The 72,089-nt window shown below is 43.1% G+C and overlaps 3 protein-coding genes across 3 annotated transcripts in view; 1 reads left to right on the top strand and 2 right to left on the bottom strand.

Moving 5' to 3' along the window:
• Nucleotides 1–34,947: 34,947 nt before the first annotated feature.
• On the bottom strand, nucleotides 34,948–46,957 carry LOC111961824 (deoxycytidine kinase-like). Its single transcript, XM_023984387.3, is given in 8 exon segments — nucleotides 34,948–35,297; nucleotides 35,942–36,012; nucleotides 36,015–36,037; nucleotides 37,900–38,015; nucleotides 38,231–38,378; nucleotides 42,493–42,686; nucleotides 46,184–46,299; nucleotides 46,708–46,957. Coding segments are annotated over 8 exon segments (786 nt in total). The 5' UTR covers nucleotides 46,799–46,957; the 3' UTR covers nucleotides 34,948–35,270.
• Nucleotides 46,958–48,986: 2,029 nt separating this feature from the next.
• On the bottom strand, nucleotides 48,987–52,958 carry LOC111961823 (MOB kinase activator 1B). The gene is made up of 6 exons (XM_023984385.2): nucleotides 52,845–52,958; nucleotides 51,356–51,522; nucleotides 50,450–50,543; nucleotides 50,233–50,366; nucleotides 49,938–50,101; nucleotides 48,987–49,543 (listed from the first exon to the last, which is right to left on the bottom strand). Exons 1-6 carry the CDS (start codon nucleotides 52,856–52,858, stop codon nucleotides 49,466–49,468), a joined length of 651 nt encoding a protein of 216 aa, XP_023840153.1. The 5' UTR covers nucleotides 52,859–52,958; the 3' UTR covers nucleotides 48,987–49,465.
• Nucleotides 52,959–63,308: 10,350 nt separating this feature from the next.
• LOC111960899 (transportin-1) overlaps nucleotides 63,309–72,089 on the top strand; it is a 47,016-nt gene continuing 38,235 nt past the window's right edge. Inside the window, exons 1-5 of the mRNA XM_070439530.1 lie at nucleotides 63,309–63,444; nucleotides 63,576–63,689; nucleotides 65,001–65,076; nucleotides 67,741–67,890; nucleotides 68,844–68,950. Of these exons, the coding sequence (XP_070295631.1) occupies nucleotides 63,585–63,689; nucleotides 65,001–65,076; nucleotides 67,741–67,890; nucleotides 68,844–68,950 (438 nt within the window). The 5' untranslated portion in view covers nucleotides 63,309–63,444; nucleotides 63,576–63,584. The remainder of the gene's footprint in view (nucleotides 63,445–63,575; nucleotides 63,690–65,000; nucleotides 65,077–67,740; nucleotides 67,891–68,843; nucleotides 68,951–72,089) is intronic.

The raw sequence follows: 72,089 nt of genomic DNA, 5'->3' as shown, positions 1-72,089 counted from the left end.
TCTAGTATAGTCCCCCGTTCTACTAGTGTCTAGGTATAGTCCCCAGTTCTACTAGTGTTCTAGTATAGTCCCCAGTTCTACTAGTGTTCTAGGTATAGTCCCCGTTCTACTAGTGTTCTAGGTATAGTCCTCCGTTCTACTAGTGTTCTAGGTATAGTCCCCGTTCTACTAGTTTTTCTAGGTATAGTCCCCCGTTTCTAGGTATAGTCCCCCGTTCTACTAGTGTTCTAGGTATAGTCCCCGTTTACTGTGTCCTAGTATAGTCCTCGTTCTATAGTGTTCTAGGTATAGTCCCCGTTCTACTATGTTCTAGGTATAGTCCCCCGTTCTACTAGTGTTCTAGGTATAGTCCCCGTCTACTAGTGTCCTAGGTATAGTCCCCCGTTCTACTAGTGTCTCTAGGTATAGTCCCCGTTCTAGTAATAGTCCCGCCGTTCTACTAGTGTCCTAGGTATAGTCCTCCGTTCTACTAGTTTCCTAGGTATAGTCCCCCGTTCTAGGTATAGTCCCCCGTTCTACTAGTGTCCTAGGTATAGTCCTCCTTCTACTAGTGTCCTAGGTATAGTCCCCCGTTCTAGGTATAGTCCCCGTTCTACTAGTGTCCTGGTATAGTCCCCCGTTCTACTAGTGGCTAGTATAGTCCTCCGTTCTACTAGGTGTCTAGGTAAGTTCCCCGTTCTACTAGTGTTCTAGGTATAGTCCTCCGTTCTACTAGTGTCCTAGGTATAGTCCCCCGTTCTACTAGTGCCTAGGTATAGTCCCCCGTTCTACTAGTGTTCTAGGTATAGTCCCCCGTTTTACTAGTGTCTAGGTATAGTCCTCCGTTCTACTAGTGTCTAGGTATAGTCCCCCAGTTCTACTAGTGTCTAGGTATAGTCTTCCGCTTCTACTAGTGTTCTAGATGTCCCCCTTCTACTAGTGTTCTAGGTATAGTCCCCAGTTCTACTAGTGTTCTAGGTATAGTCCCTCACGTGTTCTAGGTATAGTCCCCCGTTCTACTAGTTTCTAGTATAGTCCCCCATTCTACTAGTGTTCTAAGTATAGCCCCGTTCTAGGTATAGTCCCCGTTCTACTAGTGTTCTAGGTATAGTCCCCCGTTCTACTAGTGTTCTAGTATAGTCCCCCGTTCTAGGTATAGTCCCCGTTCTACTAGTGTTCTAGGTATAGTCCCCGTTCTACTAGTGTCCTAGGTAAGTCCCCCGTTCTACTAGTGTTCTAGGTATAGTCCCCCGTTCTACTAGTGTCCTAGGTATATTCCCGTTCTACTAGTTCCTAGGTATATCTCCGTTTCTAATAGTGTCAGTATAGTCCCCGTCTACTAGTGTTCTAGGTATAGTCCCCCGTTCTACTAGTGTTCTAGGTATAGTCCCCCGTTCTACTAGTTTCTAGGTATAGTCCCCCCTTCTACTAGTTTCTAGGTATAGTCCCCCGTTCTACTAGTTTCTAGGTATAGTCCCCCGTTCTACTAGTGTTCTAGGTATAGTCCCCCGTCTACTAGTTTCTAGTATAGTCCTTCTACTAGTGTTCTAGGTATAGTCCCCCGTGTCTACTAGTGTCTAGGATAGTCCCCGTTCTACTAGTGTTCTAGGTATAGTCCCCAGTTCTACTAGTGTTCTAGGTATAGTCCCCGTTCTACTTAGTGTTCTAGGTATAGTCCCCCGTTCTACTAGTGTTCTAGGTATAGTCCCCAGTTCTACTAGTGTTCTAGGTATAGTCCCCCGTTCTACTAGTGTTCTAGGTATATTCCCCAGTTCTACTAGTGTTCTAGGTATAGTCCCCGTTCTACTAGTGTTCTAGGTATAGTCCCCGTTCTACTAGTGTTCTAGGTATAGTCCCAGTTCTACTAGTGTTCTAGGTATAGTCCCCCGTTCTATAGTGTCCTAGGTATAGTCCCCCGTTCTACTAGTGTTCTAGGTATAGTCCCCCGTTCTACTAGTGTTCTAGGTATAGTCCCCAGTTCTTACTAGTGTTCTAGGTATAGTCCCCCGTTCTACTAGTGTTCCTAGGTATAGTCCTCCGTTCTAAGTATAGTCCCCCGTTCTACTTGTGTCTAGGTATAGTCCCCCGTTCTACTAGTGTCCTAGTATAGTCCCTCCGTTCTACTAGTGTTCTAGGTATAGTCCCCCGTTCTACTAGTGTTCTAGGTATAGTCCCCCGTTCTAGGTATAGTCCCCCCGTTCTACTAGTGTTCTAGGTATAGTCCCCAGTTCTACTAGTGTCCTAGGTATAGTTCCTCCGTTCTACTAGTGTTCTAGGTATAGTCCCCAGTTCTACTAGTGTTCTAGGTATAGTCCCCAGTTCTACTAGTGTTCTAGGTATAGTCCCCCGTTCTACTAGTGTTCTAGGTATATTCCCCTGTTCTCACCGTGTTCCTGTTGTTCTGCAGGGGTGGAAGATGAGGCAGTGCTGGACAGAGGAGCATGCTTTGTCAAGCACGTCTGTGATGAGGAGGAGGTGGAAGGTAAGAGCACTGAGCCTCTGTATATCCATCGCTGCTGTATCAGCGATTGGCTAACAATGTTATTCAATAATGTCTCCTCATTTCTCTCAAGCACCAACTCCATGGAGTCAACCTATTGTCTTTCTCCTCTCTGTCTTCCATCCCTTGATGTTTCGCCACCTCACTCCAGGGCCGGTTCCAGGCATAAGCGACATAAGCAATCGCTGTAGGGCCCTGGCCACTAGCCCCCCCCCCCCCCCCCCCCCCAGTCCAGGTCTCGGGGACTATACCTAGAACACTAGTAGAACGGGGGACTATACCTAGAACACTAGTAGAACTGGGGACTATACCTAGAACACTAGTAGAATGGGGGACTATACCTAGAACACTAGTAGAACGGGGGACTATACCTAGAACACTAGTAGAACAAGGGAATATACCTAGGACACTAGTAGAACAATATACTATACCTAGAACACTAGTAGAACAAGATTATATACCTAGAACATAAGTAAAACAGGGGAATATACCACTGTCAACATTACTGATTCCCAAACATGTCCTCAGGACCACCAGCAGCCAGTCCACATATTTGTTTAATTCCAACACGAGCACACCTGATTCAACTAATCAAGGGCTTGCTGATTAGTGCTGATTAGTTAACACATTTGAATCAGGTGTGCTTGTACTGGAATAGGTCAGATATGTGGAAAGGCTGGGTCAGGGTGTCTCGAGGACCAGGTTGGGAAACACTGAGCTACATGATTGGATCAATACAGAGGCTGACGCATTCTGAACAGGATGTGTGTGTCATCACACCAGGGACGTCGTTCAGCCCAAAGCCCCTATCGTTATGAGGGTGACACACACACACAAAGCCTTAGTCCTCCATCTGGCTCACACTTGCTGCGTCTATCTCTCACTCTATCACCTTAGTCCTTATTTGTGAGTCACGTGGGCTTCTTACAATGATCTGCCCTGGCTGTCAGGATTAGCCTAGCTTTACTTAGGAGTGAAACCTTCTCTGGGCACACAAAACACACGCGAAACCTCTCTACTACAGTTACCTGCAATAAGAGCCTAGTTACTAGATCAAGGGCACCGTGTTAATTTTGATCTGTTATGAGCCCTGTTGAAAAAAGTATATTATGCACACCACCTACCGTCTATTGTGTATCCAGATACATGCAGAGAAAAGAAGAACATGAACAGATTGATTATCAAGCGAAGGTTATAAACACTCATTAGATTCCATGTAGAAGATCTCAAAATAGAGTTATTTTATGCTCATGTACTCATTCTATGGCAACAATGGAAAAGTCCTCCTGCTACAGGTAACCTCCTCCACTTCTACTAACCTGCTTAAGTTTGCAGACAACACAACAGTGGTAGGCCTGATCACCGACAACGACGAGACTGACCTCCTCCCTATAGGCTGAGACCTGGCCGGGTGGTGCCAGAATAACAACCTATCCAAGACTAAGGAGATGATTGTGGACTACAGGAAAAGGAGCACCGAGCACGCCCCATTCTCATCGACGGGGCTGTAATGGAGCAGGTTGAGAGCTTCAAGTTCCTTGGTGTCCACAACAACAAACTAGAATGGTCCAAACACACCAAGACAGTCGTGAAGAGGGCACGACAAAGCCTATTCCCCCTCAGGAAACTAAAAAGATTTGGCATGGGTCCTGAGATCCTCAMAAGGTTCTACAGCTGCAACATCGAGAGCATCCTGACCGGTTGCATCACTGCCTGGTACGGCAATTGCTCGGGATCTGACCGCAAGTCACTTCAGAGGGTAGTGCGTACGGCCCAGTACATCACTGGGGCTAAGCTTCCTGCCATCCAGGACCTCTACACCAGGCGGTGCCAGAGGAAGGCCCTAACAATTGTCAAAGACCCCAGCCACCCCAGTCATAGACTGTTCTCGCTACTACCGCATGGCAAGCGGTACCGGAGTGCCAAGTCTAGGACAAAAAGGCTTCTCAACAGTTTTTACCCAAGCCATAAGACTCCTGAACAGGTAATCAAATGGTTACCCGGACTATTTGCATTGGGTGCCCCCCCCCCCTCCTAACACTAATTCTTTCTTTTATTTCAGACCTGTCAAACGGTTATTGTGCAATCACAATAGGAGAGGGCAGAGTATCCTGCTACTACAATGGAGAAGGACAACATAAAATCAGTTCAGTTTCTATTATTCACCCCATTTAGTCATTATTGTCCATCCTTTTCATCAGAAGGCACAGAACCTGACTTAATAGAACATAGTTCTAAGTTCTTGGATAGCAACTCTGCAGCTCTCAAGAAACACAATGCAACTCCATTGCATTGGTCAGATACTCTTTCACATTCCCATGACTGACCAAACACAGCATGATGTCTATGAGAGCGTGTGTGGCTGTGCTTATACCTGCCCGATGTCCCGGGCTGGAAATTAATTATTTGCAGGATTTCTTCAGAGCAGGATTTCTACACACTCGTTACACAATGTTACACCATTAAAGCATGTGCATGCATGCATGTCCTGCAGGTATTTAACAGTGTCCATGGTAATATGTTTCCTATTTGTGCATACTGATATATAGGCCTACTTGTGTATTTTGCCTAAAGCCATACGTCTGACAATGATAATACACCTGCCAGTCAGAACGGAGAGAACAAAACAGTGCCAAAAGCCTTCTGCAGGACAGGTAAGTTCCTGGTGTATAAGGAAGCTCAGAGCTCATGTTTAGTTCCCTGTCCAAGCGTTGGATCACTTTGTGAGGCTACATGGCCTACAGCTCTACCCTGATCCCTCAGCCAGCTGGTTCTTCCTGGAGCAGGGAGGCCTATAGGAACGTAGCCCATAGCTGACTTTAGTTTCAAGACCAGATGTTTAGACCCCATGGAGAGCCAGTCTCAGTCAGAACCAACAGCACAGCACAGGGAGAGGAGCAAGGAGAAAGAGTAAAATATTAACCCGTAGGCTCAGGTTAACCGGAACACAAAGACAGTTTGCTCATTTTTCTACCCCCTTCTTATTTTCTCTCTCCATCTTGCTGTTCCCCTTCTTATTATCTCTCCATCTCTAGGAAAAATCTGCTGTTCTGCCCTTGAGCAAGGCAGTTAACCCCCAACAACAAGTGCTCCCCGAGCGTCCATGACGTGGACGTCGATTAAGCCAGCCCCCCGCACCTCTCTGATTCAGAGGGGGTTGGGTTAAATGCAGAAGACACAGTTCGGTTGAATGCAGCCAGTTGTGCAACTGACTAGGTATCCCCCTTTCCCTTCCCTCCAGCTTTCAACACAGATCATTAACAGGATGAGGTCATAACTGTGACCATCATCCCCCCCCTTCTCACTGTCCTCAGATTTTTTTCAATAGAAAATGTACTTTAACTTATCAATAATAATCCAATTTAGTCCTGTAGACATGTTCAAATTCGTTTTTTTTGCAGATAAAGATGTAGTATTTAATATTAAACTTCCAATGTCCACCAGGAATATCCAGTTTGTTCCTTAATTCGAGTACCTTGGACAGCAAGGTAGGCTAGGGAAAATTTACTTTCTCCTTTTACACTGCCCCACCCCGGGCCAGAATAAAGCTGCTACAGTTTGAGGGGGGTTGCCTCGTTACACAAACCACTAAATAAGCAACGACAGGAAGGATACAACTTGTTCCTGAGACAGATAGCACCAACTAGCATCTCATCTTCATTTCCCCAGCAGAGGAACAGCCTTATCACATTATCTGGCCTTGAGATATGATTGGGGCCAGAGCATAACCATAACATTAAAGCAAAGCCCCAACATCAAACACACAGGGGAGAGGAGTAGCCTGGGGGCCTGGAGTTGTGCCATCCTGCCAAGCGCTGCCAAATATTGGACTCTGACTTTCCTTTGGTTTTTCAGTCTTGAAAGAAAGAATGGAGGAAAGAATAGAGGAATGGTTGAGTTTCAACAGAGTTGAGTGTTGAGCAGCATCAAAGCAGCCTTGAGTTTCATGTTTCTTTGTGAAGTATAGTAGGGAGTGAAATGGAGGGGTTGTACTGTACTCCATCTTCATCTCCCACCATTCTCCTTGTCCTGTTTCTTCTTCAGTCTCTCCAGGACAGTATGTGCCTTCCTGGTAAGAACAGTTACAGAGCGTCATCTCTGTCACACAGAGAGCAGGCCATGGCTTCAGCCAGTCCCTCCAGGTTACTACATGCCTTCCAGGCAAACAGCTATAGAGAATCATCTTATAGTTGTCAGAGAGCCAGCTATATCTTCAGTCAGTCATCCAGCCAGTCAGTCAGTCATTCAACCAGTCAATCTCTCAAGAGTCCCTGAGGTGTCATTGGTGATGTGACGAAGTCAGCTCTTCCTCTGAGGCTCTGGGGCTCCGTTTAAGGACAGGGAAAAGTCTGTTCGGACAGCTGCAGGCGCAGAGGGAGTGTGAGAGAGCCTTGGAATGTACAGGGTCAGGGGTCATTCCTATTCACATTAACTAAAAAGATGAGGAAGATCTGATCTGGAGTCTCAGAAAGCCACATTTCAACATGTGTAAGTTAATCAAGCAATAATGGTCCAAGAGTGAATTAAGTTATAGTGGCTTACTTCCATCCTTTTATAAAAGCTTAAAAAGGATACACCCAGAGGAAGTTGCTGCCACTATTTCGACTTAATTTCCTGTCCTTGAGAGGAAAAGCACGTTTAGGTTCCACCTACAAAGAATGACAAAGGCGACTTGTACATTGTCACAAATTGGGTGTGGGAATTTCCATGTGGCGTTGTTAAACATCAACAACTTCTCTGTGTCACGGAGGCGCTCCGCACTGCTAAAGCTAACTCTCTCTCCTCTGCTCTCATCCTTCTAGACCTATCGGCTGCCTTTGATACTGTGAACCATCAGATCCTCCTCTCCACCCTCTCCGAGCTGGGCATCTCCGGCGCGGCCCACGCTTGGATTGCGTCCTACCTGACAGGTTGCTCCTACCAGGTGGCGTGGCGAGAATCTGTCTCCGCACCACGTGCTCTCACCACTGGTGTCCCCCCAGGGCTCTGTTCTAGGCCCTCTTTCCATTCTCGCCTATACACCAGTCACTTGCTCTGTCATAATCCTCACATGGCGTTCTCCTATCATTTGCTATGCAGACGACACACATTAATTCTTCTCCTTTCCCCCCTCTGATAACCAGGGGGTGATCGCAGTCTCTGCATGTCTGGCAGAACTATCAGTGTGGATGACGGATCACCCACCTCAAGCTGAACCTCGGCAAGACGGGAGCTCTTCCTCCCGGGAAGGACTGCCCGTTCCATGATCTCGCCATCACGGTTGACAACTCCATTGTGTCCTCCTCCCAGAGTGCTAAGAAACCTTGGCGTGATCCTGGACAACACCCTTCGTTCTCAACTAACATTCAAGGCGGTGACCCGTTCCTGTAGGTTCATCTCTACAACATTCGCAGAGTACGACCCTGCCTCACCAGAAGCGGCGCAGGTCCTAATCCAGGCACTTGTCATCTCCCGTCTGGATTACTGCAACTCCCTGTTGCTGGGCTCCCTCTGTGCCATTAAACCCCTACAACTCATCCAGAACGCGCGCCCGTCTGTGTTCAACTTTCCCAAGTTCTCTCACGTCACCCCGCTCCTCCGCTCTCTCCACTGGCTTCCAGTTGAGCTCGCATCCGCTACAAGACCATGGTGCTTGCCTACGGAGCTGTGAGGGGAACGGCACCTCCGTACCTTCGGCTCATCAGGCCCTACACCCAAACAAGGGGCACTGCGTTCATCCACCTCTGCCTGCTCGCGCTCCCTACCTCTGAGGAAGTACAGTTCCCGCTCAGCCCAGTTCCAAAACTGTTCGCTGCTCTGGCACCCCAATGGTGGAACAAACTCCCTCACGACGCCAGGTCAGCGGAGTCAATCACCACCTTCCGGAGGCACCTGAAACCCCACCTCTTTAAGGAATACCTAGGATAAGATAAAGTAATCCTTCTAACCCCCCCCCCCCTTAAAGAGTTTAGATGCACTATTGTAAAGTGGTATGTGTCCACTGGATATCATAAGGTGAATGCACCAATTTGTAAGTCGCTCTGGATAAGAGCGTCTGCTAAATGACTTAAATGTAAATGTAATGTAAATGTAACCTGCTGTCAGTGTAGCTAGCTAGCATGCTAAATGTTATCAGTTGTTGCATTTTACTACACCGTAATCAAAAAAATTGCCAGCTGGCTCTATGGCTGGTTCTGGAGCTGGATTTGTCATAAGTATTGATTTCGTGAAAACTTTGCCACAGATGGAAACCACTGGCCTCTGACTTCACCATTATTGTTATCTACAATGTTTTTGCATCTTTCATAAATTGCAGCTGCGAATCCACCATAGAAATAGTTAGGAATTATAGGATGAAGCACTGGTAATATGGATAACTATTGAAAGATACAGACTAGCTAAAAAATAAATTAAAATGATCCAATGGATTATGAAATGTTCCTGGTTTAAAAAAAGTAGAGGTGCAAAAACCCCTGCAACCCCTGAATATAATTTGTATGTCATATCATAGGAAGACACCACATTGACACGGATTTGCACGAAGTGGGCAGTTCGGATGTCACTTCAAGCCCAAATATATAATTCTTTGACTAAACTATGACTTATTGATTTAAAATCGTTGTGCAACGCCCATTTTATTTTTTTAATCCATTTTCAAATAAGACTGTAACGTAACAAAATGTGGGAAAAGGGGTCTGAATACATGCACTGTACATCAACTTTAAAAAAGGCACATGTAGCCTACATATCAATACATACACAAACTATCTAGGTCAAATAGGGGAGAAGCGTTGTGACGTGAGGTATTGCTTTATCCGTTTTTTTAAACCAGGTTTGCTGTTGATTTGAGCAATATGAGATGGAAGGGAGTTCCATGCAATAATGGCTTTATATAATACTGTACGCTTTCTTGAATTTGTTCTGGATTTGGGGACTGTGAAAAGACCCCTGGTGGCATGTTTGATGGGGTTTGGTGTGTCAGAGCTGTGTGTAAGTTGACTATGCAAACAATTTGGAATTTAACACAATGTTTCTTATGAAAGAAGAAGTGATGCAGTCAGTCTCTCCTCAACTCTTAGCCAAGAGAGACTGGCATGCATAGTATTTATATCAGCCCTCTGATTACAATGAAAAGCTAGATGTCCCGCTCTGTTTTGGGCCAGCTGCAGCTTAACTAGGTCTTTCCTTGCAGCACTCGACCGGACAATAATTAAGATAAAACTAGAGCCTGCAGGACTTGCTTTTTGGAATGTGGTGTCAAAAAAGCAGAGCATCTCTTAATTATGGACAGACCACTACCCATCTTTACAACCATTGAATCTATATGTTTTGACCATGACAGTTTACAATCTAAGGTAATGCCAAGTAATTTAGTCTCCTCAACTTGTTCAAAAGCCACACCATTCATTTAGTTTAGCATTCGCCATGATAGCCTTCTTCTTCTGCACGCAGAGGGTGTGAAGGGGTGAGGCAGGGAGGGGAGGCCGGTTCAAGTAACAGAGTGATAGGGCCTTCATTCTAGCCTTGCCACAAGAGGGGGAGGGGGGAGAAACGAGAGAGGGCGAGAAGAGTCATGTTGCAGCAGGCTCGATGCTGGGGATGGATGGGGTCATGGGACTAGAGCTCCTACCACACCAGGGGCCCCCTATTCCCCCAGGACAGGAGCCACATAATCAGCCTGTGATGAGGTTTCTAACAGGGTGGGCCTTATGGGGAACACTGCACAGGGATGGACGTACACACACCAAGGGGTGCAGGGCTAGATGTACAGTATACCCACACCAGTGGTGGGCGAGAGATGTGGAATGTTCAGCATTCCCACCTCGGGAAAAACAAGACCCTTTCCCCCTTTTTCAACATGAATGAAAAACATCCTCACAAGGACATATTTTTTGTAAAGCCGCCACATGGGTTGACTCTCACCTTGTCTGACACACACATTCTATACTATATACATTCACCTCTAAAATGACTGGCAACCACGATGAAGATACTGTATAAAATACTGTACAAAATAAATAATATAAATACTGAGCTATATGGAATGCGCAATTTGGGGGGGAAATTATTTTATACTAATACAACTGCTCAGAGAAAGAAATTTGTTTAACAAGTAATAAAAACATTCTCAGAAAGATAGGAATGGCAATAATGTTGACTCCCGTTGTGAGGTTAACAGCCATGAGTCTTTTCTAAAATGTTTAATGAGATTGGAGAACACATTGGGAGGGTCTTAGACCATTCCTCCATACATAATCTTTCCAGATCCTTGATATCCTTAGCCTGCACTTATGGACTGTCCTCTTCAATTTAAACCACAGGTTTTCAATGGGGTTCAAATCCGGAGACTGAGATGGCCATTGTAAACATTTTCTTTTGTGGAATGAACCATTTCTTTGTGGATGTTGATGTGCTTGGGGTTAGTGTCTTGCTGAAAGATCCACTTGAGGCCAAGCTTCAGTCTCCTGGCAGAGGCAACCAGGTTTCTGGCTAAAATGTCCTAGTAGCACCACTGTTGTGTGTGGCCAAAGAGCTCTATTTCCATGTCATCTGACAATAGCGTCGGTTCCAATCCAAGGGATTAGCAAACCCCAAGCGTTTGCATTTGTTGATTGCTCTAAATAAAGGCTTTTTCTGGCATCCCTTCCAAAGAGCCTATTGACATGGAGGTGATGTCTGATTGTACATGTGGGAAGTAGGTGACCTGAAGATGCGACCAAGTTCCGGAATTCTCCAACTTTGGCCCTTGGATTTTTATTTTCCTCCTGAACCATCGTCCTCACTGTGTATCCTTTTAAAACTTGGATTAGCTAACACAACGTGCCATTGGAACACAGGAGTGATGGTTGCTGATAATGGGCCTCTGTACACCTATGTAGATATTGCATTAAAAATCTGCCGTTTCCAGCTACAATAGTCATTTACAACATTAACAATGTCTACACTGTATTTCTGATCAATTTGATGTTATTTTAATGGACAAAAATGTTTGCTTTTCTTTCAAAAACAAGGACATTTCTAAGTCACCCCAAACTTTTGAACGGTAGTTTATTTGCAAAACTTGCGCACGCAACGCGGGCAGTCTGGTCAGCATGTTAGTCAAGGCCCACATCAGTGGCTCAGGGGGAAGAGCAGGTTGAGGACCTTGATTGCCAGCACCCTGACTTCCCTAGCTCTCTCACGTGGTTGCTTTTGCAGTGTGCTTGGAAAAATATATTTGGGAAACTTACAAACAGCTCTAAAGGATTGTACAAAGACTATCTTTCCTAATGGCTGTGCACTTTTAAGGATGCACTATGCAGAAATCGCTCTGCCATTTGCTAAAATTCAAATAGGTCGCCTAAAAATTGTCAAAGACCCCAGCCACCCCAGTCATAGACTGTTCTCTCTACTACCGCATGGCAAGCGGTACCGGAGTGCCAAGTCTAGGACAAAAAGGCTTCTCAACAGTTTTTACCCCCAAGCCATAAGACTCCTGAACAGGTAATCAAATGGCTACCCAAACTATTTGCATTGTGCCCCCCCAACCCCTCTTTTTACGCTGCTGCTACTCTCTGTTTATCATATATGCATCGTCACTTTAACTATACATTCATGTACATACTACCTCAATTGGTCCGACCAACCAGTGCTCCCGCACATTGGCTAACCGGGCTATCTGCATTGTGTCCCGCCACCCACCACCCGCCAACCCCTCTTTTACACTACTGCTACTCTGTTCATCATATATGCATAGTCACTTTAACCATATCTACATACTACCTCAATCAGCCTGACTAATAGCCTGTCTTTTTACTGTTGTTTTATTTCTTTACTTACCTATTGTTCACCTAATACCTTTTTTTTGCACTATTGGTTATAGCCTGTAAGTAAGCATTTCACTGTAAGGTCTCTACTACACCGGTTGTATTCGGCGCACGTGACAAATAAACTTTGATTTTATTTGAATTTCAATTTGTGTGACAAAACAAGGAAGTATATTGTAGAGAATCATTGTGCCATCTAAACCGCTATAATATATATTTTCCATCACCAAAAATACCGAAACCCGAAGACCAAAAACTAAAATTAAGAACGGGAAGCGTAGAAATAGTGCACATTGAAGCAGTAGATCTGTTCTAAGACTTGCTTTCAATGAGAATGGCAGATCTATAACTCACATTTATATGTGAATTTGGTCGGGTCGTCCAAAAGGTTTAAGTTTCAAGTCACTTTTGTAATTCCCTCAGATCCACAAAAGGTTCTACAGCTGCACCATTGATATCCTCCTGACTGGCTGCATCACGGCTTGGTACGACAACTACAAGGCACCCGACCGCAAGGCGCTACAGGGGGTAGTGAGTACGGCCCAGTACATCACTGGAGCCGAGCTCTCCCTGCCATCCAGGAACGCTATACCAGGCGGTGTCAGAGGAAGGCCCAAAAAATGGCCAAAGACTCCAGCCACTAAAGCCATAGACTATTCTCTCTGCTACCGCACGACAAGCGGTACCGGAACGCCAAGTCTGGAACTAACAGGACCCTGTATAGCTTCTACCCCCAAGACATAAGACTGCTAAACAATAGTGCTAAATAACTAGTCAAATGGAAACCCGGACTACCTGCATTGACCTTTTCTTGCACTAACTCTGTCGAAGCAACTATGCACACACACACACTCTCTGAACTCTACGCAAACACTCACACCAACACATAACATAGGCACACATGCATAATGATGCCACACAAACACTTTCACTCTCACCACATACACTGCTACTATTGTCTTATCTATCCTGTTGCCTAGTCACCCCTACCTACAGTGCCTTCAGAAAGTACTCACACCCCTTGAATTGTTGCGTTACAGCCTGAATTTAAAATTTATTAAAATTGAGATTGTGTCACTGCCTTACACACAATACCATAATGTCAAAGTGGAATTACGTTTTTAGATTTTTTTTTATAAATGAAAAGCTGAAATGTCTTGAGTCAATAAGCATTCAACCCCTTTGTCATAGCAAGCCTAAATAATTTCAGTTATAAAAATGTGCTTAACAAGTCACATAAGTTGCATGGACTTATTCTGTGTGCAATAATAGTGTTTAGTTAATTATTCAAAAATCATGTTAATCGCTGTACCCCACACATACAGATAATTGTAAGGTCTCTCAATCAAGCAGTGAATTTCAAACACAGATTCAACCACAAAGACCAGGGAGGTTTCCAATGCCTCGCAAAGAAAAGCATCTATTGGTAGATGGGTCAAAATAAAAAAAAGCAGACGCTGAATATCCCTTGAGAGTGGTGAAGTTATCAATACATCCAGTCAAATGGAATAGAGCTGAGCACAGGCAAAATCCTAGACAAAAACCTGCTTCTGTCTGCTTTGAAATAGTCACTGGGAGACAAATTCACCTTTCAGCAGGACAATAACCTAAAACACAAGGCCAAATATACACTGGAGTTGCTAACCAAGACGACATTGAATGTTCCTGAGTGGCCTAGTTACAGTTTTGACTTAAATCAGCTTGAAAATCTATGGCAAGACTTGAAAATGGCTGTCTAGCAATGATAAACAACCAACTTGACAGAGCTTGAATAATTTTTTAAATAATAATGTACAAATATTGTACAATCCAGGTGTGGAAAGCTCTTAGAGACTTACCCAGAAAGACTCACAGCTGTAGTCGCTGCCAAAGGTAATTCTAACATGTATTGACTCAGGGGTGTGAATACTTATGTAAATTAGATATTTCTGTATTTGATTTTAAATAAATCTGCAGAAATGTCTTGTTTTCACTTTGTTATTATGGGGTGTATATGGATGAGAGAAAAATATATATTTAATAAATGTTGAATTCAGGTTGTAACACAACAGAATGTGGAATAAGTTAAGGGGTATGAATACTTTCTGAATGCACTGTTCATGTACATAGCTTCCTCGTCTTCCTCAATTACCTGGTTCCCCTGCACATCGGCTCAGTACTGGTACTCCCTCTACATAGCCATGTCTTTTTTTTACTCGTTATTGTTATTCACTGTGTATTTATTCCTGTGTCTATTTCCATTATTTTTTATCTTTAAACTCTGCATTGTTGGAAAACGACCCGTTAGTAAGCATTTCACTGTTAGTCTACATCTGTTGTTTATGAAGCATATGACAAATAAAATGTTATTTAGGTTACAAAATCTAACCCGCATAGCACCTAATCAGACTGAAGCATCTGTCACTGGTTTCCTGTATCCGCTCTCTAAAGTAAAGACAACAGGAAACAACGCACTGATAAATCCAGACAGTAAGTAGATGAGAGCTCCCGAGTGGCGCAGCGGTCTAAGGCACTGCATCTCAGTGCTAGAGGCGTCACTACAGACCTTGGTTCGATTCCAGGCTGTATCACAACCGGACGTGATTGGGAGTCCCATAGGGCTGCGCACAGTCGGCGCCCAGTGTCATCCGGGTTTGGCCGGGGTAGGCCGTCATTGTAAATAAGAATTTGTTGTTCTTAACTGACTTGCCTAGTTAAATAAAGGTTACATTTAAAAAATAAAGATGATATCATGACAGAAAATAATAATTTCCCTGTCAAACATAATCCGATTAGTGGGTTAGTCACTGAGAAAACAAAATATAAATAATGAGGAATCATATTTTTTAGTAAAGGTTGTGCCAAAAGTATTTTACAATGTGGTTCCTTGTCAAACTATGAAGCAATAAACTATAAAGCAATAAATGTACATTGAATGAGTATGGAAATGATTCACAAGGAGATCACAAATGGCAATATATCTCAAAGGTTCTCTCTGCTCTATTTTTCATTGCATGTGACCATATGATCTCTTTTCCACCACCCAGTTTCTGCTTCAGACATATTTACCAGAATAAATCTACTGCATGAATAGATTACATATAATGTACAAAAAAACAGAGTATAATGTCATCTGGAGGTTTAGATCTAAGGAGAAAGAGTGTGTAGTTTAGAAACCTATACAACCCATACAAAACTTTCCACCAGGGTGCATGTTCCTGAGAGGAAAGCGATGTTGGTTGGCTATACCAGAGATTATCTATTATATTAACAAGATAGTTGAGTGTCTGCTCTAACAACGGAAAGACATGTCCTTGAAGATGGAAGTAAAGCGGGAGGAGGCGAGATCAGGTGGGACCATTCTAGCCAATGAGAGGGCAGATATTCATGTGAACAACGGATAAAGTCTATATAAAGCAGTTTTTTTCCAAAGTTGCCGAAATGCCATGTTCTTCCACATATCAGTGCATTCATAACATAAACATTACGAAACGTCTACTCGATCAAATAAGCCTCACGTAGCAAATTAGCAATTACATTTTTTGTTTTACAAATTCACTCATTGACCTCCATACAAGTTCATGTCCAAAAGCGGAAGTCGTGTCACATGCCTCTTTCTATTTCCCCTGAAAACCGGAACATCCGGTTGTTGGGGACTCAGCAGAGGCTAAGGCGGAGTAAACGCTCTCTCTCGCTTTGCCTCTTCGGCTATACTTTCAAGAGAGGCCACACAGACCGAAGGAGAGTTACAAATATGCTGAAGTTGAGTTACCACGTTTTGTGGTGTTGTCAATATTCAGGCATGTATGTATTCATAAATTACTTCACCCTGACGAGCGATAACACTTGGCTCTAGTGTCTTATTTAGACACGTACAATCTAATTGATTGTGACAGGCTCTCGGAAAAGAAGATTATCGTGCACTCTCATGCCTCAGCCTTGGAGAAGCGGCGGTAACAGGCAGCTTATCCAGACCTCATTTGTGTATAAGATCTGTTAGCTACTGAGAATTAAGCAATGTGGGGTGCTAAATAGTTAACGTGACTAATTCGCTTTACCACAAAGCACCTTCCTTGAAAGGTTGTAATTGATTATTTCATAGTTCCCCCCTGCTTTTAAGGTTTCTCAAAAGGTAAACAATGCCATGCCCGATTCAATGCAATGCCATAAAGATTTTCCATGATGGAACACTTTTGGCGACAAAATGGCTTTGCGTAATTACGCGTAGATTCCAGTATAATGGCAGTGGTTAGCGTGTGTTGAAATATGAACTCTATCCAAGTAGCTAGTATTAGGAACATCTGCTAACGTTACTCAGCAGTAACGTGATAGGCTATTAAATTACCTCACTTCTGACCGGGACAATATTTGAAGCGCAACAGACACCACCAAAACCACTACATAGGCTAGTGGAAAATAAAGGTTAACTTTAGGAAATGGACACTAAAAAAACGGGTTCATACTCACTTGTTTTTATCGGTGCTCATTCTGCCGGAGTTTTGTCCAGCTTTTCCTCGGGGATGACTCCAGAAGACTGAAGCCGATGTCCCAATCGCCTTGCTCAATGAAAGCAAGAAAGTTGTTGAGATTTGTTTCAAAACAATGCGTACAAACTGTTTTACACGAAACAATTTAGCAACGTTGGTCTCACTCCATTGAGCAACTCTCTCCTGCCTTTGAGAAGAAATAATAATCTCTTAAAGAAAAGTTATTCAAATGTGTATACAGCTATCTGTCAGGAATCATTGATATTTAATCGGTTCGACAACACTTTTAGATTATGTATACCGCGATAGCTTTTATCACACCATTCTAAGTAAATCTTCGAAGTTTCGCGATCGTTTTCGTATTTGTCTGCGCGTGTCTGAAGAAGCTCTGAGTGCGGCGTGTCTTTTTCCATTTTTTAAAGTTCCATCCCTCTTTCAACGTCACGCCACAAGTGGGAGGTAGAGGTCAAAAAGTTAGAGATATGGGCTCTGCTGGATTTCTAGTTATCACACATCTTTCCAAATATGAATTTCTCAGCAGCACGGTGTACAAAGAAAAAAAATTAAAGGTGAAACTGATGTGTAGGCCTATGTTTATTTTCTAAACAAATGAATTATAGGTCAACATTCCAAGGACTATTGATAAGGGATAATTATAAAATGTGAAATCACCCCAATTTTTTTTGTTGTTGTTCATAAATATAGGCTAAGGATTAATATATGTGATTAATAAATGTATCCACTACTATGAATTAGAAATTGCTATTTCTTTTTTAACTTTTTGGATTATGTGTGTATTGTTATTGTATCAGTGGAGGCTGGTGGGAGGAGCTGGTTTCCAAATGTGTGATACTGTTCCAGCCATTACATTGAGACTGTCCTCCTATAGCTCCACTGCTTGATGTTTTTTTAACCTTTGTTTAACTAGGCAAGTCATTTTCAATGACGGCCTAGGAACAGTGGGTTAACTGCCTTGTTCAGGGGCAGAACGACAGATCTTTTTTTACCTTGTCAGATCGGGGATTATATTTTGCAACCTTTCGGTTACTAGTCCAACGCTCTAACCACTGGCTACCTGCCGCCCCATATTACTACACTGTTCGAGCTAGAAACATAAGCATTTCGCGGCACCTGCGATGACATCTGCAAATCTGTGTACGCGAACAAAAAAACTGTAACTGCACTAAACTACTACCTACACTCAAAGATCATCTATATTTCATGGCCATGATAGGTCTATCATACAGGTACACATTTACACCTGACAGCCTCTTTTATTGTGTAGATTCACCGTCTGTCTGATTATCAACTCATTTCTAAGTAAATTGGTAATAACAGATTGGTTTGCAAATTAACACTGCCCGCAGCACCTTGCTCAGCCTATAAAACTCAAAGACCCTCCAGACCAGGTAGTTAGTATAGCTCCATCTTCTGGGCATAGGCTATGCACTTCAGGTAGGCTTTGCAGGGACCAACTGGGAATGTTTCCTCAAGGATCACACAAAACGTCCCTATGGTCCTTCATAATGGTAGCCTATTTTTTTTTTCCGTTCATAAAACATCCCAAATGACTACCAATGAAGAAATACATGTTTTTTTCCCCTTTCTCGTTCATATTGAAAAACACACAAGGCATGCAAGTGAAACCAAGCGATACAAACTCATTATAGTACCCATGCAGGTCAATACATTTAAAAGGCTTTCAAAAATAATATATACAAATTATCAGGGGCACAACTTTGGTTTTAGAAGTGGGGGGGACATAATTATTATGATTTCTTTTTTATCCAGTCAGATAAACACTTCCAACAGCCTACCGGACCGCTCGGAGGCATCCGCATGGTCCTAAAGCACACCCTTGCCCTGTTTTGTATCACATTCCAATGACAAGACTGGGGGGGACAAAAATGTCATTTCAGAATGTGAGGGCGACATCCCCCGTCCCCGTCCACAGTGAAATTGCGCCCCTGAAAATCATTGACATCATTAATCACAAAACAGCATCAAATACAGTGTCACTTTGTTTGACAGGTTCCACATCTCCTCACTGGCTCCCCTCAAGGGCAAACTGTGACGTGATCTGCTAATGTTTACAAGGTACTGAGAAACTCTTTGACCTTGATGAAAAGCACACAACAAGCTGTTAGCACATCATGAATAATGATATTAATGTGAGTGTAATTAGTGCTTCAGGTCAGTGTAAGTGTTTGATGTGGATACAATGTGGAGCAATGCTTGGATGTGCGAAAGGATGACAGTACTGCAACTGGACAGGAAGTGCAAGAATAATTCACATCAATAACCACATTTCCATCCAGTTTTTATTTGAGTAAATGTAACGGATGTGAAATGGCTAGCTAGTCGGTGGTGCGCGCTAATAGCGTTTCAATCGGTTACGTCACTCGCTTTGAGACCTTGAATTGAAGTAGTGGTCCCGTTGCTCTGCAAGAGCCGCGGCTTTTGTGAAGCGATGGGTAACGATGCTTCGTGGTTGTCAGTTGTTGATGTGTGCAGTGGGTCCCTGGTTCGCGCCCGGGTCGGGCGAGGGGACGGACTAAAGTTATACTGTTACATAAAGTCATACCTTATTTTTTTTTAATTGTCCATGGTGGAATCTTTTTGTGTCTGTAAAATTAATTATTTGCGAAATGGCAGTGAAAACGCAGATATTGATATAATAACCATCATATGGAAGTAAACTTAGTGTCACGTGATGATATGGTGTGTGGTCCTCCTACTACGACTCCAGAAACCATGCAGTTTATTAGGATACAGATTAAATGATGATGAACTTCACAGGGTGGTGAAAGTGCACGGTGATGAACTTGATGCTGCTTTACAATAAGTATCTAGGGTCTTATTCTGGTGAAATGATGATCGATGCTTGACTGCCGTTTGACAAATACAAATATTCTCGCTCTTTATCCATAATAATCTAATCATGTAGACTAGCCTACTGTACCAGCACAGCCTACCTGCACTGTGTATGTGAGCTGTTGGCTAGAGCGCACGTGCCAAAATCAGAATAGGCACATTTTCTATTTAACTCAGCAGTTTTTGTGACAAAACTATCCGTTGAATTAAACTTTTGATTTTTATTCGATACATGAAAACTTAAGCAAAAAATTACATTTTGTGTGCACTATGTCATCACTTACCCATTTTTATCTGCAGCAAGTCCATTTGTCTCTTGGGCTCAAACTAGACATACAAATGCTTCTGTTGACTGGGTCTCCTTCAGAGCGCTATGAAACAAATTTGCAGGATTGACCATGAAATCCAAATCCGATTTCTATCTAAATGCAGTCACAGAGCACCTAAACAACCCTACCAAGTTCTGGAAGCTAATCAAATCAGTGTCAGGTTCTAATGTATACTCTGGCCTTCCTGACCATTTATTAATGATGGATTCTAGAGAAGTGAAGGATAAAGCTGATATTGTAGGGGTTTTAACAAGCACTTCATATCTGCTGGCTCAATTTTTGATAATGGTGGGGCCCAGGCCTCTAATGTAAGCTATGTTACAGTAAACTAAGATATAGGCCCTCATGTGAACCATTTTAACTTTGAGCCTGTTTCTTATACTGAGGTCTATAAAGCACTAAATGCAATACACACTAAATGACTTAAATGTAAATGTAAATGTAAAACGTCTGCAGGTCCAGACAACCTGGATCCCTACCTCTTAAAGATAACAGCTGGTACTAGTACTGAACCTGTGGCTCACATTTTCAACTTGAGTCTCTTGACCAATTCCATACCCAGCATTTGGAAATCAGCTTATGTCCTCCCACTGCTAAAGGGTGGAGATCCCTCAGATGCTAATAACTATCGTCTGTTACGTTCCCCAGTTTCTGTGTTGTAGCTTTTGTATTAGAGTGTGTGTGTTTCAGGAGATAGCTTCCTGAGTTCTCCCCAACCAGCTGATTGGTCGACTCAATGGCTAATGGATGATTGGAGAGCTGACCCTGCCCCCTCGTCAAGAAGCAGCTGACTCTAATCAGCTAATAGCCACCTGAAGATATAAAAGCCAGTGTTCTGTTTAAGAGAAAGAGACATTATTATAGAGAGAGGATAGGCAGGGAGAGATCATTGAAGGCTGAGGAATGCAGAGAGTTTGATTGAAAGAGATAAAAGATTAGAGGGAGATTGAATGTTTTGGAGAGATCATTAGTGATTAGAGAGAGATCATTGTAGGTTGACATTGAATGTTATATAGAGCATTGCTGAGGGTTAAAGCATATTGGTCGTGAGTATGTACTATGTTAGTTGTTGTTGGTAGCAGCTTTGCTATGTTCTGTGTTTGTTGTTCTTTAGTGACCTGAGTTAGTTTTCTCAGTTTTGTTGTGAAGTGGATTGTTTGTTCTGTTTCATTTGTTACCAGGGGGGAAGGGGAAGGGGAAGGCACTTTGGGAGTGCTTAGGCAAGAGGCCCGTGGGCATACATATACCCGTAGTATATTCACTGTCTAGGCACACTAGGTAAGACCTGGGCGGACCACCCCCTGTATTTTGGTTAGGGCACCAGGTGGTGCTAAGTTAGGTAAGTAGTGGGTAGGCAGGTTAGATAGGAGAGGGGGAGCTTTGATATTTACTTTCTTTCCTTTGGTTCCGTCCAGCCCCTTTTCCCCAGATTACCGTGTAGGAAATAAATCCTAGTAAACGGTAAATTCTGCCTTTGTCGTCCTTTCTCGCACCTACAGTTCATACCTCTTTTGCTTCACGGGGAGTTGATTTGCAGCAGGGTGTTGCGTTCCTTCTTCTCAGAGGCGTGCGTAACATCGGCCTATCTCCAAACTCCCTATCCTGGCCAAAGTCTATGAATCCCTAGTGAACTCACAGTTAAAAAACATGTTAATTGAGAAGAACATACTGAGAGGGGTTCAGTCTGGCTTTAGATTGGGACACAGCACCACAACTGCAACTATGGCAGTGGAAAATTACATCTTAAATGCACTTGATAAAAAGCAGCATTGTGCTGCTTTGTTTGTTGATTTATCAAAGGCATTTGATTCAGTTGACCATGAATTGTTGCTAGCTAGATTCAAAAACATTGGTCTCAGTGAAGGGGCATTAAATTGGTTTAGGAACAATCTTTCTGACAGAACACAATGTGTATATTCTGACAATCACAAGTCTAGTGTTCTTGAGATTAGAGGTGTGCCCCAGGGTTCCATTTTAGCTCCTGTGTTCTCAATTTGTATTAATGATTTGGGAAATGAGATGCAACCAACAAAGTTACATCTATATGCATATGATAGTCATATATTAATGTGCTCCTTCTCTGGTTCTGTAATGAACACGGTGGGAGACAGAGAGCTGGTTTCAAGCGCAGGGCGCAGCAGGTGTTTAATTGTAAAGGACAACAGGAGGAGGCAGGTAGCTGGGTCCAGGGGCAGGCAGAAGGTCATACACAGGGGGTCAAAAAAGTCAACAGTACAGGCAGGGAAAGGCTAGTAACGTCGTCCGGGAGATCAGGCAATAGGTGATTACAGGAAATCCGATAGGCTAAAGTACAGTACAAACAGATCTATGTGTTTGAGAGTGAGTTGGAAGCAGGCATTACAGGTTCAGGCTGTTGAAGAGCTCCAGACTGCTTTTCAGTCACTGCATGCCTTCCTTTATTGTCTACAACTGGTCTTGAATGTACAAAAAATGTATGACCTTTACCAGAGCTCGTACTCAGCCAGAGAAGGTTAGCATTTTCACATCTGGTGGCTTATCCATTGAAAAAGTGTCATCCTACAAATATCTAGGTATATGGTTGGATGAAAAGTTGTCCTTTAAAGTTCATATTGATAATCTTGTGAGGAAGCTTAAATTGAAATTGGGTTTTTATTTTCGTAATAAGGCCTGCTTCCCTCTTATGGCTAGAAAGGAGCTAGTTCAGGCCACTTTTCGCGCTGTAATTTATTATGGTGACTTGTTTTATATGCATGCAGCCTCCTGTCTTACAGAGATTGGACTCTGTTAATCATGCATCCTTGAGCTTTAATACAAATGCCAAGTCACTCACCCACCATTGCACCTTGTACCAAATGTTTGGTTGGACCTCACTTTATATGCGCATAAAGGCACATTTGTATGTGTTCATCTACAAAGCCATTTTGAGTAAACTCCCTCTTTACCTCTGTAGTCTGGTCTCCTTCACCACCAGCAGTTACCATACCCGGTCTGCTAGGTGGTTGCTAATTAAAGTCCCCAGGACATTTACAGTATTAGGCAAGACTGCCTTCTCATCTTGTGCAACAGAGGCATGGAATAGTTAACAATCCATGCTTCATCTAGATATCCTCTGAATGAATTTACATTTTTGATGGGAGACTGTTACAGAGGAGTGTAAATGCTTATTGAGGCTGGATCATGTTGTTGAATTGTATTGTATTGTTGTATATTTTAGTTCTGTAATGTATTGATTGTTCCTGCCTTCTTGGCCATCTCTCCCTAGATAAACACTCTTGGTCTCAATGGGCTTTTCCTGGTTAAATAAAGGTTAAATAAATCAAATCAAATTTGATATAATTCTACACCAAAATTTTAAATATTTCTGATTGAATGTAATAATCTAGTTAAGACATCCATAGTTAATAACTAAAAGAATGACATGTTCTTCAGTCATTATAATGCGATTTCTTCTGAGTGAATACAATTGCCCTTTTTTCTTTTTTTAGTACGTATGTATTTAAAGTCTCTTCTTGTTTTTTTGCGTTAGACATGTTTGATGTGGTGATGTAAATTGTTGATTGCTGGTAATTTGTATAAAAAAAGAATACAAAAAAAGCAAGTACACTTTGAGGGAAAAAAACACGAGTTGAAGAATTCACATATTTTCTTTATGCGGATTCTAGAATATTTGCATGGAAATCTGTCTCCAATTGAATGGAAACCCTGTTAGTGTGTGTGTGTGTCTAACTAATGGCTTTTTGTGATATCAACCATAGCATTGGTGTTTACTCTCAACATGAAACAGTAACATAAGCAGCTCTTCGGGACTAATTTCCATAAGTGAAACCTATTTATGTAGCCGTCTTTTGCTGTGTTCACGTACTAGTCGGTACTAGGAAATTCAGAAATGTACGACTTGCTAACTGGTTGTAGTTATAAACGTGCCATGTTCAACCAGTTAGCAAGTCGGAAATTTCAGTTTCCTAGTACCGACTAGCACATGAACGCGGCATTTACCAACATCCCTGTACTAATAAGGAAGACTAACGTTGAAACGTGTCACCTGTTCAGTGGCAACCCTTCATTCAGGGCAAGTTGGGCAGAGACCCACCTGTTTTGAGCCCCACCTGTTTTGCATGTTATTTTTGCATTAATAAGTGTCACATATCAGTTTGCAAACAATGTAAAAACAATCATTGAGTTAATAAAGCCACATACAAAAATGTTTTGTTTTGTTTTTTGCTTTCTTGAGTAAGGCAGTTCTAAAATGCAGGTGTTTCAGCCTTGCTCAGTGTTCTGTCACTCATGGGGACAATATGTGAGCGCAAAATCTATGGGTAAAGCTAAAAACATTCAATCCCCTTGGGTGCTGCCATAGATTCATTGTTTTTCTTGGACAACCCTTCTCATCCCTCTACCAATAACTCGACTGTAGTCAGTGATAACAGGATGTTTTTCACTACTACCCTCCAAACAGCTTTCTTAACAAAAATACCAGCTAAATATAGTCACATCTATGTACTTAGATGCGGGCTCCGCTGGATATGTAGGTACTACACATAGTACCAATAGTTCATTTGTCAGCAGCACAGTATTTAAAAAAACAAAAACACTCATGGTGAAACTGATGTGTAGGCCTCTGAGTACTTTCTAAACTAATTATTATAGGTCAACATTCCAAGGCCTATAATAACTAATTATAAAATATTTAATAAATGTCCAATAAATAGGCCCTACCACACAATTATTGTATTTTTTAGATAAAGAATGACTGGCAAATGTGATTAATAAAATATGTAATCCACTACTTTGAGTTAGCTTTGCTATGCAGCACCTTATAAAGGGCTGGAGCGGCCACACACTTTTGGCAAACCAAAAACTCCACCAAATGTAACTGCACTAAACTGCACTCAAAGCTCATCTACAGGTAACAGACAAAATAAAGGAAATACTTGAGTAAATGAGGGACACAAAGTATATTGAAAGCAGGGCTTCTACGCAGGTGTGGTTCCTGATTTAATTAAGCAATTAATACATCCCATCATGCTTAGGGTCATGTAAACACATGCCCAGTTGACCATTATTTTGGCTACCATGGTTAGAAGAAGAGATCTCAGTGACTTTGAAAGAGGGGTCTCAAAGGAGCATAGGGGGTTTAAAGGGTTGTGAGTCTCAGTCACCAGATCTCAACCCAATTGAACACTTATGGGAGATTCTGGAGCAGCACCTGAGACAGCGTTTTCCACCACCATCAACAAAACACCAAATTATAGAATTTCTTGTGGTAGAATGGTGTTGCATCCGTCCAATACAGTTCCAGACACTTGTAGAATCTATGCCAAGACGGATTGTGATGGCCCAACACCCTATTAAGACACTATATGTTGGTGTTTCCTTTATTTTGGCAGTTACCTGTACAGTCGTGGCCAAAAGTTTTGAGAATGACACAAATATTAATTTTCACAAAGTCTGCTGCCTCAGTTTATATGATGTCAATTTGCATATACTCCAGAATGTTATGAAGAGTGATCAGATGAATTGCAATTAATTGCAAAGTCCCTCTTTACCATGCAAATGAACTGAATCCCCCAAAAACATTTCCACTGCATTTCATCCCTGCCACAAAAGGACCAGCTGACATCATGTCAGTGATTCTCTCATTAACACAGGTGTGAGTGTTGACGAGGACAAGGCTGGAGATCACTCTGTCATGCTGATTGAGTTCGAATAACAGACTGGAAGMTTCAAAAGGAGGGTGGTGCTTGGAATCATTGTTCTTCCTCTGTCAACCATGGTTACCTGCAAGGAAACAAATGCCGTCATCATTGCTGTGCACAAAAAGGGCTTCACAGGCAAGGATATTGCCTGTCTCTTATACACATCTAGATGTGTATAAGAGACAGCACCAGTACAGAGCTTGCTCAGGAATGGCAGCAGGCAGGTGTGAGTGCATCTGCACGCACAGTGAGGCGAAGACTTTTGGAGGATGGCCTGGTGTCAAGAAGGACAGCAAAGAAGCCACTTCTCTCCAGGAAAAACATCAGGGACAGACTGATATTCTGCAAAAGGTACAGGGATTGGACTGCTGAGGACTGGGGTAAAGTCATTTTCTCTGATGAATCCCCTTTCCGATTGTTTGGGGCATCCGGAAAAAAGCTTGTCCGGAGAAGACAAGGTGAGCGCTACCATCAGTCCTGTGTCATGCCAACAGTAAAGCATCCTGAGACCATTCATGTGTGGGGTTGCTTCTCAGCCAAGGGAGTGGGCTCACTCACAATTTTGCCTAAGAACACAGCCATGAATAAAGAATGGTACCAACACATCCTCCAAGAGCAACTTCTCCCAACCATCCAGGAACAGTTTGGTGACAAACAATGCCTTTTCCAGCATGATGGAGCACCTTGCAAAAGGGATAACAAAGTGGCTCGGGGAACAAAACATCGATATTTTGGGTCCATGGCCAGGAAACTCCCCGGACCTTAATCCCATTGAGAACTTGTGGTCAATCCTCAAGAGGCGGGTGGACAAACAAAAACCCACAAATTCTGACAAACTCCAAGCATTGATTACGCAAGAATGGGCTGCCATCGGTCAGGATGTGGCCCAGAAGTTAATTGACAGCATGCCAGGGCGGATTGCAGAGGTCATGAAAAAGAAGGGTCAACACTGCAAATATTGACTCTTTGCATCAACTTCATGTACTTGTCAATAAAAGCCTTTGACACTTATGAAATGCTTGTAATTATACTTCAGTATTCCATAGTAACATCTGACAAAAATATCTAAAGACACTGAAGCAGCAAACTTTGTGAAAATTAATATGTGTGTCATTCTCAAAACTTTTGGCCACGACTGTATATTTCATGCACATGAAAGGTTTATCTTACAGGTACACATTTTCACCTGTAACAACCTACTTTATTGTGCAGATAACAGGCAGTTTGCTGCGAGGGCCCGCTTGATCAAGGCTCTTCACCGACTGTCTGATTATGAACTAATTTCCAAGTAAGTGGGTAATAACAGATTGGTTTGCAACTTAACACTGCCTGGCACCTTGCTCAGCCTATAGAGCTCACACTGGCCCTCCAGACCAGGTAGTGAGTATAGCTCTCACAGCACTTCAGGTAGGCTTTGCAGGGACCTAGGGCCACAGGGAATTTTTGTTTCCACTAGAATCACACAAAACGTCCTTAGGTTCCCTCATTCTGATAGGCCTAATTTATTTTAGGCGTTCATAAAACAGCCCAAATGATTACCAATGAAGAAATACATATTCATGCTTTTTTACACTTCTCAATCATATTCACAGCAAATTTGTAATTGTTAAAATCTCAGTGTTAAGGTAAAAAGTATGGTTTGTCAAGTCCTTCGACATAGCAGTCATTCTGAATGCAGGTTGTGGGTGATAAAATATTCTAATTATTGGATTTCCTCCCTCTGGCTGGATTCCAATAGATATTACTATTCGCTTCACATACCATCATATTGTGATTTTGTCACACCCTGATCTGTTTCACCTGACTTTGTGCTTGTCTCCATCCACTCCAGGTGTCTCCCATCTTCTCCATTATCCCCAGTGTATTTATACCTGTGTTCTCTGTTTGTCTCTTGCCAGTTCGTTTTGTTTCATCAAGCCTACCAGCATTTTTCCGTGCTCCTGTCTTTCTCTAATTCCTGTTTTCCTGGTTTTGACCATTCTGCCTGCCCTGAGCCTGCCTGCCATTCTGTACCTTGTCAAACCAACCTGGATTACTGACCTCTGCCTGCCCTGAGCCTGCCTGCCGTTCTGTACCTTTCGGACTCTGCTCTGTATTACTGACCTCTGCCTGCCCTTGACCTGCCGTTTGCCTGCCCCCCTGCTTTTGTAATAAACTTGTGTTACTTCAAAACTGTCTGCATCTGGGTCTTCTCCTGAGCCTTGACATATTTGCAGGTCGGATGTGGCCCATGAGCCAAGATTTTCAGACCACAATGTTGAGGATAACTAGGCCATAATAACTAATGGCCTTATCAAATGTATAATACATGTAGGAGAACTGTTGGCCACAGGTAGTGTGTGAACGCATCCAATCCCAGTGGCGGTCTGTCCTGTGCCCAAAGAGAGAACCAGAGGCCGCAATGTGCATTCTCTTGTGTAGCAAAAAGTTCCACCTCGGCTCTCCCGAAAGTTCCCATAGCTGGTGTACAATGTCGGGTTATAGGCGCTACTCGTCTTCTAGAGGGTCGAGGGCCTCCTCTGGACATGAGGTCCACCCCCACATTGAGGTGGCCCGGAATGTGGCGTACCATCAATGAAAGAAGACACTTGGTGAGTCCACAGCCACAGTTCCTCCACCAAGGTGTGAAGAGCAGGAGATCTCACTCCTCCTTGGCGGTTCACGTAAGCCACTGTGGTCTGGTTGTCTGAGCAAACCAACACATGGTGTCCTCGATGCATGGGTGCGATGTGCCGTAGCTCCAACAAAAACGTTTCTAGTTCCAGGAGGTTGATGTGGCGTTCTGTTGGAGGCCACACACCTCCGATTACCAGAGCTTGTCATGTTCCGCTCCATCCCGAGGACACCCAGATGCGTGAGATGAGTCACCAGTCGAGTCATGTGTAAGATTGCCAGCTCTACTGATGGGGTGAGAACCAGCAGGTGGTTCATGTATGCTAGAACCCTGACTTCCTGGCGATGCAGCGGTTCTATTGCCGCCTCCATGCATTTGGAAAAGACGCGAGGAGCTAGGACGTATCTTGTGTACTCGTATGCCACTCCTTGGAAAGCAAAGCTCAGAAATTTCCTGTGATGCCGAAGCAACGACACATGGAAGTACATGTCCCTCCAGTCGATGCTCGTGCAGAAGGTGGATATGCTCCAGAACGCGCTTTGTCGTGATCATGCGGAAATGTCAGAATTGTTTAAAGCCCACAGATCCAGAATTGGCCTCACACCACCCTGCCTTCTTTGGCATGAGAAAATAGGGTGAGTAGTGCCCGTTGTTTCTCTGCTCTTGGGGAACTACTGTTACCGCCTCCTTCACCAGAAGCTCTGCAATTTCCTTGTTCAGACCTGTAACCTTCTCTGGTTACAACATCACCTTTTCTACAACAAAGGTGGAGGGGGCAACAAAATTGAATGGCGTAACCTCGCCTCAGCGTCCGATCTAACCAGGTGGGCAGAATACAGATTTAACGCCACTCCCAATAATTATCTGATAGCAGGAGAGCGCAAAGTCGAGGAGCGTTCAGTAGAAAAAGACTGTAGTCCTCTATGGCCCTGTCGGTCGCGGCCCGTTGGACATTGACACAGCCCATGGGGACCCCCTTGAAAGGGAAAGGATACCGTGTTACCTTCTGTGTGAACCGGAGGCATCGGAGTGATGGTTACATCCGTAACCCAAGCATTTGAGCCTGTCGAGAACACAGTGTGTGTGGGCCCAATGCCCATACTTGGCATAGTTGGAAGTGGAACCTGTAGTGCAGGGGCCGTAGAATAGCCATATGTGGTAACACAGATGCTGTTTTACTAGACCTGGAAGGGTAATCACCATTGACCACACTCCTGAGGGGGGTCGTGGTGAGTGAGGGACAAACCCACTCTACCCCTGCATCTGTGTGCATGAGAGGACCAGCTACAGCACTAGACGTGGAGTGAGGTAAGGATACCGGCGGTGACAAGCCTGCTGAGGACACGAGGGACCCGCCGTAACCAAGAGAGAGGAAGGAACGTCATCATCTCTGGAAGAGCCCTCAGAACCTGAGAGGCATATAAAACGCCTGAGGGGACATGCACACTGAAAAATGCCAAGCGTTTCCGCTGCACCTTGGAGGACAGCAGGGCGCAGCTGTGGGCCCAAGCAAACAAAACACATGTGAGTCCATGAGTTCATCTGACTATGGGGAAGTAGATAAAGGGCCTCATTGCCAAAATCATGAAGTATCCTTTTAAAAGAGCTTTTGGTGGTGGATTCTTGCTCATGATATATGACGCCGTGACTGGATCAATTTGGGCAGGATCGTCTTGAGACTTATCTTGTCATGCAATTCTTCAGATAAATTTTCAGTCGCGCTGTCACGACTTCCGCCGAAGTTGGCTCCCCTGCCTGTTCGGGCGGTGCTCGGCGGTCGTCGTCACCGGCCTACTAGCCGCCACCGATCCCTTTTTTCGTTGTCTGTTGGTTGTGTCTTATTAGTTCACCTGTGTCCTGTTGTATGTGTTTGATGAGCTTCCTTATTTATAGTATGTGTCCCCCGCCTCTTGTTTTGTGCGGGATTGTTTGTGTTACGTGTGTGTAAGGTAGAGGTGTTATGTTCTGGACCTGGCACCCGTGTTTTGGGTGGTCCAATTATATTTAACCGTGCCCTGGTGTTTGGGCTTGTGGTTTTTTCTGGTGCCGTATTAAAGGGCACTTTTTTCCCTGTGGAACTCTCGTGCGCCTGATTCCTCACACAGCCTAGTCCCCGTGACACGCGCTGAAAAAAGTGGGAGGCTAACTGTAGAGACACGCTCCTATATATAGGGGGAGCTGTACTCCCATTGGCTGGAGTGCGTGCATAATTATTTTGTCAGGCTATTGGCCTGGCAGGGGCTAGAACACGAGCAGCGAAGCACCACAATATAGAACAAGCTGTTAGCACATAATGAACATGGATATTAGCATCAGTGTAATTGGTGTGCCAGGTCCAGTGCAAGCGTTTGATGTGGACATGCGAGAGGATGACAGTACTGCAACTGGACAGGAAGTGCAGGACAAATTCCATCAGTGTCTTACTAATGGCTTTTTCTGATATCAGGCATAGCATTAGTGTTAACCCTCCACACATGAACAGTTACAGTACATTAGCAGGCTTCATTTCCATAAGTGAAACGTTTGTGTGTGTGTGTGTGTGTGTGTGTGTGTGTGTGTGTGTGTGTGTGTGTGTGTGTGTTGTGTGTGTGTGTGTGTGTTGTGTGTGTGTGTGTGTGTGTGTGTGTGCGTGTCTTTATCTACTAATAAGGAAGACTTCCCGCTTGACAACAAAACTTTAGTCACCTGTTCTCATTCTGTACAATGGATTAAAGTGAGCTAAAATAAATCAATCTCTGCCTTTTTTGTTGAGTGCTTCAACTTCTTTCTGCCTCGAATGAGTCCTTTTGGAAGTTTTTCTTGGTAAGCCCATCTCATTCTTCTACCAATAACTCGACTGTAGTCAGTGATAACAGGATGTTTTCCACTACTGCCCTCCAAACAACACAAAAATACCAGATAAATATAGTCACATCTATGTACTTAGACATACGGGCTCTGCTGGATTTCTAGTTATCACACATCCTTCCAATAATCCATTTGTCAGCAGCACGGGGTAAAACATGTATAAAAATCTCAAGGTGAAACTGATGTGTAAGCCTATCTGTTTACTTTCTAAACAAAGGAATTAAAGGACAACATTCCAAGGCCTATTGATAGCCTAATAATAGCTTATTATAAAATATTTAATAAATGTCCAATACATAGGCCCTACAACACATATCTTTTTAGAGAATGATTCTTAAATGTGATTTATTACATTTAAAAAAAACTTAACTTAGCAGCACTTTTTAAAATTGTTATTATATATATTTTATATTTCCCCCCACTCCAGATACAAACTTATACATACGAACAACAACTTACAGAGGCACACAAACAATGACTAAATCTCATCTGCCCAGACCCGCGTGCTCACACCCCTATCCCTAGTGCCTGCATTATTGTTTGCCACTTGGCCTTAAATTGTACAAATTCATTTTCTCGGTCGCCCATGCTATTTCAATAATAAATCATTAGATTTTTAATGAGGCGTTAATGATGGCAGATTGATTGATTTCCGTGTTTTTAGTATAAGTTATTTCAAGATGAGTGATGAAAAGATAATCATCCAGCCCAAAGAGCCCCACAGTGGAGGTGTCAAGATACCCATGAAACCTAGCGGTCAAACAGGGAAATGGTTCCAATCGTTTTTCCAACATTCAATTTTCCTATAAGGGGTTTTAGAAAACACCAAAAATATGGGCTGTGTTTCATGTAGGCTTACCCTGGCATGACTTTTTGAAAACCATGTAAATCTCTCTCAGACAAGGTGACATATCAATATATTCGGCTCCATTTACTGTTTCGAAATTGCTAATTAGCATCAAAGTAGACATCACGAAAGACTACAAATACCTGCAAACTCCTGCACATCATCTCTAGCTGACACCTTTGCTAACAGGTATTGTGTCAATTTAAAACTTGCAAAAGACAGTTCACAGAATTGTTCATTTAAAGAAACGTAGCTTATTTATTCATTACTACATTTAGCTAACATTAGATCGTTATAATCCAGAGATTCTTACCTTTGCCTCGATTCGGCAGACTCGTCCAAATCATCATGGCATTTGTAGTTTTTTATGATAGTCACATTAGCAGCTAATTAGCGTTTCATTTTGGGGGATAAATACAGGCAAATATATTGATAAAAGCCACCTTGTCCTAGAGATTTATAAAAACGTCACACCAGGATAAGCCTACACGGATCACAGACCTTATTTTAAGTGTTTCTAAAAAAAAAATTGCGAAAAAAGTATAGTGTAAAATTATTGGAACCATTTCCCTGTTTGACCTCTAGGTTTTATGGGTATTATGACTCATACTGTGGTACTCTATTGAGTATCTCACTACACCCCCATATGCCATGTCTTAAAATATGCAGACAGACAGATTAAAAGTACATTTACATTGTAATACTTCTGACAGCCAACTTTCTAGCTCCGCACATAATTTTTGGACTTCATAGCGTTCCCAGAAAGCATGGATTATTGAGTCATTATTAGTTTTACACTTAAGACATGCTGTTGTTTGCTGGAGAATGTGTGAATTTTGTCTCATGTATAATAAATTCTATACATTTGTTTATACTGGCTTAAGCATTCATTTTTGTTAACTGTAATTTTGTTAGTTATGCTCGAGTTTTTGCTCACCTGAGTTATACCTCATGATAAGCTATTGACCAAGAGAGTATTAATTTATATTTTTCGTAGCTGTCTATTTACCACCACAAACCGATGCTGGCATTAAGACCACACTCAATGAGCTGTATAGGGTCATAAGCAAACAAGAAAATTCACATCCAGAGAAAGCACTTCTCGGAAACTGCAGCTAAATGTCACACCCTGATCAGTTACACCTGTCCTCGTTATTGTCTCCACCCCCTCCAGGTGTCGCTTGTTTTCCCCAGTGTATTTATCCCTGTGTTTCCTGTCTCTCTGGGCCAGTGTATTTATCCCTGTGTTTCCTGTCTCTCTGTGCCAGTTCGTCTTGCATGTTTCCAAGCCAACCAGCATTTTTCCCGTTCTCCTGCTTTTTGCATTCTCCTTTTTCTAGTCCTCCCGGTTTTGACCCTTGCCTGTTTCTGGACTTTGTACCCTCCTGCCTGACCATTCTGCCTGCCTTGACCACGAGCCTGTCTGCCACTTTGTACCTCCTGGACTCTGATCTGGTTTTGACCTTTTTGCCTGTCCTTGACCATTCTCTTGCCTACCCCTTTGGATTAATAAATATTGTAAGACTCCAACCATCTGCCTCTTGTGTGTGCATTTGGGTCTCGCCTTGTGCCTTGATACTAAATGCCTACTCTGTGCTCGCTTTGAGGCAAGCAACACCGAACCATGCATGAGAGCACCTGCTGTTTCTGGACAACCATGTGATCTTGCTCTCCGTAGCAGATGTGAGAAGGACTTTAAACAGGTTAACCTTCACAAGGTTGCGAGGCCAGACCAGGATGTGTACTCAGAGGATGCGCTTACGAGCTGGCAAGTGTCTTCACTGACATTTTAAACCTTTCCCTGACCCAGTCTGTAACACCTACATGTTTCAAGCAGACTACCATAGTCCCTGTGCCCAAGAATACCAAAAACCTGTCTAAATGACTATTGCCCAGGAGCACTCACATTTGTAGAGTTCAACACCATAGTGTCCTCCAAGCTCATCACTAAGCTCAGGACCTTGGGATTGAACACCTGGACTTCCTGACAGGCCGCCCGCAGGTGGTGAGGGCAACAACACATCTGCCACGCTGACTCTCAACACGGGGGCCCCTCAGGCCTGAGTGCTTAGTTCCCTCCTGTACTACCTGTTCACCCACGATTGCCTGTCCGCGCACGACATTAATACCATCATTACCTTTGCTGACGACACAACAGTTCACCGAAGACGATGAGACAGCCTATAGGGAGTAAGTTAGTGATCTGGCAGTGTGGTGCCAGAACAACAACCTCTCCCTCAACGTCAGCATGACAAAGGAGCTAATTGTGGAATATAGGAAACTGAGGCCGAATACATCCCATCCACATCGCCCTTAGATCCTCAAAAAGTTATATAGTTGCACCATTGAGAGCATCTTGACTGGCTGCATCACCGCTTGGTGCATTTAATCATTTCCTCTCTGCATTGTTGTAAAGTAAATCAATAAGCTTTTTACTGTTGTTTACGAAGCATGTGACAAATAAAATTTGATTTTAGAAAAGTGATGTTGAAAGAGGGGTCTCAAAGGAGCATAGGAGGTTTAAAGGGTTGTGAGTCTCAGTCACCAGATCTCAACCCAATTGAACACTTATGGGAGATTCTGGAGCAGCACCTGAGACAGCGTTTTCCACCACCATCAACAAAACACCAAATTATGGAATTTCTTGTTGCAGAATTGTGTCACATTCCTCCAATACAGTTCCAGACACTTGTAGAATCTATGCCAAGGCGCATTGAAGCTGCTCTGGCGGCTCGTGGTCCAACACCCTAAGACGCTTTCTGTTGGTGTTTATTTTATTTTGGCAGTTACCTGTATATTTCATGCACATGAAAGGTTTATCTTACAAGTACACATTTTCACCTGTGACAACCTATTTCATTTTGTAGATTATAGGCAGTTTGCTGAGCTTACTCTGACCCTCCATACCAGGTAGTTGAGTATAGCTCCATCTTCTGGGCATATGCTATGCACAGCACTTCAGGTAGGGTTTGCAGGGACCTAGGGCCACAGGGAATTTTTGTTTCCACAAGAATCACACAAAACATCCTTAGGTTCCCTCATACTGGCAGGCCTATTTTATTTTAGGTTTTCATTAAACCGTCCAAATGATTACCAATGATGAAATACATATCAATGTTTTCTCCCCTTCTCATTCATATTGCTTAAATAACAACACCACACGCCATGAAAGTGAAACCAAGCTATACAAAATCATTATAGTACCCATGCAGTGCGAAACATTTAAAATTCTGTAAAAATAATATATACAAATAATCAAAATCATTCATTACAAAAAAGCGTGTCAGGTTCCACATGTCTCCTCACATCTGGCTCCCCTTCAGTGCAGGATGTGATGTCATCAGCTAATGTTTACAAGGTACTGAGAAACTCTTTGACCTGGATGAAAAGCACATAACAAGCTGTTAGCACACAATGAATATGGATTAGCGTCAATGTAATTTGTGTGTCAGGTCAGTCTAAGCATTTGATGTGGACACAATATGGAGCAAAGCTTGGACGTGCGAGAGGATGACAGTACTACAACTGGACAGGAAGTGCAGGAACAATTTACCTCAATGTGTGTGTGTGTGTTTTACTAATGGCTTTTTTGATATCAGTTGTAGCATCTGTGTTAACCCTCAACATGAAACGGCTACATTAGCAGCTCCTCAGGCCTCATTTCCATTTAAATTAAAACGTTGAGGTGTTTGTGCTGTGTGGTGTGTGTGTGTGTGTGTGTGTGTGTGTGTGTGTGTGGTGTGTGTGTGTGTGTGTGTGTGTGTGTGTGTTGTGTGTGGTGTGTGTGTGGGTGCTGGGTGTGGGTTGTGGGTGCGTATCTTTATCAAACATCCCTCTACTAATAATTTGACAGTAGTCAGTGTAACAGGATGTTTTCTTCACTACTGCCTCCAAACAGCATGTTTCCTTAACAAAATAGCAGCTAAATATAGTCACATCTAGCTACTTCTGAAAAACACACTGCTACATTAAAAAACATTTACCCAATTTCCATGAAAAAACAAATGGGCTGTATTCTTTACCTTTTCCACCCATGTCCGCACCCTTGACCTTGTCAACTCTTGGAAATCTTCGTTAACATCTAGCGTCAGAATGGCACGTTATTCAAATACTTATAACTTCCATGCTGTGTGGTCAGGGCCAAGAGGGAAACAGGACATATGGTAGTGACAACAACGCCAAGACACACACACACACACACACACACACACCACACACACACACACACACACACACCACACACACACACACACACACACACACACACCACACACACACACACACCACACACACACACACACACACACACCACACACACACACACACAGCTTATGCAATAAACTACATCTTTTTTACTCAGGTCAGGCTTCTTAATGGTTGTTTCCTTGTTATTTAAAGGTTATTTCCTTTAAAGCCTGGATCTGCAGTTGCTTTTCACAACAGAAGCTGCTTGTGTTGAGAGAGAAAAAATAGAGTTTGATGGAAAAACAGGGGTTTGGCCCAGCCCTACTCTATTTCTTCACTCTCACAACAAAAGCAGTGGCGCAGCTTCTGTTGTGAAAAGCAACTGCGGATCCCAGCCCTGATCTGCAGTTTCTTTTCCCCACAGAAGCCGCCCCACTGCTTGTGTTGTGAGAGATACATTTTCTTTGTTTGAACGAAAACATGTGGGTTTTGTCCAGCCATAGCCACTGGACTGGGCTTGGGGAAAGGTGCGTTTTTGCGCTAAATCCCGCACACTCTAATGACCTTCATTGTCCCTCATATCCCCAAGCCAGCCCAGCGGCTATGGCTGGGCCAATTCCAATGCTTTTGTTCAAACTCTATTTTTTCTCCCTCACAACCCAAGCAGTGGGGAGGCTTCTGTTGTAAAAAGCAACTGAGGGTTTAAGCAGAAATGACTTTGTAAGGGAAGACATCCATCTTTGTAAGGAAATTCAAAGCTCACAATAGACCTTAGAAACAAGCCTGTTTCCTGTCTCATCCACCTTAATCTTGTTCCCAGACTTCCACCCAAATGCATGAAGTCTGGTGGACCAACACATCAAACTTGGCCTTCGTTAGCCAATACAGGGAGATTAATTGGTTTTATCTACCAGCCAATCATGTCCCACAACACCTTCCCCCTAACCCTCCCCCGTATACTCGTGTGATTCCCTCAAATTAAATGATGACTGTCACGCCCTGACCATAGAGAGACATTTTTTCTCTATGGTGAAGTGGGTCAGGGCGTGACTGGGGGTGATCTAGTTTATTTATTTCTATGTGGTGTCTAAGTTTAGTTTTTCTATGTTGGTGATTTTGTATGATTCCCAATTAGAGGCAGCTGGCTATCGTTGTCTCTAATTGGGGATCATATTTAAGTAGCATTTTTTCCACCTGTGTTTTATGGGANTTTTGTATGATTCCCAATTAGAGGCAGCTGGCTATCGTTGTCTCTAATTGGGGATCATATTTAAGTAGCATTTTTTCCACCTGTGTTTTATGGGATATTGTTTTGAATTAGTGCACGTAGCATCTCTGTAGTCACGGTTCGTTGTTAGTTTATTGTTTATTTGTTTTTGTCTTTGCTAAGTTTCACTTTATTTAATAAATTATGTGGAACTCAACATCCGCTGCGCCTTGGTCCGATATTTATTTGAACGTGACAATGACATATACTTTACTCACTAGATCACTCCCATAGAATTTTATGGTCACTCCCACTAAGGCCAACTTTGAGTGGTTGATATCCCAGCCTTACATGTGATGTGCGCAATAACCTGGATACGAGGTTACATCCATCTATAAAATGTAAAAGTTTAAGCATTTTATTTAATGCTCCGACACACACATGCGCAGACACACGTCCCTGCCTCAACCCACTCCCTTCCGTAACACTCCCTTCCTCCCTCACAATACCAACACTCCCTTCCTCCAATACCATCAACACTCCCTCCCTTACAATACCACCAACACTCCCTCCCTCCCTTCCTCTCACCACATGGTTTTGTGCTGCAGCCAGCTCTCGTGTTTGAAGTGAAGTTTCTCCAGGTACTCCAGTGGAATGCCCTGCTCCTCCTCTCTGCCTCTCCGATGCAGCCTCTCCATGCATCTCTACACACACACAAAGACCAGTGTAATTACATTGTTACCACACAGGTATAAGTGTACCTTAATTTAATGTTTTTTTCTTTCTTTTTAGCATGAGGTGTATACCAGTACGTAAAGAAAACAATAGGCTACACTATATAATCGACTACAATGTAATTTAAATGTTTTGTACGGTATGTTCCTGATGAACATGTAGTGAGGTCAAATTAATTGCTGACCTCTGGTGCGGCTCGGAGGTAGATGATGCCATCCAGCTCGATGTGTTTTCCAAACTGTTTATGGAGCCAGCCGTGCCAGTCCTGGTAGATGGACCACTCTGTCTCGTTCAGACACTCACTCTCATACAGGTTTGCCGCAAAGATGTACCTGGAAACAGACCCAACAACAACAAAGATGTACCTGATGTCCCGTAGAGCATGGCGCTTGCAATGTCAGGGTTGTGTGTTCGATTCCCACGGGGGACCAGTATGAAAAAGGTCAAATGTATGCACTCAGTAATGTAAGTTTCTCTGGATAAGAGCGTCTGCTAAATGACTGAAATGTTAAAATGACTGAAATGAAACCGACAACAACAAATCTGTTCCTGGACACAGACACAACAACAACAAATCTGTTTCTGGACACAGACACAACAACAACAGAGCTGTTCCTGGACACAGACACAACACAGCTGTTCCTGGACACAGACACAACAACAACCAAATCGTTCTGACACAGACACAACAACAACAATCTGTTTCTGACACAAACAAACACAACAAATCTGTTCTCACAAACAACAACAACAAAGCTGTCCTGACACAACCTACAACATACAAAGCAATCGGTCTGACACAACACCAACAAATACTGTCCTGGACACAGACCAACAACAACCCAATCTGTTTCTGCACACAGAACATACAACAAGCACTGTCCGGACCACGACACAACAACAACAATGTTCCGACACAGCACAACAACAACAAACGTTTTCGGACACACGACACAACAACACAATTCTGCACAAAACATCTGGACACAGAACCAACAACAACATACTTTCTGCAGCAACAAGAACACACAACAAAAGCTGTCCTGACACAGACACAACGAAACAACAAATCATTCTGACACAACACAACAACACAAAAGCTTATTACTCTGGACACGAACACACACAACAACCAAACTGTCCTGACACAACACAACTTAACACAAGCTTTCCTGACACAGACCACACAACAAATCAGTTCTGCTACAAACAACGAACAACAAAGTATGTCCGGACCACAGACACAACAACAAAGACTGTTGGACAGACACACAACAACAAAAGATTCCTACAACAGAACACAACAAAAAATGTTCCTCGACCACAACACAACACAAAAATGACTGGAAACAACACACCAACAACAAAACAGATAGAGTGTGTCTAAACATTAGAGAACTATTCCTTGAAAAACTCTAAACCCTATCCTTGGTATCATATCTTAGACCCTATCCTTGGTATCATATCTTAGACCCTATCCTTAATCATATCTTAGACCCTATCCTTGGCATCATATCTTAGACCCTATCCTGGTACTAATCTTAGACCTTATTCCTTGATCATATCTTAGACCCTATCCTTGTATCATATCTTAGACCCTATCCTGGCATATACTCGTCTCTTAGACCCTATCTTTCCTTGGTATATTTACTTATATATCTTACAGACCCCTATCCTTGGTATCATATCTTAGACCCTATCCTGGTATCATATCTTAGACCCTATCCTGATCAATCAGTCCATCTGATCAATCTTAACCCTATCCTTGTATCAATATCTTAGACCATCCTTGATCAATCTTAACCTATCCTGCCACATATCTTAGAGCCTATCCTTGTATCATAATCTTAGACCCTATCCTTGGCATCATATCTTAGACCCTATCTTGGTAATCATATCTTAGACCCTATCCTTGTATCATATCTTAGACCCTATCCTTGCGATCACATTCACGACCTATCCTTGATCAATCTAGTACCTATCCTTATCATCATCTTGACCCCGGCATCATATCTTAGACCCATCCTTGCATCATATCTTAGACCCTATTTGACACTTACCATCTTGTATCATATCTTAGACCCTATCCTTGGTATCATATCTTAGACCCTATCGCTTGTATTTTTTTTTTTTGTTTTTATTCTTTTTATTGTTTTTTTTTTTTCTTTTCTTTTCTTGTTTTTTTTCTTTTCTTCTATAGAGTTCTTTTTTTTCACCATCGTCTGCCCTCTGGACACGACAATCTCCCCAGGCACGCCGGCACTATCTTAGACCCCTATCCTTGATCCATATCTTAACCCTATCCTTGATCATATCTTGACCCTAATCCTTGAATCATATCTGTAGACCCTTATCCTCGTATCATATCTAGACCCTATCCTGATCATATCTTAGACTATCCTGATCATATCTTAGACCCTATCCTTGGTCATATCTTAACCCTATCCTTGTATCATATCTAGACCCTATCCTTGTAATCATATCTTAGACCCTATCCTTGGCATTCATATCTTAACCTATCCTATCATCTTTAGACCCTATCCTATCATTATTAGACCCTATCCTTGGTATCATATCTTAGACCCTATCCTGTATCTACTATCTTTATCGACCCATCCTTATCTATCCCTATACTTGACCGCCTGCATATCTTAGACCCTCATACCCCGAGATCCTTGATATCTCTATCAGACTATCTACTTCCTGGTACTTCTACCTGGCTATCTGTATCATATCTTAGACCCTATCCTTCGTAGTATCATATCTTAGACCTATCCTTGGTATCATATCTTAGACCCTATCCTTGGTATCATATCTTAGACCCATCCTTGATCATATCTTACAGACCTATCCTTGGTATCATATCTTAGACCCTATCCTTGATCAATCGTACCCCTTGTCAATCTTGACCCTATCCTTGGATCATACTTAGACCCTATCCTTGATCATTCTTGTAGACCCTTGCTATCATATCTTAACCCTATCCTAATCATACTTAACCCTATCCTTGGTATCATATCTTAGACCCTATCCCTTGTTCATATCTTAACCCTATCCTTGGTATCATATACCCTAGATCCCTATCCCTGATCATATCTTAGACCCTATCCTTGGTATCATATCTTAGACCCTATCCTTGGCATCATATCTTAGACCCTATCCTTGTTCATATCTTAGACCCTATCCTTGTATCATATCTTAGACCCTATCCTTGGTATCAATCTTAGACCTATCCTTGGATACATATCTAATAACCCTATCCTGGTATCATATCTTAGACCCTATCCTTGGTCATCATCACCCTATCCTTGTATCATATCTTAGACCCATCCTTGGTATCATCCATCTATCTTAACCCTATCCTTGGTATCATATCTAACCCTATCCTTGGATCATATCTTAGACCCTATCCTTGATCCATATCTAGCCCATCCTTGGTATCATATCTTAGACCCTATCCTTGGCATCTATCTTAGACCCTTCCTTTTCATATTAGACCCTATCCTTGGCATCAATATCTTAACCCTATCCTTGGTTCATATCTTAGACCCTATCCTTGGTCATCATATCTTAGACCCTATCCTTGGTATCATATCTAGACCCTATCCTTGGTATCATATCTTAGACCCTATCTCTTTCATCATCTTAGTATCCTATCCTTGGTATCATATCTTAGACCCTATCCTTGGTTCATATCTTAGACCCTATCCTTCACTCATATCTGTAACCCATCCTGGTATCATATCTTAGACCCTATCCTTGATCATATCTTACCCTATCCTTGTATCATATCTTAGACCCTATCCTTGTATCAATCTTACCCATCTGTATCATATCTTAACCTATCCTTGGCATCATATCTTGACCCTATCCTTGGTATCATATCTTAGACCCATCCTGGCATCATATCTATAGACCCTATCCTTGGTATCATATCTTAGACCCTATCCTTGGTCATATCTTAGACCCTATCCTTGGTATCATATCTTAGACCCTATCCTTGGTATTATCTTAACCCTATCTATGTGACTTCCTTATCAATCGACCCTATCCTTGGTATCATATCTTAGACCCTATCCTTTCTATCATATCTTGACCCTATCCTTGGTGATATATCTATCTATCCTCTAGTCCTTGGCATCATATCAGACCCCTATCCTGTGATATATCTAGAACCATTCCTTTATCTATTACTATAGACCTCTTCCTGTATCAAGATCTTAGACGCCTATCCTTTCCATGAAGATTCGAATATCCAACCACAATCGCCTTTTCATTACTTAGACCCTATCCTTGGCATCATATCTTAGACCCTATCCTTGGTATCATATCTTAGACCCTATCCTTGGTATCATATCTTAGACCCTATCCTTGGCATCCAATCAAAGACGACATGTAACGTTACCAAGTTTGACTCTCCTGGTGAGATGTCCTGTTCATTCATACCTGTCACTGTAGACGGAGCGCTCGAAGAACTGCACTGGGTTCTCTGCCTCTCTGAGCTTCCCATGGGTGGATTTCATCTGGGCGCGGACCCTGCTCATGCAAGCGTAGGTCTGGAAGGTGTAGGCCCATCTCTCTGGCTTCTCATACATCATCTGCAGCACGTTACCACCACTCTTCTGGGACACGGTCAGCTCCTGGGGACAAAGAGGAGAAGGTGGGTTTAATACTGAGGCTAAGAGAGATACAGTACCATTAAATGTACTGTATACCCTTGCACATCAAAGAATACCAACCACAGAAATACCACAGCAATACAGTTATAATCAAAGAGTTATCACAGATATATTGTATTGTGTGTGTGTATATTCTGCAGTATCGCGATGTAGGCTAACCACTACTGAGTGAACAGAGAGTGGTGCCAGGCTCTCTGTGTATGTGTGTGTGTGTGTGTGTGTGTTTATCACAGGAGGTTGGTGGCACCTTAATTCGGGAGGACGGGCTCGTGGTAATGGCTGAAGCGGAATAAGTGGAAGGGTATCAAATACATTAAACAAACGGTTTCCATGTGTTGAATCCATTCCATTTGCATCGTTCCAGCCATTATTAAGAGCCATCCTACCCTCAGCAGCCTCTATTGGTGTGTATGTGTGTGTGTGGTTAGTTAGGTGGTCCAATCTGACCACAGGTTACGGAATGTGTTTCCAGTTCGGCATGGGTGTGGTCAGTGTTAGAAATTAAGTAGCAATTTCCAGTGGTGGAAAAAGTACCCAATTGTCATACTTCAGTAAAAGTAAAGATACCTTAATAGAAAATGACTTAAGTAAAAGAGAAAGTCACCCAGTAAAATACTACTTTAGTAAAAGTCTAAAAGTAATTGGTTTTAAATATAGTTAAGTATCAAAATTCTATGTAATTGCTCAAATATTATACTTTAAAGTATAAGTAAAAGTATAAATAATTTCAAATTCCTTATATTAAACAAGCCAGATGGCACCATTTTTTTATTTATTTACGGATAGGCAGTGGCACACTCCAACATAATTTACAAACGAAGCATGTGTGTTTAGCGAGTCCGCCAGATCAGAGGCAGTAGGGATGACCAGGGATGTTCTCTTGATAAGTGCATGAATTTGAAAAAAATTATGTCCTGCTAATAAGCATTCAAAATGCAACGAGTACTTTTGGGTGTCAGGGAAAATGTATGTAGTAAAAAGTACATCATTTTAATTAGGAATGTTGTAAAGTAAAAGTTGTCAAAAATATAAATAGTAAAGTAAAGTACAGATACTCAAAAAAACTACTTCAGTAGTACTTTAAAGTATTTTTACATAAGTACTTTGCACCACTCGCATTTCTCAATGAAAACATCCAAAGGTAGCCTGTCTGATTCTAATGGTGGGCGGGAGAGTGTTGGGGATGGGCATAGTACTTATTCACCATGTGGTGTAACAATAATGTCAGAACACCTCTTGATATTACAGTGGACAAAACCAGCTGACTATGTAGATTGAGGAATTGAAATAGTAGGACAGACATATTTGACATGATTGAACTGAAGATTGTGGTGTGGTGATGTATGTTGGGTGGGACAGCCAGGGTGTAGTGGTGGTCAGTAGTGGTGCCCTGCCCCGTCGCCATACTCAGCTGTTCAGGGTGGGGGCCATCTTTTCCCCTGGGTGTCTATTCTAACAGACACTGACCAGTGCAAAGTGGGACAGATGGCAGCTGCTGTATTATTCTAAACACAGCACATACTGTACACACACACTAGACTAGGACAGTATACTGTATGTACCGTATACAGGGGGATTTAGAATACCGAACACCGCCATTTCCTTGTTGCTAAAACTCAAATAGTTTGCCTAATTTCAGTTTATGTGACAAAATAAGATAGTATAGTGTAGAGGAATCATTGTACCATCCAAACCGCTGTGAAATATATTTTCAATAACCAATAATATTGTTGTTTCAGCTGTTTGAAGCTGGTGTACAAACCAGAAAGTAAAAGATACAAAAACAAAACTTAAGAATGGGGAGTATAGAAATAGCGCACATATAGAACAGATCTACCGCTTCATAGACTTGCTTTCAAGTGGAATAATAGATCTATAACTCACATTTCTATGTGAATTTGGTCAGGTTGCCCCAAAAAGTTACATACTGCCACTTTAACTATCTACGATGTGCCAAATAAATTATCTCCAGCTCAGGAATCCAGCTATGCATTTGGTTTGCTAACTTGCTAGATATGTGGCTAGCTTGCAAGATCACGTTTCTAGGTTACAGCAGAAAATCTGCCCACGGTAAATAAATACATTTGGAAAGAAATAGCGGCCCTTGTATGCACTGCCGGTAATACGGTATACTCCGGTATGATACAGGAACGGTATGAAGGTATTAACATCTCGATACCCCCAACCCAAAAACACACACTCAGTCTCAATGCACAGTCATACTCAGATGTCTCCCTTGAGATATCTTAGGGCAGGCATGACACAGAGCTGTCTATCATGCCACAGAACTATCACACACAGAAAAATATGTATCTACACAACATTTACATTTTAAATATCCCGTACACCAGGGGTAGGCAACCCTGGTTCTGGAGTGACGCAGGCACTTAATTTTTGTATTTAACTGACAAGGAAGACCAGAACTGTTGAATTTACTGTTGAACTATTGAATTATTAAAATGATCAATGAGCCCAGTTGGTCAGGTGTGGTGCCTAGTTAGAACAATACCCTGCATTACCTGTGGCACTCCGGGAACAGGTTTGCTTACCCTTGCCGTACACCCTGACTAGATCCTTTTTAGCAGCTGTCCCATTATGACAACATTCAGGGTTCCTCTCTGACTGGTTTCATCAGTTCATTCCTCCAGGGATTGTTATCTAGGTTACGTTCAAAATGGCACCCTATTCCCTAAATAGTACACTACTTACACGACTACAGCACTATGGGCCCTGGTCAAAAGTAGAGCACTACATAGGGAATAGGGTGCCATTTGGGACGTAATCCTAATCTAATTTCTGATCAATTCTTGGTGTTAGCAACTGGATAGAACTTTAAACCACTAGGGAGGGAGCGGATAACTAACACCCTCTTCCACTTATCTATCATTCAGAAATATTCAGCCCTGATCCAGACATGTATGCATGAGCCATGTAAGAAGTGGCCAATCTTAGCATCTGAAGTTGAACTCTTTGCATGGGTTAGTATTGTAACGACCCTGGGTTTATAAGCGCGGAAATCGAAACTGCCGTTCAAAAATGCTTTTGCGGCACAGTCGATAGCGCGCCGGACCTCGGGCTCAAAGGTCGAGACCTGCTCCCTGCCTGTTTCATTACACTGGTGTCAGAAGTGATCGGACAGTGCGTGTGCTTGGCCGGTGAGCGCGTTCCTGTAAGACGTAGAGTCGCAAGCTAGCGCGAGGATGCGCTCTTTGAAAGGAGGGAGTAGTGTAACGACCCTGGGTTTATAAGCGCGGAAATCGACGCTGCCGTTCGAGCATGCTTTTGCGGCACAGTCGATAGCGCGCCGGACCTCGGGCTCGAAGGTCGAGGGTTCGAGACCTGTTTCATTACTGCCTGTTTCATTACAGTATGTATACCGTCTCTGTGTGTGTTCATTAATCACAGGTCAATCTCATTTGAGGGATGGGTGAAAGTTCGGTCAGATAAGCATACTGTACCTCAAACTCGCTGTGTTGTGTTTGTACATCGCACCACCTGGCGATGGGTTCGGGCACTACTTCCCAGTCTTTGCTCTGCTCTTCCAGAAGGCGCACGAATGTAGATTTGCCCGCCGCTGCGGAAATGATACTGAAGTCAGTTTCCATTTCCACAATACCCCCGACTGCTATACAATTTCAAGTTCAACCATATCTATTTACAATCTTTACAATCTATTTACAATCTTTAAAGACATTTCAGTTGAAAATAACTACAGTATTGTGACTACATCTCTCACTAGAATAACACGGAAGCCCTGGTGCGTGACATTAAACACATTGGCATAGTCATTTTATCCTTTACTTATCCTGCGCATCAGCTAGCTAACGTTACATTATTTAATTTAATCAACAACGCTAGCTACAAGGCACGCTCTATAGTTAAACGTTTTAGTTACGAGCTAGCTAGGGACAGTATAGCAATTGTATTACTTTTAGCACTCCTACATTAAAGTTGGTGACCATTTTAAACTAGCGTTACTTACCAATGTTGCCTTCTATTGAAATTCGTTTTGTCTTGTCCATAGTGTCGTTTAAGAGACTAGGACCTGCTCTCTTCGGCGGCGTGGGAGACATTTTCTTTTTTAGATATTTGGTCTATTTTTCTTGAACTCGAACGTTTCGTTACAGCTGTCTGGACTGTAGTATCTTCAATTCAGATGCAATTGGTTCAGAAGGCGCGTTGTGGCGTTATGTTTGAAACTTTGGCGGCAACAGCTCTTAGTCACACTGTAAGCAGCCTGTCATGGGAGTTCTCTAAAGTTTGTGGTAGGAGGGATATAGCCCCACCTACTATTTTACTGTTTGTTGCGCCACTGGTTATAACGACCCTATTCAACGGATATGATTTGATCAACACGAGCCATACACTACATGATACTATAGGTCTTCTTTCTTCTGCAGAGAAGTGAGACTGAAGACAATCGGTTTAGGCTACTTTATTTCCCCAAAAATTTAGACAAAGATAATCTGGTCAAAGAACACCTTTATTTCCATCATAAACAGCATTCAGTATTGTACAGTTCAGTAACTTTCATCACCCTTAGGCAATTCATATTTACAACTCAGTCATCAGAAGATTGCATGTGATGAACAAGCATTTTCTTGTTCTCAGAGAAGCATGGCAGATGGCTTTGTTACTTTACCACCTTCTGATCAACACAATCATGTTAATTTTCTAAAGCTATGTCAAAATAACACATTGAAATAAGTAAGAAGGAAATATGACATGGTGTAAAAGAAGGAAAGAAACAACCTCTAAAAGAGACCCAATAACATTCTTTAATATAGACTTACAACTATCAGTCCATGCCAGCTACCAAAATATGATATCAAAGCAAAATCCTGTCCTTATTGTTGTATTTACAGTATGGATTTCATAGCAGAAGTTATTTGCATCTCCATATCAAATCTTCCTGAAAAGATAGTATAAAATGGCATTTAAACATTCCATTGTACTCATGTCTTACTGCATACTATAGTAGTAGGTCTATAGTGAAGTCCTATAACAGCAACGTGTCTCAGTACCAATATCTACCACTTTAAAACACCACTACCTCTGAATAACACACAGAAAGAAAAGCATTTGCTCCCATCTGTATGAATGGAAAATAGTAAATTGTTTATACTTTGAAGAGTGGCATGACCATTATTGCATAGTAAACATTTTCATTTTGGATTCCATCCCTCTGCAGCACGGCAATACATTACTCAACAGAACTTACAAAAGGCATAGGAAATCACACTATTGAAAGAAGCATACGCTGATAGCACTGAATGTGCTGTTATAGTTTACTACGTGGCTCATCACTTTAGTAACATTATATGGGAAGATAATGCAACAGAGCCTAAATGACGTAGTTCAGTAGTTTCTAAAAGATAAGACAGCATATTTGCCGTAAAGGAAAAACATTCAGGCAAAGAGGTCAGGAAACTGTTCAAAGTGCTTCATGGCTGGTTAGACAAAGGGCAAGGGAGCACCCCATCTTTGTTTATAAAAGTACAGTAAGTATGGTAGCCTGAGTACCAGTCTGTTTGTGCTATCATGCCAACTCTCGGTCACTGATTGGCATGCCGAACCTGTTTGACTTGACAATGACAGCAATGGAGAAGGCAAGAGCACAAACAGATCTGGGACCAGGCTATAACTACAGTGCTCTTGGCCTCAAAGACAATATTTTACTTGTATACTGTATGTGGCCCATCAAATACAGCTTTTGCCATTACTGGTATTGTAACAGTTTAAACTACTGTAGTCGTATCTAGACCTGACTTGAAAACAGACAACAAAAATGACCATATATTGAGGCAAATTAAAACATGGACCCAAACCTCAGATTTAAATTTCTCCATTCATATTAAAGCTGCTCTTTTATAGTTACATAAAGTAACACTTTAATGGGAATCTCAGAGAAAGCCAGTGAGGGCAAATGTTCCCTTTGTAGCCACCAGTATGTTGTGCACTTCTTTTGTTGTTCTGTGGGAGAGTGAGTGTGAACTAGCCTCGTACTACCATCCTGAACTCGCAAGCTTACATAAATATGTTTGCCTTCACTGACATATTTATGTACGCTCACAAGATGAGGATGGTAGTACGAGGCTAAGCATGAACCATAAATCAGGCACTTCGAAATATCAACTCTGTTTGATGGATTATACCAACTCTGTTTAGTTTATCAATGGATGTTTGATGGGTTTTATATCAACTCTTGTTTGGCGAGTTATGTGAAGTCTATTTGGGTTTTGGTTAGCCCACAATCCATTTAATCCAGTCATCTCATTATACCAAGACTAGGCAATGGGGTCATTTCTTCAACCTAATGTAAGGAGTTTTGTTGCAGTTATCACCAATGTGACCAATATACTCAAATATTTGTACAATAGTTATGTAGTCCTTTATTTCTTACATAGCCTCTATGTTTTGTAGAAGCATCTGATATATATACACCAAATAGAGGAAGCTAATAAATACCAGTGATTTCAGTTTTGGTGATCGGTCCAAATTAATGCAACCATAATGAGCACATACCAGCTCACACAGTAGTATAGTACTCCCTCATAGTCTAACCCCTTTGTCTATGACAGTGTAAGACTCTTCCTTACTTACCTGGCTTTCTTGAGAACATTTCCCCAAAGTTAGCGTATGCTGTATACATATAGCCAGTGCAGGGCAGGGTAGAAGGGACATCTGTGCAAAAATAATAGTAGAATACCATAGAGTTAAAATAATAAGTCAGTCTGGGTTTATCTGTCCTTGGTGGTCAGTTTATCAATCAGCTCCTGAAGTGGCACCAGCTCTTTCCTGTCAATCAAGTTAAACTCCTGAAAGAGACAGAGAGGAAAACCTGGATTAAAGCAGGCGATTGCTACAGATTGGTGATAGATACATTGTAGATTGTAAAGCACTTTGAACATCTGGAAAAGCGCTACATAAACCCAATCAAGTGTTACCATCTTTATGTCTCAGTCATACCGTAAAAAGGGTCATTGCCTCTAGTTCTTGGCCGCATACACTGAGGATAGCCTGGCTGCCACTGAGTCATCATCAAATGAGCTAGCTAAAGCAGATATAAAAAGACTGGGAACCAGGTATATCCATCTAACTTTTAAACGTAGCCTTGCCAGAACTACACCATTACCAATAAGGGGTAGGCCTACAGCTGAAATAATAGCCTTGGGAACCAGACTACATTGATAGTGGGCTCCGGTCCAATACCTGAACAAAGAAGATGAAGTGTTTGAAGGAGGTGTTGAGGTGGGCCTCCTCCTGTAGCTGCATCACAGAGTCAAAGTGTTGGTGGTAGATGTGGGCGTAGACCCTGAACAGGCGTTTCAGGATGGTCTTGGCCACAGACATAAAGTTCCGCCTGAACGGGACACCTTGAGGGCAAAGGTACAAAGTATACAGATTTATCAGGGTATAAAACAACTAAAGATAGATGACGGTGTCGCTTCACTGGAAATGCAATATGTAGACATGGTTATGGCAAAACATGGACATGAACTCCTACCTATCTTAGACGGAAAGAGTGTCTCATCATCGAGCTGGTCCTGCACCCAGGTCATTAAGTAATCAATGTACTTGGGAGCTGAGCATTTGATCGGCTTCTTGATGTTGGTACCATCTGCCCAATGATACTCATATCTACACAAAAAAAGTTACATGAATGGCAATGTATCATTATGACATAGGCAGAAAGGCAAGCAAGTCCACACCCCCACACTTACTTAGGCCCAGCAGACATGACAGGACAGCTCTCTTCAGTGCAGAAGTCTGTTATGGTGCCATAAAGCATGTTGATCTGGTTGAAGAAATCTACAGCTGTGGACGTAAAGAAATAACAAGGCATCATGAGGGGCATGTGAGCTGAGCTCCAGAGCATTTATATCCTCCAGACAACATTCATATAGAAGAAAATAAAAGTTATAGTGTGGGATCTCAGATCTAATTAGTGTGTTGGCAGACATAGGGGACACAATAGCCCTCTCACACAATCATTCAGCCCTCCAGAGTCACCTCTCCCGATAAGCAGACTACTGGAAATTAAATCTTGCTCAGTGCCCCTGATTAGCTTGAGACGCCCATGCATCCCTCTCTCAAAGACACATGACCTACTATGCACATTGAAGTCAGTAGAAGAGCAAAGCTCTGAAAGTTCTACCTGTCAAACCATCATCACCTACTATACTGAGACATGAGAAATAACAAATTGGACGTCCTTTTTCACAGACAGCTCTGGCTTAGTGAGGTTTGCGTAGCCTGGTTCTCTATTTGCTAATCTCACAGCAGAAACCCAGACAGCTTGTCCGCTGAATGACTGGGTTAGGTCATCAGTGTGTGCCAGAGGAAGTGAGACATCCGCTGAACGAGTCATCCGTCTTGGTGGAAAACCAGAGACAGCAAAGAAAGCACCGACAGGGGTGGACAATCATCTCTGTTTAACATTCAATGTAGTTTTTGGTCAGGAGTTTATGCTAAAATCCTTCCCAGATACAAGGCCCAATTCTTCACTGGAAATTAACTCCTCAGCCTTGCAGACTGCTATTGAAACTGAGTAGACACTTAGAAGGGGATCAAGATTTGACACTATGTTAGTGGTGTTAAGGGGATAGAGAAGTGGATGTGTTCCTTACTGTTAACTGCCACCCACTCGTTCAAGTCTTCCCCATCGGGTAGCATGACAGCCATGCGCAAGTTCCCACTGCCCAGTGTCGCCTCGGCATGTTTCAGCAGCTCATACTGATGAGATCCCTCCGGGATGTTCTTCTTGGGCTTGAAGGTCTTGGATGACCGATTGCCACTGTGGGAGAAATTAGATTGGAAAGACAATGAAATGGATCAAGTGTGTGTGTTTCTAGTTATAAATGTCACATGCACAGTGTAATGCCTTTCTTGCTAGCTCTAACCCCAACAATGCAGTAGTCAATAACAATGTAATACTAAAACTAACATAAGGTAGAACAAAAATATATAACACAATATATAAAAAATAAGAACACAATATAGTAAGCAAGCATTCTATATACAGGGTCAGTTCCAATACCATATTTACAATGTGCAGGGATACTGAATCGACAGAGGTAGACATATTTAGGGGTAAGGTGATTAGGCATCAGGATATGATAAACAGAGTAGAAGCAGCGTATATGATGTTTGTATGTGAGTGGGTTTGCATGTGTGTAAAGTCAGTATAAATGTATGTGCATATTATGTATGTATGAGCAAATGGTTGAGTTAGTGTTTGTATGTGTGTTGGTGTGTCAGTGTGCAGCCCTGTGAGTGTTCATAGAGACTGCAAAATAAGAATAAAATACAAGGTTCAACTCAAATAGTCCGTGTAGCCATTTTGTTAGCTATTTGTGTGTGTCAGGCAGGGAGATAAAGGAAGTGAAGTAGGGAGTGATACAGTAGGCTACTAATTTCTTTAAAATAAAGAAATTGTTATATAATAGAAGAGCATATAATATTTTGTTCAACAAAAGCTGACCTCACACACCCTCTGAAAAAATTGCAACGGCCAAAGTACTCTCTTTGATAGTCAGCTAACGTTAACAATTTGGTTAAAAATGTAACTCGTGTTTGACAACAAAAAAAATAGCACTCTGATTGCAAAACGTATCTTTTCAGTCATAGCAAAGTAGATAAGCTGCGTAGCTAGCTAACAACTAAGGCCCATTTGCTTGCATGTACTGTATGCAACGTTAGTTCGCTGGCTACCGTGATGATGCCACACATTTGCTAATTATTTAGAGAGAGATAGTCATAGCAAATTCAGCCAACTTGATAGCAATAGATAATAATATCTAGCTATTTGTTATAACGTTAGCTAGCTAGCTGAACTAGTTAGAAATCGTGGCATTTAACAGTACAATTCAGCGTTCGGCTACAGACCTAGCTAAGTAGATAGTTAACGTTAACTACCTATCTATCTATCTATCCAACTAACTAACGTTACTGTACACTCCACATACACTCAGCTAGCTAGCATTTCCATGTTGTGGCTAAACTTAGCCTAGCTATATGTGTTAGCCAGCCGTGAAAATGTTATAGGCTTATGTTAATACGTTAGCTTGAAAAGGCATGCACATTGAACAAAATAATACGTGGGAGACGAATACTCACAATAGAAAGCTCATGTTTCTCTTCTTTATAACGTTAAAGTAGAGAGAGTGAAGTCAAAACAAATGCTTCCAGTGCAATGTCAGGCTTGTCAAACTGGTCCAAATTACGGACTGTTTAAGCGGACCCTGAACTAAAACTTCGTCCTACGACTAAAATGTAGCTTTGCATCAGCGAGCTCTGCAACATCTAGCTACCTAGCCAAGATATAAAGTCGACCGCCCAAAACGTTTGCTTATCTGGATGACTGACTAGCATTACTATGAGATCTGGTAAACTGCACAGCACATTTGTTTACAGCAAACTTCAACGATCCTTACTTGGAAATTAATTCTCGCGATAGAATCCCATTCACGTTTTCATAGTACTCTACTGTCATCAGCAGAGAGCAGTGTGGAATCGTTTTTCTCTGGACATGATGGCGCCAACAGACACAGTTGCCCTGTTTCTTGCCATATACTTTGCAGTATTTCATTTTTCATGTGTTATTTCTTTTTTTGTACTTTTTACCCTCAATTGGTAGTTACAGTCTTGTCCCATCACTGCAACTCCTGTACAGACTCAGAAGAAGCAAAGGTCGAGAGCCATGCATCCTCCGAAACACAACCCTGGCAAGCCACACTGCTTCTAGATACACTGCTCACTTAACCCAGAAGCCAGCAGCACCAATGTGTTGGAGGAAACAAGACCGAAGTCATCATGCCCGACCCGCCACAAGGAGTCACTAGCGCGATGGGACAAGGACATCCCGGCCGGCCAGACCCTCCCCTAACCCGGACGACGCTTGGCCAATTGTGCACCGCCTCATAGGGTCTCCTGGTCGCGAACCCGGGTCTGTAGTGACGTCTCAAGCACTGCGATGCATTGCCTTAGACTGCTCCGCCACTCGGGAGGCGTTACAATTGTTTTTTGTTCTAGACTTATTCTAGACTTTTTTCTGTCATCGACATGAGGACCTTTTGAATGTTGCGTGCACGCACCAGTCGGATCAACCAATCTGCGCTTCGCAGCCGTTCTGAAACCAAGAAATCCTGGGCTCCCTCATCTGGTTAAGAGAAGCCGGATATATTGTCCCCGTCCATTCAGCCAGCAGGGTGTTCTGTCCATCACACAGGAAGAAAGAACTCCCTGGGAGTTAAGCTAGTGGCTGTAGGTAGCCTAGTGGTTAAGAGCATTAGGCCAGTAACTGAAAGGTCGCTGGTTTGAGTCCCCAAGCTGACTAGATGAAAATCTGTTGATGTTCCCTAGAGCAAGGCACTCTGGATAAGAGTGTCTCTGCTAAATTACTAAAATGTAAAAAGAAAGGGAGAAGGGTTTGTTTCATGATTAACAAAACATGGTGTGATAACATACATGAACTCAAGTCCTTTTGTTCTCCCGATCTGGAATTCCTCACCATCAAATGCCGACCGCATTACCTCCAGAGAGAATTTTCTTCAGTCATCATCACTGCCGTGTATATCCCCCCCCAAGCCGACACCACGACAGTGCTCAAGGTACTACACTGGACTATGTGCAAACGTGAAACCGCATATTCTGAGGCAACATTTATTGTAGCTGGGGACTTTAATAAAGGAAATCGGAGGAAAACTCTACTGAAGTTCTATCAACACATTTCCTGTGCTACATGCACATCAATAACTCTGGATCATTGCTACTCTCCCTTCCGGAACGGCTACAAGGCCCTCCCCGCCCTCCCTTTGGCAAGTCAGATCACGCCTCCATTCTGCTCCTCCCCACCTATAGGCAGAAACTTAAGAAGGAAGCTCTTGTGGTAAGGACTGTTCAATGTTAGTCTGACCAATCAGAATCTATGCTTCAAGATTGTTTTGATCACACGGACTCTGAAATGTTCCGTGCCGCCTCTGAGAAAAGTGTCGACGTTTACACTGACTCGGTGACTGGGTTCATCGGGAAGTACATAGAGGATGTTGTTCCTACTGTGATGATAAGAACTTATCCAAAACCAAAAACGTGGATAGATCGCAGCATTCGCAACCACCACATTTAACCATGGCAAGGTACTGGAGGGAAAAGGACACTGGGCTCACATTGGGCTCACATTGGGGAATATCGCCGCGCTCGTGAGGAGATGGAGGCAGCGAAAGCCCAAGATCGGTGGTATGAGGAGGCAGCACGGAGGCGTGGCTGGAAGCCCGTGAAGAAACCCCAAAAATATCTTGGGAGGGGGCTAAAGGGTAGTGTGGCGAGGGCAGGTAGGAGACCTGCGCCCACTTCCCATGCTTACCGTGGAGAGCGGGAGTACGGGCAGGACAAACGTGTTACGCGTGAGCGCACGGTGCTCCTGACGTGTGCATAGCCCGGTGCGGTACATACCAGCTCCTCGTATCGGCCGGCTAGGTTGAGGATGTGACCGGATGTCATGAAGCCGGCCCAACGCATCTGGCCACCAGTGCGTCTCCTCGGGCCGGCTTACATGCACCAGCCTTACGCATGGTGTCCCGGTTCGCCTACATAGCCCGGTGCGGGTTATTCACCTCCCCGCACTGGTCGGCGACGGGGAGCATACAACCAGGTAAGGTTGGGCAGGCTCAGTGCTCAAGGGAGCCAGTACGCCTGCACGGTCCGGTATATCCGGCGCCACCTTCCCGCCCCAGTCCAGTACCACCAGTGCCTACACCACGCACCAGGCTTCCAGTGCGTCTCCAGAGCCATGTTCCTCCTCCACGCACTAGCCCTATGGTGCGTGTCTCCAGCCCGGTACCACCAGTCCCGGCACCACGCCCAAGCCTCCTGTGCGTCTCCAGAGCCCTGTACACACTGTTCCTTCTCCCTGCACTCGCCCCTGAGGTGCGTGTCTCCAGTCCGGTACCACCAGTTCCGGCACCACGCACCAGGCTATAGTGCGCTTCGAGAGTCCAGTGTGCCCTGTTCCTTCTCCCCGCACTCGCTCTGAGGTGCGTGTCCTTAGCCCGGTACCCCAGTTCCGGCACCACGCACCAGCATAATGTGCGCCTCAGCCGGCCAGAGCTGTTGTCTGCCAAGCGCCGTCAGAGTTGCCCGTCTGTCCTGAACCGTCAGAGCTGCCCGTCTGTCCCGAGCCGTCAGAGCTGCCCGTCTGTCCCGGCCGTCAGAGCTGCCCGTCTGTCCCGAGCCGTCAGAGCTGCCCGTCTGTCCCGAGCCGTCAGAGCTGCCCGTCTGTACTGAGCCTTCAAAGCCGCCCGTCTGTACTGAGCCTTCAGAGCCGTCCGCCAGACAGGAGCCGCTAGAGCCGTCCGCCAGACAGGAGCGCTAGAGCCTTCGCCCCAGACAGGAGCCGCTAGAGCCTTCCGCCAGACAGGATCAGCCGAGCCTTCGCCAGACAGGATCAGCCAGAGCCTTCCGCCAGCCATGACCAGCCAGAGCCTTCCGCAGCCATGACCAGCCAGAGCCGTCGCCAGCCATGACCAGCCAGAGCCGTCAGCCAGCCAGGATCCGCCAGCCACCCGCCAGATCGCAGCCAGCTGACCAGCCAGAGCCGTCAGCCAGCCATGACCAGCCAGAGCCGTCAGCCAGACATGACCAGCCAGAGCGTCAGCCAGCCATGCACCAGCAGAGCCGTCAGCCAGCCATGACCAGCCAGAGCCGTCAGCCAGCCATGACCAGCCAGAGCCGTCAGCCAGCCATGACCAGCCAGAGCCGTCAGCCAGCCATGACCAGCCGAGCCGTCGCCAGCCATGACCAGCCAGAGCCGTCAGCCAGCCAGGATCCGCCGAGCAGCCAGCCAGAGCGTCAGCCAGAGCCGTCAGCCAGCCATGACCAGCCAGAGCCGTCAGCCAGCATGACCAGCCAGAGCCGTCAGCCAGCCAGGATCCGCCAGAGCCAGCAGCCAGAGCCGTCAGCCAGCCATGACCAGCCAGAGCCGTCAGCCAGCCATGACCAGCCAGAGCCGTAGCCAGCCAGGATCCGCCAGAGCCAGCCAGCCAGGATCCGCCAGCAGCAGCCAGGACCGCCAAGCCAGCCAGGATCCGCCAGCCAGGATCCGCCAGAGCCAGCCAGCCAGAGATCCGCCAGAGCCATCTGCCAGTTCGGAGCTGCCCTCAGTCCGGAGCTGCCCCTCATCCGGAGCTGCTCAGTCCGGAGCTGCCTCTCAGTCCGGAGCTGTCGCCTCAGTCCGGAGCTGTCTGCCCTCAGTCCGGAGCTGTCGTCCCTAGTCCGGAGCTGTCGTCCCTCAGTCCGGAGCTGTCGTCCTCAGTCCGGTGCTGCCCTTTATCCCGGTGCTGCCCTTATCCGGTGCTGCCCTTATCCGCTGATGCCCCTTATCCGCTGATGCCCTTAATTTAGATGGGTTTTTTGGAGGGTGGTCATTGGGAGGGGGCCAAAAGCGGGGATTGACTATGGTGGGGTGGGGACCACGCCCAGAGCCTGAGCCGCCACCGTGGACAGATGCCCACCCAGACCTCCCCTAGACTTTATGCTGGTGCGTCCGGAGTTCGCACCTTGAGGGGGGGGTTATGTCACGTTCCTGACCTGTTTTCTCTTATTTTTGTATGTGTTTAGTTGGTCAGGGCGTGAGTTGGGGTGGGCATTCTATGTTACGTGTTTCTATGTTTAGGTTCATTGTTTGTTAGCCTTATATGGTCTAATCAGGGACAGGTGTTACTTAATGCCTCTGATTGAGAATCATATATAGGTAGGCTGTTTCACTCTGTTTGTTTGTGGGTGGTTGTCTTCCGTGTCTGTATGTATGTTCGTACCACACGGGACTGTAGCGTTTGTTTGTAGTCTGTACCTGTTTGTGCGTTCTTCGTGTTTATGTAAGTTCTCATGTTTTAGGTCAGTCTACGTCGTTTGTTGTTTTGTAGTTTGTTAAAGTGTTTTCGTGTTTTTTTTCGTCTGTACTTTAATAAATTCATTATGTTTACATTTCACGCTGCATATTGGTCCTCTGATCCTTCTCGCCTCTCCTCGTCCGAGGAGGAGGAAGACGACAGCCGTTACAGAAACTTTCTGCTTTTCATCGGCAGGGTTTCTTGTCATGGTCCTTAATTTATTAACACATTTTTTCTCCACACAGATATTATATATGGAATAATCGGGATATATTGTATAAAAATACTTTTTTGTTTTTAGAATATTGGTTCCGAAATAATATCCTATTGGTGAGCCAACTGGTAAATGCAGAGGGTCTTTTACTCAGTTATAAGGAATTCTTATCACTTTACAAGGTCCCTGTAATACCTAAAGATTTTGCAATTGTTTTAGACGCCATTCCCTCAGGTGTTGCTCAGTTATTCAGGAACGTGTCAAGACCTGACCATCAGAGCCTACCTTCTATTCCCCCTTTGACTCATCAGTAGGAAAGATTTGTTTCTCTTTTGGTCCATTCAACAACAGAGCGATACGAACCTTGTTTCAGCAGGATGTTGTATCTATACCTTATGTCATGCCTTATTGGAATGGATTTATTGATAATATCTGTTGGAAAAAAGTTTGGATGTTGCCACACATATACCTACTTGTTAACAAAATTAAGGAAGTTTCCTTTAAAATTATTCATAAATATTATCCTGCCAACCACTATATGAAGAAGTTTAAGGAAAACATCAACTCAAATTGCTCCTTTTGTAATGACCACCCAGAAACAGTGTTGCATCTTTTTGGGCATTTTATTCATGTAAGAAAACTGTGGCAAGACATCAGTAGATTTATAATTGAACACATTTATGAAGATTTTACACTATTGTGGAGAGATGTACTGCTTGGATTCTTTACATACGATAGAAATAAGCTGAAACATTTTTATGTAATTCATTTCAATATTCTTTTGGACAAATTTCATAAACACAAATGTAAATTTTCTAACAAAAAAGCAAATTTTCTTACCTTACAAAAATAAATTTAACTGTATTTTAAGACAGTTAAATACTCTACTAACAAAAAAGCTGTTAGAATTGTAAGTGTATGTATGTCCCTTAAAAGGTCCTTGTGTAATTGTAATGTGATATTGTACCCCCTAGCTCGATTGTCCATTATATATAATCTATATATACTTGTGTTCCCTTATGTACTTTCTGTATTGATTTGTTGTAAAACAAAAAAACAAAACAAACAAAAAAAAAAGGAAGGAAGGAATGATTCGTCACTCGTTCATCCCGCGATGATTGTGTTTTCAGCCACCGGTAGCTTGTAGGTGCTTTATATGCGCTACAGTCAATTATGATTGCATGTCTAATTATACTAACTATATAATTATTAATAGACGCCTACTGTATGATAGCTAGCAAATTAATTAGCTAACTAACGTTAGCCTGCCTAGCTACTTCTGAAGAAGGAAAATGTTTTCTTTCTACAATTTCCAAAAGCTAACCCAACAAAAACATAATTACTTTAATGAGACGTGTTTGTGAATTAGTAACACAATTTCTAACTCATTAACTTTTTTTTTTTTACTGTGTTGACTCCACATTGACGTTGAGGTTTTAAGTTTTGGCTGACTTTTCTTAGCTGATGTACAATCATCGCGTATTGAGGTATGGGGCGTTTCAGGCCCCGAAGTGAGTTTGAGTTTGAAACGCAGCCCTGGTCAGTCTATGTCATGGAAAGAGCAGGTGTTTATAAAGTTCTATATACTCAGTATAGATGTTATCACAGCGCAGCGAAACGCTTGTGTTTCTAGCTCTAAGAGTGCAGTAATACCTAGCAATATAAAATAATACACACATAATCCAAAAAGTTAAAAGAAAGACATTAAGAAATAACAGAACAAGCAATGTCAGAGTATAGAATATAAATATATATATATATACAGTACCAGTAAAACGTTTGGACACACCTACTCATTCAAGGGTTTTTCTTTATTTTTCATATTTTCTGTAGAATAGTAGTGAAAACATCAAAACAATGAAATAACACATATGGAATCATGTAGTAACCAAAAATGTGTTAAACAAATCAAAATATATTTGAGATTCTTCAAAGTAGCCACCCTTTGCCTTGATGACAGCTTTGCACACTCAAGCATTTCGGGGCACCTGCGATAACATCTGCAAATCCATGTACGCGACCAATAAACTTTGATTTGATAAAATTTTCAGTGACACTTCTTTAACATGTCCATCATCCTAATCATAACCATGATGACATCACAAATAGAACAAAGAGCCAGATGCTTCAAATACGGTGAGGAGAGGAAGCCCAGTGGCCTGCAGTGACGAGTATGGAGCGAGATGGGACTGGGCCGACATTCTTCTGATGTTCTCATCAAAGAAAAGCCTGATCTCAATACATTTTTCTGTTCCCAAAACTAAAATCTGTTGCGATCAGAGTGCACTAAGTTTTGTAGATGTGACCCTTTGCCAAAATTTTAAAAAATTGCGTTGTTTAGAAGGAGTGCAAGGGCAAATTGACTTATTGCACATGCGTACGTCATAGAGAAGGTGTTCCCTAATGGAAATATGCAAATACATGCAAACCGATTGGTGTCACCTCGTTAACTTTTAAAATGTATTACCATTTATTGTGGCATAAACACAATGTTGTTTTCATCTGACTGTCAAACAGTCACTTCAAAGGGCTCCTTTACTAGGCTACCCGCACAAGTTCATCCACTCGAAACATATCATCCACTCGAAACATACGTAGTGACGTAGTGCCCCCATGAGTGACACTACGTCACTCATGGGGCACTACATCACCGCCAAGTCTCAGGGTAGACCTCTAAATTCTAGCCCTTTGGGTGCTGCCATAGAGTTACATTAGAAGTGCCCATCCAAGAAGGCTCAAGGTCGTTGGCCACAGATAAAATAAATAATGAAGAGAAATTATAGATAAAATGTATTGGTGTTCATTGGCCATTGGACATAAACATCACACAACAAGCTGGAAATCACAAATTCAACAATGAGTGGTTTGGAAGGAATCAGTGACAGTGGCTGTGTGGTCCCAAATCTGGGATTAAGGGGTTATTTTTCAAGTTAAAAATGATAAACATTCAATATTGGCCATGCTATCAATGAAGCATGATTTATGCCGCGCATAAAAACAACTGTTAACTCGGAACTGCGAAAACTTGACTTCAGTGAGTTCAAGACAACTGGGAAGTTGGGAATAAACGAGGTCTGACTGGGAAATACGTTTTGAACGGTCATCCAACTCGGAATTGTAAATCCGGCCTCTTTCTAGAGCTAAGACCTGAAGATCAATGACGTCATAATGATTCAACATTGCTTTTTTCAGAGTTCCCAGTTGTTTTGAAAGCACCATAAATCCAGAGAATGCCAGACTTTGATGACAAAATTTACCCACGAAGGACCACCGCGCCACCTTCCTGTTCAAGTGAGCACAGCACAACAAGGTGAGTCCAAAAATGTATTGTATGCTGCTGCATAAATTATGTAATATGACAGGGAGATATGTATACTGTAGCTAAGAAAGTAATACTAAGTGTATGTTGTGTAGTAAGATGTTAGTAACCCATGTGCATCACCCTAATAATTTGGTCTATTTACCCCTCTTAATTTCGCCTACAGTTCTGACTTGGTGGTGCACACGTAGCCTATAACCTGTTTTAGAGAAATATAATCATCGAATTTTGTAAGAGCTTTCATTGTCTGCTTATATGCCCCTTTATTTATCCTACGGTTCTGACTTGATGTACAGGGAGAACACTGTAAGAATGGCCCATGTTCTGAATTCTGTCGCTGTACATTTCAAAAGTGCTGAACAAATACTTATATTGACTACGTCTGTCCTAGCTCACTCATTAATGTCTTAATCGAAATTACGGATTGCCTCTTATCCGCTTGTCGTCCCCTTATGTCATAGTTTGTACATCTCAATTGTCATTAGAAACCACATTTGTTTAAGCAAGTCAGCCATATCTGCTATGTTTTTTAAAAGGCAGTAAATAAGGCTGAATGAAGTGTTTCGCTGCCAGACAAGGCTCTGCTGATAGCCAGGTGTAGCAGCGGTAAGATGTTGGGACAGCTTTATTTAGGCCCTAACAGTTTTTGGTGACCGTTATAGTGCAATGAATGTGTTGTTTAGTGTTGTGTTAAGTAGTGGCTTTGCTGGCATGCATTCCACTTTTAGTTTTTTTTGCCCCACCAAGATTTACATGCTAAAATCGCCATTGGCAGTAGCAAGGATCAGGGCAGTCAAGCAGGTCTACTATGTGGAGGCAGTGAGATGAGGAAGATATGGTAGTGGATGCCTCGAAGTCTGCTGAGAATGTAGTTCAGCAGCTAAGAGATCCTGAAACTCTGATTGTGAAGAAGGTAGATTTTGTTGCTTTTATTGTGCAGGTGATAAACTGTACTGGCCAAACTAACAAGAAGTCAGAGAAACTGGACATTATTGTATATGCGCCTAAAAGGTACTTGGATCTAAAGGACCTCACAGGCAAGGCATTGCAGGAAATTCTGTCTGAAGATTTCCCCCCTCCATGGCCCCTGAGCCTGTGTAGGGATGTGATTTGGATTGAACTGTGACTGAAGGAGTGGGATGGGGTTTGATGTAACATACACTACATGACCAAAAGTATGTGGATACCTGCTCGTCGAACATCTCATTCCAAAATCATGGGCATTAATATGGAGTTGGTCTCCCCTTTGCTGCTATAACAGCCTCCACTCTTCTGGGAAGGCTTTCCACTGTTGAAACATTGCTGCGGGGACTTGATTCCATTCAGACACTAGAGCATTAGTGAGGTTGGGCACTGATGTTGGGCGATTAGGCCTGGCTCGCAGTCGGCGTTCCAATTAATCCCAAAGGTGTTCGATGGGGTTGAAGTCAGGGCTCTGTGCAGGCCAGTCAAGTTCTTCCATACCGATCTCGACAAACCATTTCTGTATGGACCTTGCTTTGTGCATGGGGGCATTGTCATGCTGAAACAGGAAAGGGCCTTCCTGAAACTGTTGCCTCAAAGTTGGAAGCACAGAATTGTCTAGAATGTCATTGTATGCTTTAGCATTAAGATCTCCCTTCACTGGAACTAAGGGGCCTAGCCCAAACCATGAAAAACAGCCCCAGACCGTTATTCCTCCTCCACCAAACTTTACAGTTGGCACTATGCATTGGGTCAGGTAGCGTTCTCCTGGCAACTGCCAAACCCAGATTTGTCTGTCGGACTGCCAGATGGTGAAGCGTGATTCATCACTCCAGAGAACACCTTTCCACTGATTCAGAGTTCAATGTCTGAGCTCTACATCACTCCAGCCAATGAAACCCATTTCATGAAGCTCCCGACGAACAGTTATTTTGCTGACGTTGCTTCCAGAGGCAGTTTGTAACTCGGTAATGAGTGTTGCAACTAAGTACAGACAATTTTTACAATTGTTTTGGGGTTTTGTGATGTAGTTTTCCCCCTTTTCTGCAATGGATTTTTTGTTGTTGTTGTAGTACAATAGGTGGCGACATGCACATTAAATGTGTGCGAACACAGGAGAAGAAGAAGAAGGAACTGAGTGGGATAGAGTGGAATGAAATTGACGAGCACTAGGACCTTGCAGACGTCACAGCACAGTTGGGTCTTGTAAATGCGCCATGAATCCGTATGAGTAGCTTGTTGTAAAAACGGAATGTCTCTGTGCTGACAGGCCCAAGTCTAACGTTATAAATTCAACACAGTAGCATTTGAGGAAGAAATACTGCGATATATCGGGTAGGTGAAACAATAATATATGCAATTTACACTGCTCAGCAAATCTAATGGCGACTCTTCAACTGGGAAGAGGAAAACGTTAATTTACAGTGTGTGTTGACAATTGCATTATCCGTTTCATCTCATTGCAGCAAACCAAGATGGAGTGCGAGTGGAAACCAGATGAGCAAGGACTTCAGCAAATTCTACAGCTTTTGAAAGAGTCCCAGTCTCCGGATACGTCCACTCAAAGATCCGTCCAGCAAGTATCCTTCGCTCTCGGCTAAATGTAAAAGTGGTAGATTTGAGGTGTTTCTGTGGTAGCTTTTCGGTTAGCTTGGCTAACATTACACGCGGGCAGGGCTCGCACTACAATATAGTTAGCCAGCTAACGTTAGATACTTACTGTACAATGTCACAAATATGACCACAGTACATTTTCTATTGAATCAGTCACAGTATGATGGAAATGTCATAAGTGACAGCTGTTGCATGACACCACAATCTTTACCTAATCCATAAATAATTTCAACAAATGTATTCCCTATGACAGTTTCGTATAATCTAAAATCCTTTGATTTCCTAGTAGTGTTGTTGAAATAATGTCATGTTAGCGGGTACAGTGTAACTAGCTTGCTGGGGATGTTGCTGACCCTTGAGGGCTTAAATGCAACAAAGAAACTGCAAGCCCTGTGTTTAGAGTCACCCCAGCCCCCTGTCGGCCCAGTCTGATTTCCATTCTCTCCCGTTATACAATGTGATGTTAAAAAGAAAGCTCAAAACAACGTTGTCATTTTGTTGGAAACTTTTGTATTGACATCTTGTTGAACCTGAGTGTAGGAAGGTGACTTTGTAGCCAGCCACACGCGCTTGTGATGGGATAATAAATCCGATCCTCATTGTCACATTGTCATCAACATAGGTGTTACAGTATCAAGGCACAATCAAATCATGAATGTTGGTGTGCATTGAAGACCTTGTTCGTTGTTGATGTTGTGTTATAACGTCTTTATAGTCGACCTACCATGTGTAGTGTTTGAGTGATGCAATATTGTCCATGTATGTCATACAGATTATAGTTCCGTTTGTCTGGTCAAGGCTTAGCACCACTAGTCAATGTTGTTGAAATGCCAAGTGCTTCTATTTGGATATGTGCGCAAACTGCACAGCATCAGCCTGTTGGGCACCCGATGATAACTGTGACTGATTTCTGATAATCAGTTATTCATAGTGTCCATTGATGGTCTCTAAAAAAAAGATTATAATAAAAAAGAAAAAGCACACCCAAAAAGTTGGTAGAGGTGCTGACTAACGGTGAGTAAACTGTATGCTATAAGAATAGAGTCGCACACTGTATACAAGCTCCCAGTCATTTATTGGGTAAACCAGCAACGTTTCGGCATCACTGTGCCGTCTTCATGTGGCAAGTGTTTGCAGGCCGTTTAACACTAATAGCTGGTCAACATCGACCTTTACAAACAGCTTGTTCTTGTGAATACAGCACACACACACAGCATATCTACTCCTATGGTTTTGCACCCAATGTAGAATTGCACCTTAACCAATGTCCTCTTCAGAGATTGGAACAGCTCAACCAATACCCAGACTTCAACAACTACTTGATATTCGTGCTGACGAAGTTGAAATCAGAAGGTAGGACATTTACCCCTCCACCCTCATTCTCCATGTCATATTTACACCAATGCCCTGAAGCTATGTTTAATTTCAATGCATATTAGTACACAACACTACTGCAGGTTACAGTATGGCCACTAGCAGTCAGACAGGCTAATCACGTCCACTAGCCAGCTCTCTCTGGGGGTGAGGTTACACACAGGCTGACTTTCTGACCATCTAGTGACAGGGGCAACGTGACTGTCTGTTCTAGGAGTGGAGAACCCTGGCGACGAACCCCACGGCCGGTGTCTTCTGTCTTGTCACTGATGATATGGCACCACACCGCACCACTAGAATATGGGTCACTCTAATTTTAAAGTCTTATGCCTGGCGGGGCGCCACTCAAATCCTGACCTGCCTGACAGCCTGTTACTGTACACTAGAAGTAGATGAGCCAATGGTTTGGGCTGATGAGCCATTGCCTTTTAGGATGGCATTTGTTACACTCCTCTTGGGCAAGAGAGGAGCAGCGGAAATCGAATTTGACTGTAATTTCAATCAGAACAGAGGGAGACATTGGATCAGACAGCCATGCCCATGAATGAGAATTATCAGACAGTAAGATATCACTGGGTGATGCCCATTGATTAGCCTGAAGGAAACTATCCCTCACTACCAAACACAATAATTTGCTGATTTGACCTTTGACCAAATGGAAACACTGAGTACGTTTAAATGCACAGTAATTATTATACCGATTATGACACTAGGCAGATTATGAAATAGTCATGTAAACACCTTCCTCTGCTTATCGTAATCGGCGTAAGGTCAAAATCAAAGTAAGCATACGCTGATTAAAACACCAGATTTTCTGCGCTATCTTTCATATTATTAGGACATGTAAACACCTTAATATGCGTTCCAGCTATGTATTTGATCTGTGCATGTGCTAGCAGCTGCCGAACGAGCCTGCCTCCTTTAGCGCCAGTGAAGTGAGTTCGGAACAGCTGAATGAATGCGTCTGAGAAGTACTTGTCACATACAAACGTTATATGGCCGTGCTCAAAATCAAGTATGCTTCCCAAAAATAACGTTGTTGCTATGGTAGAAAATTCATTTTGATTGGTGACTTTCTGTGCCATCAGGTAGCCTGATTTCAGATGTGTCTGTGGAAACAGGATTATTAGGGAAATCATTCTTCTTACAAAGCATGCTAAATGTTTTATTCAAATGATTATATTAATCTGTCTGTCCACAATAATTATGTTATTGTGTACATGTAACCATACTCAATGACTCTGAGGCCATGACTTTGATTGTAGGCCTGGCACTACACAGCTGATTTCAAATCATCAAAGCTTGATGATGAGTTGGTTATTTGCTAAGGGGAAAAAACTAAACATGCACCCAGGGGGGGCCCCAGGACCGAGTTTGGGAAACTCTGAAATAGAGCAATGTTTTGTAAGGGGAATGTTTCAATTTTCTTCAGCTTTGATTCAGAGAAGTCAGTGAAAGCAATAATTTGCCATTGGCTGATTTGCTGTTGCTATCCAGCTTTGCTAATGCCTTCTCAGCCTTCTGCTATGAGGTCACACTCCTACCTTTTCCTTAGCATCAACAGGAATCTAGCTATATGCTTCTCTTATTTTGGTTTAGCTGGCTGAGTGCCTCGTACTGGGTAGAGGGTATGGGAGTTTGTGTATGTTTTGGTTTTCTAGTAGTGTTGCAATATGACACATGGCTATACAGCAACCCCTTTCTCACTTTAGTAGTTTAACCTGTTTGTCTCTAATGTACTTAATAGTGTATTCAAGTAGAGGTCTGCGCAGGACTGATTTCTTCATCCCGCTCCCGCCTGCAACTGCAGCTTTTCATACTGCACCTTGCCTGCACTTTCTGTCCGATTCCAACCCACTCTACCGCAGTCTCGCAATGTTTATTTTAGGCGTATGTGACCCAGCTCACTTGCCAGCCATGGTCCCAGAAATGTTGCACCCTATAGGCAATAAGAAATGCGCAAAAATACCTTAAGAAATAGGTTAAATGAGCAGAGATTCTCACGTGCCCATTTCATATTAGGCTATATCAGCCAATATGTTAGATGTAGTTTGAAGAGAGCAGAGTTGGAGAGACTTTCTCTTGAGCTATTTTTAGAGCCTACCTTGTAGGAGTGGGAAGATTTTTAGACGGAGAAATATGGGTGATCAATATTTATTTCTAGGCAATGTAAACTATAACCTAATCATATTTCGGAAGTACATTTTCTTGGATAGGTAACTGCCCCGTGCTTCTCCGCCCATGCATAGGCTATAGCTTACTCTATTAAATTGAGACCACACGCGCACCTGATCTTGCAGGTATGGCTACTGAACTTAAAGCAGCAAGAATCATAATGACCTGTGTCGGAATGATCCGTGTCGTCCTGCGGGCCCTCTATTCAAGCTCCCCTCTATTTATACGCTATTCAAAAACATGTAGAAGGTAGGCCAAGTTGCGGTAGATAATTCTATTAAAACTCAATTTTGGAGACAAATTGGAATTCGGTGTGAATTGGGAAAACTCTTCATTGGATGTTTAGGCCTAATTCAGTTATGCATTTCAGCTTAGAGTAATCATTGACTTAATTGAAATGGAATTGAGCCCTAAAATCTATCACCCATTTCTCATTGTACCTCCCCCCCAATCTCTCGCTCTCTCCAGATGAGGCGACCCGCTCTCTTAGTGGTCTGATCCTAAAGAACAATGTGAAGGCCCACTACCAGAACTTCCCCAATGGAGTGTCTGACTTCATTAAGAGCGAGTGTCTACAGAACATTGGAGACGCCTCGCCCCTCATCCGGGCCACCGCGGGTAAGTGAAGTAGCCTGCATTTGTAACAGAGTATGTTGTCTTCATTGAATTACAGTGCACTCCTCTTCTAGTGATCACATCCGCGCTGGATCATTTGATCATGATAACCACATTCAGTAAGCAGAGTGTACTGGAAATTTTGTTGAATAAGCCATATGGGGTCAGGTGTAGCATGGTTCCAGATCTGTTTGTGCTGTATCCTACTAGTGTATTTGTTTGGCATGACAATAGGAGTGGGCAACACAGCAGAAACAGATCTGTTTCTGGCGTTGCAAGCGCCATGCTCTACCAACTGAGCCACACAAGCACTTAATAATGTGATGATATCATGTTTGTATGACTTGCCCACCTTTGATCACGTTAGTTGAACAGGAAATTAATTGCATTGCATTTTAACTGCATTAATTGCGTATCAGTCATCTTGTACCACAAGGAAAGCTGCTACAGTGGATTAGTTGAATTGCTGTCCATCAGGCTTTAGCATGGGGTTCATTTTAAAACGTACCCTAGCATGATATATTCTGGTTATTTTTCTCCACCTTCGTAATTGACCTGAAACCTTGTTAGTCATTCTCGCTAGTGTCTGGCTCCATGTTTTTTTTCTGAAGCTTTTGATTGGCTCTCTCAACAGGCCAGCTGGCCAATGGGGTTTGCATGGTGTCCTCCTTATCAGAGCCAGCAGGCAGCAGATGATGCCAGGGCTCTGTTGCCACAGTTACCAAACATCTGACAGGAAAGAACAGGAGTGTGTGAATCACCTTTTATAAACTGACTCAGTGCAGGATATTGGCTCTGTCAATCCTGATGATGACACAGTGGACTTCATTGGAAAGCCTCAAACAGAGTAATGGTTTCCAAGCCAAGCTTGGAGATTTGTTATAAGGAAGGATTGATTGGTTGTAGAATTGCTTCGAGGAGACCTGTCTCATCTCTCGCTCTCCCTCCTATCCTAGGTATCCTCATCACCACCATTGCCTCTAAAGGGGAGCTGCAGAACTGGCCCGAGTTGCTGCCCAAACTCTGCCTCCTGCTGGACTCTGAGGACTACAACACCTGTGAGGTGAGGAATTTGACAAGACTAGGACAGGAGCTGCTGCGTCTGAGCTCAGCTATACATTTATACTCTGTACAGCTATACTTTATACATCTATACTCTCTATCCCTCAAACGCAACTCTGAACCTCGAAGCCTGTTCCACTGCATTTTTAAATTGTTCCCCTATAATCAGGGACTGATTTAGACATCGGACACCAGGTGTGTGCAATTAATTATCAGGTAGAACAGAACCAGCAGGCTCCAGACCTTGTAGGATAAGCGTTGAGTATCCTTACTCTATATACAGCTATACTCTATATACAGCTATACTCTATATATAGCTATACAGCTACAGTGCATTCGGAAAGTATTCAGACCCCTTGACTTTTTCCACATTTTGTTACGTTATAGCCTTATTCTAAAATTGAGAATAGATTTTTCCCATAATGACGAAGCAAAAACAGGTTTTTAGAAATGTCACATTGACATAACCTTTTAGACACTTTATTCAGTACTTTGTTGAAGCACCTTTGGCATCGATTACAGCCTCGAGTCTTCTTGGGTATGACGCTACAAGCTTGGCACACCTGTGTTTGGGGAGTTTCTCCCATTCTTCTCTGCAGATCCTCTCAAGCTCTGTCGGATTGGATGGGAAGAGTCGCTGCGCAGCTATTTTCAGATCTCCAGAGATGTTCGATCAGTGTTCAAGTCCAGGCTCTGGCTGGGCCACTCAAGGACATTGAGACTTGTCTTGAAGCCATTCCTGCGTTGTCTTGGCTGTGTAATTGGGGTCCTTGTCCTGTTGGAAGGTGAACCTTTGCCCCAGTCTGAGGTTCTGAGCGCTCTGGAGCAGGTTTTCATCAAGGATATCTCTGTACTTTGCTCCGTTTATCTTCCCCTTGCTGAAAAACATCTCCACAGCATGATGCTGCTACCACCATGCTTCACCGTAGGGATGTTGCCTGGTTTCTTCTAGACGTGACTTTTGGCATTCGGGCCAAGGAGTTCTATCTTGGTTTTATCAGACCAGAGAATCTTGTTTCTGAGAGTCCTTAAGGTGCAAACTCCAAGCGGGCTGTCATGTGCCTTTTACTGAGGAGTGGCTTCTGTCTGGCAACTCTACCATAAAGGCCTGATTTGGTGGTGTGCTGCAGAGATGGTTGTCCTTCTGGAAGGTTCTCCCATCTCCACAGAGGAATTCTGGAGCTATTTCAGAGTAACCATCGGGTTCTTGGTCACCTACCTGACCAAGGCCCTTCTCACCCGATTGCTCAGTTTGGCCGGGCGGCCACCTCTAGGAAGTCTTGGTGGTTCCAAACCTTTTCCATTTAAGAATGATGGAGGCCACTGTGTTCTTGGGGACCTTCAATGCTGCAGAAATGTTTTGGTACCCTTCCCCAGATCTGTGCCTCGACACAATCCTGTCTCGGAGCTCTACGGACAATTCCTACGACCTCCTGGCATGGTTATTGCTCTGACATGCACTGTCAACTGTTGTCCCTTATATAGACAGGTGTGTGCCTTTCCAAATCATGTCCAATCAATAGAATTTACCACAGATGTACTCCAAGTTGTTGAAACATCTCAAGAATGATCAACAGAAACATAATGCACCAGTTTAATTTCGAGTCTCATAGCAAAGGGTCTGAATGCTTATGTAAAAAAAGGTATTTCTGTTTTTTATTTTTAATACATTTACAAAAATGTCAAAAAAGCTATTTTCGCTTTGACATTATGGGTATTGTGTTTAGTTTGAGTATTCTTAGAAAAATATATATTTTAGAATAAGGATTTCCGTTAGCCGGTAAATGTCGGCTTTTGTCCCGCCCCAAAAAATCCATAGCAAAATAAAGCTTTTTGTTCGTTGATGGAAATTCCAAACAATGTGTTCCAACTTCAAAGGCAAATATAGGCTACTTCATAGGTTACTAAATCCTCAAGCTGCTTGGAAATTAGTGTCGTGTGTGTGTGTTTCTCTTTTTACTCATGCAAAAGACGTGAGTTCTTCATTAGGGACTGGGCAAACTTGGCGAAGATTGTGTTGATTATTCCAGTTTCCAGCGTACCTGCTGAGAGGGGATTCTTTCTCCAAAACGTAATGACGGCCTCAAGTTCGTCCTTGAGGAAAGGAGGCTGATTAGCATCGCAAGCTGCTTCAACGATTTGGACAGTTTTAACTTCCCAACAGCAGCGGCTCAGTTTGAGCAGGTCAAGGTCCAAGTAAATTAGAGGCAAATTATTCTGTTCGTCAGGCCCAATCCCAGCAGTTCTGCTGGGATTGATCAACATACACTATATGCACAAAAGTATGTCGACATCCTTTTCAATTTATGTACTATATTTCTGCCCTGCTAGAGTTGCCCCGGTCAACTGTAAGTGCTGTTATTGTGAAGTGGAAACGTCTAGGAGCAACAGCGGCTCAGTCATGAAGTGGTAGGCCACACAAGCTCACAGAACGGGGCCACCGAGTGCTGAAGTGCGTAGCGCTTAAAAATCGTCTGTCCACGGTTGCAACACTCACTACCGAGTTCCAAACATGCCACTGGAAGCAACGTCAGCACAAGAACTGTTCGATGGGAGCTTCATGAAATGGGTTTCCATGGCCGAGCAGCCGCAAACAAGCCTACGATCACCGTGCGCAATGCCAAGCATCGGCTGGAGTGGTGTATAGCTTGCCACCATTGGACTCTGGAGCAGTGGAAACGCATTCTCTGAAGTGATGAATCACGCTTCACCATCTGGCAGTCCAACGAACTAATCTGCGTTTGGCTGATGCCAGGTGAACCCTACCTGCCCCAATGCATAGTGCCAACTGTAAAGTTTGGTGGAGGAGGAATAATGGTCTGAGACTGTTTTTCATGGTTTGGGCTAGGCCCCTTAGTTCCAGTAAAGGGAAATCTTAACCCTACAGCATACAATAACATTGAGACAATTCTGTGGTTTGTCGAGATCGATGTGGAAGAACTTGACTGGCCTGCACAGAGCCCTGACGTTAACCCCATCGAACACCTTTGGGATGAATTGGAATGCCGACTGCGAGCCAGGCCTAATCGCCAAACATCAGTGGGCGACCTCACTTGTGGCTGAATGGAAGCAAGTCCCCGCAGCAATGTTCCAACATCTAGTGGAAAGCCTTCCCAGAAGAGTGGAGACTGTTATAGCAG

This window comes from Salvelinus sp. IW2-2015, linkage group LG4q.1:29, assembly GCF_002910315.2.
Source record: "Salvelinus sp. IW2-2015 linkage group LG4q.1:29, ASM291031v2, whole genome shotgun sequence".
Taxonomy (NCBI): domain Eukaryota; kingdom Metazoa; phylum Chordata; class Actinopteri; order Salmoniformes; family Salmonidae; genus Salvelinus; species Salvelinus sp. IW2-2015.
The sequence above is the reverse complement of the archived record's forward strand: the minus strand, read 5'-3'. Positions and strand labels throughout refer to the sequence as shown.

Bases quoted from the DNA above. Each gene is read 5' to 3' on its own strand.
- LOC111961823 (XM_023984385.2), bottom strand. The intron at 50,544-51,355 runs GTAAGGAACACA...TTACGTCCACAG, and splicing joins CGAGTGGGTGGCAGTTAACA to CTGTAGATTTCTTCAACCAG. The intron at 50,102-50,232 runs GTAGGAGTTCAT...TTTGCCCTCAAG, and splicing joins ACTCTTTCCGTCTAAGATAG to GTGTCCCGTTCAGGCGGAAC.